Source organism: Jaculus jaculus, chromosome Y (genome assembly GCF_020740685.1).
Source record: "Jaculus jaculus isolate mJacJac1 chromosome Y, mJacJac1.mat.Y.cur, whole genome shotgun sequence".
NCBI classification, from domain to species: Eukaryota; Metazoa; Chordata; class Mammalia; order Rodentia; family Dipodidae; genus Jaculus; species Jaculus jaculus.
This window is the reverse complement of record NC_059126.1, coordinates 1,514,981-1,587,069: the sequence shown is the minus strand read 5'-3', so window position 1 is coordinate 1,587,069 and position 72,089 is coordinate 1,514,981. Positions and strand designations below refer to the sequence as shown.

General features: G+C 41.7%; 1 protein-coding gene across 1 annotated transcript; it reads right to left on the bottom strand.

Annotated features, from left to right (window-relative positions):
- Nucleotides 1–49,356: 49,356 nt before the first annotated feature.
- LOC101598353 (2-aminoethanethiol dioxygenase) lies at nucleotides 49,357–50,281 on the bottom strand. Its single transcript, XM_012951949.2, is given in 2 exon segments — nucleotides 49,357–50,091; nucleotides 50,093–50,281. Coding segments are annotated over 2 exon segments (792 nt in total). The 3' UTR covers nucleotides 49,357–49,488.
- Between the last annotated feature and the right edge of the window lie 21,808 nt (nucleotides 50,282–72,089).

Sequence of the window (72,089 nt, the reverse complement as noted above, 5' to 3'; positions counted from 1 at the left end):
GCTGTTTTTTTTTTGTTGTTGTTGTTGTTGTTGTTTGTTTGTTTTGAGAAATTGGAAGTCTCCTAGAACCAATTGTATGAGAAAATAAGCAGAGTGCTGGAGAGATGTCTTAGTGGTTAAGGCACTTGCCTGTGAAGCCTATGGCCCCAGGTTCAACTCTCCATATCCCACATAAGCTAGACTCACAAAAGTGAGGCAAGTGAGCAAGGTGGCACATGCCCACTAGGTGGCACAAGCATCTGGACTTTGATTTCAGTGCCTGACACACCACTTCTCTCTCTCTCACTGTCTGTCTCGCTTGCTCTAAAAAAAATTAAAAACTAAAAATATAATAATAAGGTGAGTCAAAGCATGTCACATATGAGTTCATGTAGACCGCTAAGGGTGTCCATGATTAAGGACAGGCTTCTCAGAGAAAGAAGTGTAGGGGGAATGCTTTAAACACATGAGCAGGATTAAACACCTATAGGTGAGGCAATGAAGCTGAGAATCTGTTTTAAGATAGTAATTCTGGGCTGGAGGGATGGCTTAGTGGTTAAGGCATTTTCCTGGAAGGCCAAAGGACCCAGGTTTGATTCCCTAGGGTCCCCAATATCCAGATGCACAAGGGGGAACACATATCTGCAGACTATTTGCAGTGCCTGAAGGCCCTTGTGAGCTCCTTCTCTCACTCTCTCTCCCCCTTTCCTGTTTTCAGCATGTGTAACATCTCTGAAATGGAAAGGCACGTTAAGGACTGGTCAGGAAATCCCAAACTTGGAATAATCTTTTGTACTGAGAAGTGGTAGAGGTGCATAACTCAGTAAGAAGAAGTTGTTTTGATACAAACTTGAGTGAAGATCATGGAATTTTTTACATGGGCAAACTGTTTGCAAGAATATATTAAAATGGACTACGAGAAATAAACAGTGCTCCCATCCTGCACTGGAATCCTTGCTTTCATTCTTTTTCCTGTCTCTTTAATCCTCACTCCCCATCAGGCTTGAACCTTTCAGCTGGCAGGTTCTGGCAGTCATACAAAAATTTGTTACTGTTGCTTTCATAAGAAAACCAAGGTTACTGAGTGCAGAGTGAAAAATGTAAAACAAGAGCTCAGCCAGAAAGTATATTTTGTGCTGTGAATTGCCCACTGTTTTTGTGTAGATGATTTTCATGAATAAAAAAAAGAACAAATGTATATACACTTTTGACAAAATAATAATATACATATATCATCATAAGAATATAGTAACCAAGTGTGGTGGTGCATGCCTTTAATCTCAGCACTCGGGAGGCAGAGGTAGGATCGTGGCCATGAGTTCAAGGTGAGCCTAAGACTACATAGTGAATTCCAGGTCAATCTGGACTAGAGTGATACCCTGCCTTGAAAAGCTACTCAAAAAAAATTTTTTTTAAAGAAAAGAAATTATAAGAAAAACTTGCTCCCTAATTCAATTGAGGTCTTGGAGTGATCTTAGTAGGTGAGACAGAGATAGATAATAGATTGATGCATCAACAGATGATATATAGTTAGATATAAATATGTGATAGTGGGTAGATCAATATGTGATAGATAGAAAGATCAGTAGAAGATAGATGAATGTGTATGTATATACACACACATACATATACATATATATATGTGCGTGTGTGTGTGTGTGATAGGTAGACAGTAGGTGGACAGATATGAAAATACCAGATGATAGATGATAACTAGATGATAGGCACATACACACACACACACACACACACACACACACACACACACACACACATTACACCTTTCAGATAGGTGAAGGACACATAAGAGATAGATGATAAATAGCTAGACTATATGAACATATATATACATAGATGATAGGTAGAAAATATACATAGATGAATATACATAGATGATAGGTAGAAAAATGATAGATATGTGAGTACTAAAATATATTGAGGCAATTGGTCAAGGGCTGTATTAGAATATTTTTAAATTTTAATTCTTAATTTTCTCAAAATTATCATTTATAGATAAGAGAGGGAAAAGATAGGAAAGGCACTTGACATTTTTGTCTTAGAATGCAACATAGGGCCAAATGTATATATCCTTTGGGACTGGAATCAGGATCAAGGCTTTCATTATGCATTAGAGTATTAACAAATACAGCAATAGCTTCCTAGAATAAATTATGACCAAAAATATATAGAGCAGAATGGGGCTAAGGACTGAAGAGATTGCTTAGTTTTTAAGGCACATGTCTTCAATGCCTAAGATCCAAGGTTTGATTCCCCAGGACCCACATAAAGCCAGATGTAGAAGGTGGATCATGCAACTGGAGTTTGTTTGCATTAGCTGGAGGCCCTGGCATGACCACTTTCTCTCTGTCTCTGCCCCTGTTCGATCTCGGTTTACACGATAAATTTGAAAAATTAACCAAAGGAAAATTATGTTTTATAAGGAAAAGAGGAATTAAGAAAAAATGCTTCTCTATATATTTCTGTTCTTTTCACTTTCCCACAACCTAAAATTTTATATTCCTGGGAAATGCAAAGACAGTGACAGGCAAGGATCATAAAGTATAGCAATCCACCTGCTTCTAGCAGAGACCTGTCTGCTGACCTGTGATTTCTGTCTTCTAGCTTTCTCTTGAGAAACCCCACCTGTCCTGAGTCCACAACCTGCTTGGATGACCACCACCCTGCTTTAGACTCTCCCCATTCCATTGGTCTGGCTTCCAGGCTATGCCCTAAGTTCACCTCCCTCACATCAATGAGAGGGATTGCACTGATTGCACTAGGTCAAACAATAATGCCATATGTTGAGAACATCATTTTCTAGCCTCCAATCTGAAATACCTTTCTTTCTAAATTCCACTATTTTTTTTCTAAAAATTTATTTATTTATGAGGAGAGAAAGAATAGGCACACCAGGGCCTCCAGCTGCTGCAAATGAACTCCAGACACAAGTGCCACCTTGTGCATCTAGCTTTACATGGGTCCTGGGGAATCCAACTTGGGCCTGTAGGCTTTGTACATAAGCACGACCACTGAGCAATCCTCCTTTTTGTTTTTAATCAACACATAAAAGTTTTGCATATATATTGTTAAGCAGTATGAGATTTTGCGCTCTCTCTCTTTCAAATAAATAAGGAAATAAGTAGCTGGGTGTGGTGGCACATGCCTTTAACCTCGGCTTTTGTGAGGCAGAGGTAGGAAGATCTCTATAAGTTTGAGGTCACTTTGAGACTACATAGTGAATTCCAGGTCAGCTGGGGAAAGAGTGACAGAAAGAAAGAAGGAAATATAAAAGAGATATTTAATTTTTCCAGCTATCTTTAATGATACAGTGACAGTGAAGAATTCTTAAATAAAGTCTTCTTACTGAAATCAATGTGTTTCTTTTGTCTAGCTGTATTTCATAAGCCAACAACCATCTTTTCCCACATCTGTTCTTCACCCTAGCTTTGGGATATAGAGAGAAGGAGAGGAGGACAATGAAGAAGAAAGGAAGATTGTATGGAGAGATTTCTCAGTGGTTGAAGCACTTTGCCTGTGAAGCATCAGGACCTAGTTTCTATTCTGGTTTGAGGCCCATTTGTACACATTCTCTCTCTCAAATAATGAGGGGGAAAGAAAGGAATAAGAGGAATGAAGGCAGGCAGGGAGAGAAGTTGCAAGAAAGGGAAGGAGGGGAGGGGAAAGAAGAAAGGATGTAAGGAAGAAGCAGTCAGCGATAAGACAGGAAAGAGGAAGAAAGTAGAAAAGATGGAGAAATAAAATAAGGGAGAGAAGAAGAAAAGAAAGTAGATTGAGAAGAAAGAAAGGATGGATGAAATAAGAAAAAATAAAGATGCTTGCTGGGTATAGTGGCATATGCTTTTAATAGCAGAACTTGGGAGGCAAAGGTAGGAGGATCATGACCATGAGTTCAAGGGCAGCCTGAGACTACATAGTGAATTCCAGGTCAGCCTGGGCTACAGCGAGATCCTACCTCAAAAAAAATAACCAAAAGTAAAAAGAAAGATGAGAAACAAGACTACATAAGTTTTATACACTTACTTCTAGTCAACCTTGTGCCAATATCTCTCCATTTTATTATCTCATCCCTAGGAAAATACTTCACTTTGCAAGATTTTTTTTTTTTTGCCAATAATGTTTGTATTAGGTATGCCATAAAGCAGAGTCCTAATGAAGATGATCTTAATACAGACATTCTCAGTTTTTGCTCAGTCTCTGGTCTCTTTCTTTTCTTTTTTTTTTATTTAAGAAGACATCAGGAAAATGGACAGATGGCTCAGTAGTTAAGGCGCTTGTCTACAAAGTCTAAGGACCCAGGCTTGATTCCTCAAAACCACATTAGCCAGATGCACAAGGTGGTGTATATCTGGAGTTCATTTACAGTGGCTGTAGCCCCTGATGCACCCATTCTTTCTCTCTCAAATAAATTAAAAAAAAAAAAAAAACTTTAAAAACTTTAAAAGAAGACATCAGAAGTTTTTTGTCCCCCTTCATTTGGTAAAGCCTATTAAATAATAAAAAAAATAGTCTTCCCCATCCTCTATCTGCTTTTCAATACTATAGACATAGATGAATAAAATCCCTGTCTTGTCAATCAGTTTTGTGTCCAGAGGAAGAGAACTGGTAGAATGAAGCTGGAAGATTCCTGGAGAGATGTTGGTTCTTATTTTAACTTTGAGGGCTAAAGAAGGTTAAGTCCAGTGTCTGCCAAGAATGACAGCAACAAGTTAGATGTGCTCACCAGAAGGGAGCCAGGGCAGCCAGGAGAAAAAAAGCATTACAATTTCCTGGAAACTTTATCTATATATCTCTCCATACCTATCTTTCTACATCTCTCTATATAGATAGATATTAATATAGATATCTACATACATACATAGATAAATATTAACTATTACAAGAACATGAAAACTTTAGGATATATATGTAGTATTAAAAATCACACAGGGCTTAAGAGATGGTTATTAGTTAAGGCACTTGCCTATGAAGCCTATAACCTGGTTTAAACTCCCCAGTACGTATGTAAGCTAGATGCACAAGGTGGCACTTACATATGGACCTTGTTTGCAGTGGCTGGCAGACTTGATGTCCTCTCTCTCTCTCTGTCTCTCTCTCTCTCTTCCTCCCTCCCTCTCTCTCTCCCCCTCTCTCTCTTCTAACTCTTTCTGCTTGAAAATAAACATATTTTTAAAGGCTTTAAGAAACAGAAAATAAATTGTATATGCCAACACAATAGATGTTGAATAAAATGTATCCAGTTTGTATTTTGAACTGTGACTCTAAGGAATGTGGTTAGCCACTTGACTACTTGCAGGTTTCTTTATAGAAATATATTTAGACTATAATGATATCTATGAAGTTTTTCTTTTTTTGATGTTGTTGTTTTGTGTATTTTAGTGACAAGTGTTTTGCATGGAGGCTATAACATTTCTATTTCCTGTTGTACCCTGCTCAGATTGTGAGTGGTTATTAGACAACTCCATGTTTGAACCAAGAGAATGTTCACAGTAGGTAGCTTTTCTGGTCAAGATTTATATGCATGCAATTTGATACCACCTTTTAGATTTGGTGTTTTTCTTTGGAGTTTTATCACCTTTTGTCCTCAGAAAAATGACACCAAAAAGAACAGTTATTTCTCAAATTTTGAAAATTCTACCTTTTGAAAAATAAGACCAAAAGTTGATCACACATGGATGCTTTAATTTTTTCATTTATTTATTTGAGAGAGAAAGAGACAGAGAGAGAGAGAGAGAGAGAGAGAGAAATACAGACAGACAGACCGACAGAGACAGAGAGAGAGAGACAATGGACACACCAAGTATCTAGAAGCTAGAACTCCAGATGTATGTGCCACTTCACATGGGTCCTGGGGAACTGAACCTGGGTCTTTGACTTTGCAGACAAATGCCTTAACCACTAAACCATCTCTCCAGCCGCACACATTTTTTTTTGTTGTTGTTTTTGTCTGTTTTGTGTTTGCTAAACCATGTGGTAAAATAGGTGGTTTCCAGCAAACAATTCAATGCACAACAATTAAAAGGCCATGAGGAAATGACTTCTGGGTAAGATGGCTGCATAGGAGTCATATCAATCCAGTCTAGGGAGGAATTTAAGCAAAACCACAGCAAAATATACTCTTCACCCAAAAAGTGAAGGTATATAGGTTTTTATCAGCCACAACGGAAAAGCAAGAGACTAAGATATATCAAAAGGAGGAAATTGGCCAGAATATCATGGAGGTGCTTTCAGATCCACATGCAACCATGCACCTGCCTGGCACCCAGCTGCAGGAGCACAGACCAAACAAGAGGATTTTGAATCTACAGCCTCCATGCAAAGTCAAGAAATTTGAAGGGGAGAGAGCAGAGGTGCTGCTAAGGGACACAAGCAGGACCAGCTGAGCAGTCCCAGTACAACTCCAGGCTTGCTGCACTCTCCCATCCCCCAATCATTAACACTACCATGCTCCAAAGAATGCATTCAGCTCCTGACAGCAGGGCATCCAACACAACTGATCAGAACAGCAGATTCACAGCACAACATGGAGTGATTAAGGTGGGCACCCAGAACCTGTGAGATCTGAAGCCAATCCAAAAGGTAACAAGGCTGACTAACAAAAAGCAGGTATATAGGCCTGGAAGTGTTAATCTCTTTTCCCATGTCAGAGCAGGTTATGTGTTACATTTTCTTGGTTGGCTTTACCATTCTCAATTAAGCTGTATTTGGGGATTGCGTATTGTTGCCTTTGATGCTTTCAGATTCATAGGGCCTTTGTATTTTTCTTCTGTCATTACTGGGAGCAGAGTCTTTTTCAGACCGAGGATGATTTGGAACACATTTCAGAACAGAAATCTCAATCTCCCAGCTGACAGGATTAAGTGTGTAGAGCAACACACACCCTTAAGATATTTTGATTTTATAAGGTTATCAGTGGGAGTGAGGGGCAGCCAAACCAGCTATACTAAGAGATGACATTCCAGCAAGAGGATCAATCTGAAAAGGAGAGATGAAATCTAAGCTGCTAACACTAGGAGAGTAACCTGTAGGCATAATTGCAGGATGTGGCTGTCTGGCCTTATTTATGACATTGCTACAATTGGCAATTGACGAACACTTCTTTCACAAGCCTATAGATATGCCAACATTGTTGCCAGAGGTTCAGTATGAAGTTGAGCACTTTGGACTGTTATTTTTCTGGGGCAATTCCATACAAAATAGAAGGTTCACTTCTCTTTTAAAAAGTCATGCATGCTTGGATAAAAGGCACTCCATGCTCTTTTATGTTGTCGGAGCCATTTGTCAAGTATGAGTTATTCATAATGTGAAGCCTGTACAGCTAAGTCTATGACAAAAATGCAGAAAGATGTAGTTTTCTCAGGAAATCCTGTGTAAATATTAGCATTTTTTTTCTGCTTGCATTCTTGTGCTCTGAAAACAAGTATAAAATAGCTGAGTTAAATAAAACCAGGGCTTCAGTATTCACTGACAGCCCTATGGAGTTCATCTTTTGTCTCTTATCTGTTCCTTAATCCTCACTCCCCCCTCAGGTACTGTTCAACTCTGCCAGTGGGCTCTGCAAGTGGGGCCTGAACAAAGGACCTGAGAGTGGGGAAAGAAGTGAAGGACACCACTGGATATTTGAGCTCAATGGAAGTTAGAGGAGAGCAGTGAATAACTTCTCAGGAGAAAAATAGGACAAAATTATAGTCATCTGCTCTTTGTACATATGCTTAAGAATATGCTTAGCCCTGGAGGTGCAAAGAAAGGACATCAAGAGATATGTAATTTTTCAGATTTTGTGGAAAAAGTATGTCCTTGGTTCCCAGAAGATGGGACAGTAGATTTTAAAATGTGGCAAAGAGTAGAAACCAAACTTCAAGATAATTATCATGCCCATGGACTGAGAAAGATTCCAGTGGATACTTTTAGCTTATGGAGTCTAGTTAGAGAGTTAGGGATAGCTTAGATTCTAGACATGAAAAGGATAGAGTTCAATCAGAAAAATCAGTCCATAAAGCTAAATCTATGCTTTCTGTCACTGAGGAAGAAAGTGAAACTAAACCTTCTTTTCCACTTGCAGAGCCAGAACATGCACTCAGACAATTGTTTAAAGATGATTAATTTGACCCCTTGGATCCAAGAGATGCACAGGATCTCAAGGAGGAACCTACAAAATATCATGAAGAAGAGGTCTTTCCACCTTTTATTGCTTTTACTAAGCCTGAAGGTGAACAAAAAAAAAAAAAAAAAAGAAATGTTCAGAGGAGGTACAACACCTCCAAGGAATGGTAGAATCTATGTCTTTTCAAGTATAGCAACTTCAGGGAAGACATACTCAGGGAAGTCCAGCACCCTCTATTTTAGCAGGGTTAGTTTTGTACTTAGTGAATAGAGTCAACTTGGTACCATTATCAGACTCCTCCATGTCCTACCAACTCCTCTGGCCCCTCCTGGTATACCAGTCATGCATTGTGGAGTTAGCCCACAGTTATGGATAGGAGGAAATGTACCTGTTTATCATGACCCAACATGTGGCTCTGATCTTCTTTCTGTCCCAACTTCCACAAAATTTCCCTAAGCTATGTTGGGTTCATTTTGGGTCAGTTTCAGTGATGGGGTGTTGGGAGCCTCTGTGTCTCTGAATATATGATTTGGTAGTCTGTGTCTATCTCTTTCACCCTTATGCTGGTACCAGGTTCACCAAGAAAGTGGCACTGATGCTTGTTTTGCCAATTATTCATAGTATCAGTTGGGGCCCTAATGAGGTATGATGGGGTGGTTATCTCCTTAGGATCTGTGTCTATCTGAAAATAAAAGAAGCAGATTCTCCAACAGAGACAAAAGTTAGCACTAGATAAATGGGATAACTTATTTTTTCTTATAGAGAATTTAATATCTGTAGGCCCTGTTGTAGCCCAAGATTGGTGGTAGCTTGATAATGGAGAGCAGGCTCATGTTTAGATACAGTTCTGACTTGTTTCCCAGCTCCAGCTATGGGTCCTGTTACAATGAGGGGATCAGTTAGCCAAATCAAGAGCATTTGGTTTCCCACCATGGCTGTGTGCCACTGTTGTACTTGTGTGAGCATCACAACAGGTTATTTGCTGGTAAGTAGATTAGACCATGAGTTGCCTGGACAGATATAGGTCACTTTCCCCCAGCTGCCTATGTAGAACCTCCTCTGGCACTAGATGTGCTGACTATCTGAGGACTGACTCTCTTCCAGCTTCCATCCATGTCACTCCATGGTACATGTCAATGGAATATGGTGTCTTCAGCAGTAGGGTCTTATCACTAACCTTTGGTGGGTCAGCAGATACTCTAACAGAAATCTGTCATTCTTTTGTGAAACCTTGTGAAGTCTCTCTGATCAAAAGCTCATTGTGAATGATAGCCACCTGCTGGTACTGGGAATTACAGGTCAGTGCCCACTAAGAAGAAAAAGATAACTAATGTAGAAGAGTTGGGGGGAAGAGGTAGAGGGAAAGAGAGAAGCTGTAGAAAATTAAGGTAGGTCTTCATTTTATCCTCACCAGTTTCTTGTGACACAGATGTTCCCTCTAAAGGCCTGGTAAAGGTTCAAACATTTAGTCTGTCATTTAGTATGTAGAATTTTATGGTACCATTGCCTTTTAGTCTAGTTTTGTGTCCCCCACCCCTCTTTTACCTTTCCCTTCCTCCCCAGCCACCCTATTATCTAGTCCACGAGATGATTGCTGGGTATGTTGGTATCTTGAGTAGGTTCAGGTTAGGCGCTGTAGATGAGTGAGACTATGCTGCAATTATCTTTCTGTGATCGGGTAAGTTCACTGAGAATGATCTGTCCCAAGTTTAACCATTTTTCTTCAAATTTCATTGTGTCATTTTTTTCTTACTGCTGTATAGAATTCTATTGTGTATATACACCACATCTTACTTATTCATTCTTCTACTGATGGACATCTTAGCTATTATGAATTGAGCTGCTACAAGCATGGTTGAGCAAATCTCTCTGGGCTATGGTTTGAAGGTTTTAGGGTTGATGCCCAGTAAGGGAATAACTGGGTCTGTTGGTATCTCTATAGTCAGCTTTTTCAGGAGTCTCCATAATGCTTTCCAAAATGGTTGTACCATCTTACATTCCCACCAACAGTATATAAGGGTTCCTATTTCTCCACATCCTCACCAGCATTTATTTTCATATGATTTTTTTGATGTTTGCTCTCCTTACTTGGGTAAGGTGGAATCTCATAGTTCTTTTACTTTACATTTCCCTGATGATTAGGGATGATGAACATTTTCTTTAGTATGTGTATACCATTTTTATTTCTTCCTCTGTGAACTGCCTGCCCATCTCTTTGCCTCATTTCATGAGTGGGTTGTTTGAATTTTTATTATTTTGGTTTTGGAGTACGTTTTAGATTCTAGAGATTAGGCCTCTGTTAGTTGGATATTCAGCAAATATTTTTTCCCATTGTGTGGGTAATCTATTGGCTTTGCATATTGTATGCTTGTCTGTAAAGAAATTCTTTGGCTTCTTATGTTCCCATTGGTTGAGTGACTGTTTAAGATCCTATGCTACTGGTGTTTTGTTCAGGAAGTCCTTTCCATTCCTATATAACTGAAAGTTCCCCCTATATTTTCTTGCAGTATTAGCTGAGTTTCTTATCTCATTTTGAGGTCTTTAATCCATTTGGACTTGAGTGTTGTACATGGCGAGGTGTGTGGATCAAGTTTCAATTTCTTGCATATGGTTATCCACTTTGTCCAGCACCATTTGTTAAAGATGCTATCTTTTTTCCACCCTATATTGTTAGGGCTTTTACCAAATATCAAATAGCTATAGTTGCTTGATCCAATATCTGCATCCTCCATTCTATTGCATTGGTCTATACTCTTGTTTATATGCCAGAGCCATGTTGTTTTTACTGCTATGTCTTTGTAATATAGCTTTAGATCGGGTGATGCCTCCAGACATATTTCTTTTACTGAGGATATTCTTGGACATCTGAAGTCTTCTGCCATTCCATATGAACTTTGAGATCAGTTTTTTCCCAATCTCTGTGAAGAACAATATTGGAATTTTAACTGGAATTGCATTAAATCTGTACATGGCCTTTGGTAGGATTGCCATGTTCACAATGTTAATTCTGCCTACTGAGGAGCATGGGAGGACTTTCCATTTTCTCAAGTCCTCCTCTATTTCTCTTTTGAGTGTTTTTATGTTTTCATTGTATAGATCTTTCACTTCCTTTGTTGAAGTTATCCCAAGCTATTTTTGTTGTTGTTGTTGTTGTTGCTACTGAAAATGGGACAATATCCCTTATTTCTTTGTAATTTGAATATAGGAAAGCTACTGAATTTTTTGCATTGATTTTGTATCCTACTACTTTGCTATAGGAGTTAATCACATTCAAGAGTTTTGGCATGGAGTCTCTCGGGTCTCTTATGTATAGAATCATACCATCAGTGAGTAGAACTAAGTTAACTTCTTCCTTTCCAAATTGTACCCCTTTTATTTCTTTCTCCTGTCTTATTGCTGGAGCTAGTACATCCGGTACTATATTGAAGAGCAGAGATGAGAGTGGACACCCCTGTCTTGTTCCTGATCTCAATGAGAATTACTCCAGTCTCTCTCTATTGAGTATTATTTGGGCTTTAGCAGCTTTGTATATTGCCTTTAATATATTATGAGCCAACCATGCTAATTCTGTAAAAGGTTTGCTTTAGTTTGCCATCTGTAAATTTTAAAGAACCTATGAAAAGATATCATTGGAAAGTTGCATCAGGGTATGGCTAACACCCCACACTGTGTCAGAAATTTGTAGCTCAAGTTGTAGTGAAGACTAGACAGGCCTATACTTTTTTTTTTTAAATTTATTACTTTTCTCTTCAGCAAATACAGGTAGTTTGGTACCATTGTTTAGGCTCAATGATGATCTACCACCTCACACTGGACCCTACTTGTTGATGTAAATGGGTCGTGCATTGTGGAGTTAGCCCCCAGTTATTGGTATGATAAATGTCTCTTCAAATCATGACCCAACATGTGACTCTGACATTCGTTCCACCCCCTCTTCCACAAAATTTCCCTGAGCCACGTTGTGTTCATTTTTGGTCTGCTTCAGTGCTGAGGTGTTAGGGGCCTCTGAGGCTGTGGCTATCTGATTTGGTAGGAGTTGACTTTTCTCTGTGTTGGTCTCCTTCCCCTTTGTGCTGGTATTCGGTTCACAGGAAAACATCACCCTTGCTTGTTTCACCAATTGTCCTTAGTTTCAGTTGGGCCCCTTTTGAGGTATGTTGGGGCAGCTCTCTCCTTAGGATCTGCATCTATCTGAAAAACAGAAGCAGATTCTCCAATGGAGAATAAGTTAGTACCCAGAAAATTGAGATAATGCTTACTTTTTTGATAGAGAGATTGACAGGTATAGGCCCTCTTGTACCCCATGATAGATGGTAGCCTGATATTGGGGAGTGGGCTTATGTTTGGGAATGGTTCTAACTTGTCTCCCAGCTCCAGCTATGGGTCTCGTACCACTGAGGGGATCAGCTAGCCAAATCATGAGCAGTTGGTTCCCCACCATGGCTGTGTACCACTATTGCACTTATGTGGGCATCACACCAGGTTATTTCTTGCTAATTAGGTTAAACAATGAGTTGCTTGGACAGAGCTTGGTCATTTTCCCCAGTCGCCTATGTAGCACCTTCTGGCACTAGACACACAGCTGTCTGGGGACTGACTCTCTCCTGGCTTCCAGCCATGGCATTCCATTTTACGTGTCAGCTGCGTATGGAGTCTTCAGAAATAGGATCTTACCACTGGCCTTTGGTGGGTCATCAAGTACTCTGACAAAAGTGCATCATTGTTTTGGGAAGCCTTGTAGGTTTCTCTGATCAAAAGCTCATTATGGATGGTAGCCCCAAGCTGGAAGTGGGGGTTACAGGTCAGTGCCCACTAAGAAATTGAGGGAAAACATAGGTAATATACAAGAGTTAGAGGGGAGAGCGATAGAGGGGAGACGGGAAGAGGGAGGGAGGGAAGATGTAAGAGATTTAGGTTAGTCTTGATCCTACACTCTCCAGTGTCTTGTGGTTCAGGTCTTTCCTGTAAGGGTCTAGTGAAGGTTCCACCATTTGGTTTGTCTTTTAGGAAGTAGAATTTTATGGTACCATTGCTGTTTGGGTCCGCATTACTGTTTTCCACCCTTCGATGCCCTCCCCGCCCTCCCCATCCATCCTATTGTCTAGTAAATGAGGTGCTTGCTGGATATGTAAGGTATCTTTGGTAGATTCAGGTTAGGTGTTGTAGATGAGTGAGACTATCTGTCCATTTTTTTTTTTTTTTCTGTGATTGGGTAAGTTCACTGAGAATGATCTGTTCCAGGTTCAACCATTTTTCCTTAAATTTCTTTGTGTTGTTTTTTCTTACTGCTGTATAGAATTTCATTGTGTAGATATATCACATCTTTGTTATCCATTCTTCTAATGATGGAAATCTGGGTTGTTTCCAGCTTTTCGCTATTATGAATTGAGCCACTACGAACATGGTTGAGCAAATATCTCTGGCCTGTGGTTTGAAGGTTTTAGGGTAGATGCCCAGTAAGGGTATAACTGGGTCTGTTGGTATTTCTATATTCAGCTTTGTCAGGAGTCTCCATATTGCTTTCCAAAGTGGTTATACCATCCTGCATTCCCACCAACAGTGAATGAGTGTCCCTGCATCTCCACATCCTCACCAGCACTTATTTTCATTTGATTTTTTGATGTTGGCTATCCTTATTGGGGTAAGGTTGAATCTTGTAGTTGTTTTAATTTACATTTCTCTGATGATTAGGGATGATGAACATTTTCTTAAGTGTGTGTTTGCCATTTGTATATCTACCTCTGTGACTTGCCTGTTCAACTCTGAGCCCCATTTTGTGAGTGAGGTATTTGTTTTCTTATTGTTTAGAATTTTGAGTTCTTTGTAGATTCTAGAGATTAGGCCTCTATCAGTTGGATAACCTGCAAATATTTTCTCTCATTCTGTGGGTATTCTATTGGCTTTGCTTATTATATATGCTTGTCTGTAAAGAAACTCTTATGCTTCATATGATCCCATTGGTTGAGTGACTGTTTAAGAATTTGAGCCACTGGGGTTATGTTCAGGAAGTCTTTTTCCATTCCTATATCATGGAAAGTACTTCCTAAATTTTCTTCCAGTAGTTTTCGAGTTTCTGGTCTTATGTTGAGGTGTTTGATACATTTGGATTTGAGTGTAGTGCATGGTGAAATGTGTGGATCAAGTTTTAGTTTCCTGAATGTGGTTATCCAGTTTGTCCAGCACCATTTGTTGAAGATGCTATCTTTTTTCCAGCCTATATTGTTCAGGCCTTGGTCAAATATCAAGTAGCTATAGTTGCTTGACCCAAAATCCGGGTTCTCAAGTCTATTCCATTGGTCTATACTCCTGTTTTTATGCTAGTACCATGCTGTTTTTATTACTATGGCTTTGTAATATAGCTTTAGATCAGGTATGGTGATGCCACCAGAGGTATTTCTTTTGCTGAGGATATGTTTGGATATGCAAGGCCTTCTGCCTTTCCATATGAAATTTGAGATCATTTTTTCTATCTAGGTGAAGAACGCTGTAGGGATTTAAATGGAATTGTGTGAAATCTATATATTGCCTTTGGTAGGATTGTCATCTTCACAATGTTAATTCTGCCTATCCAGGATCATGGGAGGTCTTTACAAGTTGGAAAGGAAGAAGTTAAATTAGCTCTATTCACTGATGACGTGATTGTATATTTAAGAGACCCAAGAAACTCTATACCAAAATTCCTGAAGGTGATTAACTCCTATAGCAAAGTAGCAGGATACAAAATCAATGCACAAAAATCGGTAGCATTTCTGTATGCAAATGACAAAGATACAGAAAAAGAAATAAAGGACATAGTCCCATTTTCAATATCAGCAACAACAACAACAACAAAAATACCATGGAATAACGTTAACCAAGGAAGTTAAAGATCTATACAACGAAAATATAAAAACTCTCAAAAAAGGCCTATTCTTAAGTATACATAATTCATTATGTGGATGCATTCTCTTGGCACATAAACAGGAGGAATTATTGTTAGCAGGCTATGCTCATTTACAATTTCAAAAAGAACAGGAGTTAGTCATGACCCAAGAAAAGGTGCAAACTAATTGGCTTAGACCCCATTTGAAAATTGCTATGGGGGAGTTAAAACCTCTGTTTGATATTTTTAAAGGCAATTCAGACCCAAAACCAGTGAGAAAATTTACTGCTGTAGCCAGAGAATTATTATCTTTTGTGTAGCATGCAATTGAAAATCAGTGAATTCAATATATAGATCACTCAGGGATGGGCGGCATATATTCTGGCAGCAATACATACTCCAAGTGCAGTATTGTGGCAGGAGGGGCCTTTATTATAGCTGCACTTTCCTGTGTCTCCTGCTAGAGTATTAAACCTTTATTATGAAGCTTTAGCTTGTTTAATTCAAATGGCTCAAATAGAATCTAGAAAATATTTTGAAAAAGAACCAACTGTGATGGAAGTTCCATTTAGAAAGCATCAAGTTGATTGGCTATTTCAAAATGTGGACTCCTGAGCTATAGCATTTTCAAATCACCCTGGTATTATAGATAATCATTATCATATAGATAAATTATTACAATTTGCAAATGCTCATGCCTTTGTTTATCCATGGGCTGTAAAATGAGAACCTATAGAAGGTTCTCTGGCAGTACTTACTGATGGATCCTCTAAAGATAACATAGTTTAAGCATTTCAGGAGCAATCTTTTAACTTTGGACTCCTCCTGTATCAGCCTGAATAGTAAAACTTAGCACTATAGCTTCTTTATTTCAAGTTTTGGCTCCTATTGCTTTTAATTTGTATTGTACTGATAGTCATTATATTGATAGAGCGCTAGAAGTGCTTGAAACTATGCCTTATATTGAACCTACCAATACTCAAGAGCAATAATTATTTAGTCAAATACAAAGATGCATACATGCTCATTCCTTATCCTTGATTTGTTGGTCATATACGAGCTCATAAAGGGATTCCAGGTCCTCTGGCCCTGGGTACTGATATGGCAGACAAGGCTACACAAATCGTAGGCATATCTCAATTAGAATTAGCCCAAAATTCTCATAATTTGCATCATTAAAGTAGCCAAAGGTGAAGGAAATAATTTCACACTACCAGAGAGGCTGCTAGACAAATTGTATGACACTGTAATACCTGTCTTGAATATCATTCAGTCCCACAGTATGGGGTAAACTCCACAGGATTGAAACCAAATCATCTGTGGCAGGTGGATGTAACTCATATTTCTTAATTTGGAAAAATAAATATGATCATGTATCCATTGATACCTACTCAGGATTTTTGATGGCTATGGTACACACTGGAGAAGCTACTAAGCTTGTTTTGGCACATTGCATTAAATGTTTTGCTGTAGCAGGTATACCATCCATTATAAAAACAGATAATGGTACAGGTTACACTAGTCAATCTTTTCAGTGCTTTTGTGCCCAATTATTAGTTGCTCAGGCATACCTTAAAACCCTCAGGGACAAGGAATTGTTGAACATTCCCATAGAGCTTTAAAGAATCAGTTACAAAAATGAAAAAAGGAGAAAGTCATATCCTCCATTATCACAGAATGCTTTAAATTGTGTACTCTTTATTTAAAAAATTTTAAATGTAGATGCACTTGATCACTGTGCAGCAAATAGATTTTGGCATCACAGAAATTTAGATACTTATGCTCAGTTTAGATGGAAGTACCCCCATTAATGAGCAATGGCATGGCCCTGACCTGATGTTAATATGGTTATGGGGGCATGTTTGTGTTTTTCCTCAGGATGCTGATAATACCAGGTGGCTGACAGAGAGGTTGGTCTGGTTCGTGGGGATTGAAGGTCAGAAGAATGATGCCTCTGCTATGATGATGTGGATTCAATTCCCAATGATCCACAGTGAGCTATGTTGGGCTTATGTTCCTGACCCACTCATCTTATACCCAGAAACTTGGTAAGATAGAGAAATTGTAGTCTTGGTGAACAATACTCATTTTTTAGGTACACCATCCAGTAAAAAAATGAAAGTACATCAGAAGTCAGAATTTAATTATTCTGATCATGGCATTAGCAATCCAATATGTTTTGCACAGGAAGAAGCAGTGGGTTGCATAACCATTGTACCCATAAATATGTCAGTTCAGCATCAGACGGTCTCTGCAAAACCAAAGACAGTCATAATACTAGTGACAATTTTGGTTTCCCACTGGTCTACAAAAAACAGGACTTGTACCACTTGATGCTCTTTTCCACTGTAGGGGAGAAGCCCTTGGTTTAATAAATCTTTAGTTTGGCACAAATGTTTTGGACATTCTTATCTGCAATATAATATCTCTGGTACAAGAAGACATTCTAGATTGGTCAGGAAATCCTGGGGCAGCAAGGAATACTGAATAGGCAAATGATTGGACATCTGGACTTTCTGCAGAACTTTGGTTGAGGGATGAAGGTTATCAACAAACATGTATATGGAATCTTGCTGCAGCTATACAAGAAATAATGGCTCTCTGTGCTAAGACAAATAGTAACTTAATCCTCTGAAAGAGACATGTATTGGCTTATGTGACTCTACTTTATGTGTTATGAGCAGGACAGTTAAATTTTCTGCCAAGCATTAGATTAGATATCAGCTGAGGTTCTGAGAATTGAGAAAGAAGTAACATTTTGAGCTGGAGGCTAAGCTTTGACTGTTCTTTGATCGATTTAAGAGGATGTGGCTCTCTCAAGAGATCCTGTGTAAATATTAGCATTTTTCTGCTTGCATACTTGTGTTCTGAGAAGAAGTATAAAATAGCTAAAGTAAATAAAGTCAGGTTTTCAGTATTCACTGACAGCCCTCTGGAGTTCGTTTTTTTTTTTTGTTTTTTTTTCTTCTCTCTTTTCTTTTTCTTAATCCTCACTCCCCTCTCAGGTACTGTTTGATTTTGTCTGCAGGCTCTGCCAGGCCACACTGTGTTTCTGTGGAGGGCTGTGGTGATGATCATGTTGCTGCCCTATTTTAATCCTGATGGTTTAATATGGTGATGGTGCTTCTGTGTCTGTATTTATGGTCATTGGTAATTGTCATGCTGCTTAACTCTATGTTTCTAGTTATGGTTGCTGTAGTGGCAGTGTTGCTGCCCTGATTTTCTGGTGGAAGTTGCTGTGGAAGACATGTTGCTGTGTCTCTACTGATGTTCATATTGTGAGATATGCTGCCCCCCCCCCTTGTTTTGCCATTGATAATCTATGTGTTAGAAATGCTACTGATCCCTTACCCTGCTGAAGGTCATGATGGTGGTCATTCTTCTTCTTACTCTAAGTTCTTTCTGATATTAGTGGTGTTGATGAGGTTGCTGCCCTGTGTATCTGCACTGTTGAGCACGGTAGCATTCATGATGTTGTTGTGTGTTTGTTGATGGTCACAGTGGTGGTGATGCTTCTGCTGTCTGTACACAACTCTAACTCTCTCTTGGTGATGGCCATGATGTTGCCTTGTGTGTCTATCCTGTTGGTGTTGGTGGTTGTCTTGCTGCTCTGTGTGTGTCTGGTGATTGTCCTTGTGATGGTCTTTTGTCTTACTTCTGTGTTCCTCCTAATAGTCATACTGGTGATCAGGCTTCTGCTCTCTGTGTCTCTGCTGATGGTTGTGGTGTTGGTCATGTTATTTCCACCCCTGAGATTATGGCTGGTGAAGTTGTAACTTTCTGTAACTTTCTGTTTTTGTCCTTCTGCAAAATATGGGTCAGCATTTCTCCTGCAGCATCAATTCTGTGGAGGATTAGTGAGAATGGATATTCAGTTTGAAATTTTTTGTTCAGGATGAGATTTGGAAGCTTTCAAGCCCTTCACATATCACTTAGAAAGAGAAATCATGTATGCACATTCATGACATTTGTGTTAAATCATTTTTCTTTTCCATCCTCTTGAGATAGTTTATTTGAGATAGTTTATTTTCTTTTACTTTGTGTGTGTTGGGGGACAATGTTTGTGTCTATTTCAGGTGTGTGTACAGATGGAGATGGCCCATACATACACATGTGGAAGTCATACTAGAATATCAGGTGTCCTCATTTGTTGTGCTTCCAATTTCACTTCTTTGGTTAACATTAGTCCAAGGTATTTTATTTTATTTTATTATTTTATTGTTGCTACTGAAAATGGGACCATTTTATCTCAGTATCTTTGTCATTTGCATATAGAAAGGCTACTGAATTTTGTGCATTGATTTTGTATCCTGCTACTTTGCTATAGGAGTTAATCACCTTCAAGAGTTTCGGAATGGAGTCTCTCAGGTCTCTTACCTCAATCATGTTGTCAGTGAATAGAGATAGCATAACTTCTTCCTTTCCAAATTGTATCCCTTTTATTTCTTTCTCCTGTCTTATGCTTGAGATAGGACAGTCTCTGTCAGTGAACCTTTTGCTGCCATTTTCACTCAGGCTGGTTGAGCAGCAAATTCCAGAAATTTTCCTGTGTTTAGCACACTTTATCCTTTGGTTACAGGTATCCTAGACAATGCCAGCATTTTTTGCTGGTGCTGAGGATCCAGCTGAGATGCCCATTCTCAGCCAATGATCTTACCCATTGAGTCACCACCAAAAGACATATATTTCATTTGCACATTTCCAGGATTTTCATATAGTGGATATTACTCTCAGGAAAAATAAAAAAAAATTCTATTGCCTTATTTGATACTTTGTAAGACTTTATTTTGATATAATTGAATCTTTTCTCCTTACAGTGTTCTATGTAAATTTGTAAATGTGCAAATACATATACACATATTTAAAGCACAGTCACCATAGGGAATACAATACCCACATATTTCTGTCCAATGAAGATTTTCCCTTTGACCAAGATATGCATGTTTCTTACTAGCCTGCATATGGATTCATTACTTTGTTTTTATTTTGGAATTATTTGATCAAGCAATGGAGTTACAAGATTCCCAATATGGGCATTTTTCAGGTATTTCAGAGAATACCTATTTTCCTTGTTGTTGTTTTTATTGTTGTTATTGTTGTTGTTGTTTTGGCTGTTTTATGCTAATTTGCTGAGAGTGAATGTCATAGTTTTGTTTGTCCCTGCTCACTATTGTTGTGATGATGATTTTAAATGATAGTCCATTTTCTAGCTATGTCACTCATATCTGCATCATTGTAGCTTTCATGGATATACTAAGTCACATATCTTTCAAACTTGGCAACACATGTAGACAGAAAATGTAGATCACAGGCAAGAAGCCAATCTTTCTTTGTGTTTGTGTTTTGTATTTCTGCTACATTGTGATGGAATATAGTGTTTTGTGGTTGAAATGATAAAAAAAAAAAAAACAACTTATAGGTGATTCTGGATTTCTTTTTCTCTCCATTAGTGCAATTTTCTTTGTGTTCCAAGAGAAGTTATATGCCTGAATGGGTGAAGTGGATTGTCAAGATACAGACAGTTCATGTCATCAAAATCAGAGATTGGCTGCTTCTAGCTCAGGCTGACCTGGAATTCTCTTTACCTTGACATTTGTGTTCTATTCCTGGTTCTTACTGAATTTGAGAGTGTAACTTCTTGGATACATTTTTTACATCATTGACCTGGTTCCTGAGTCCCTTTATCCTGGAGGGTCCCGAGCTCTCATTTTCATACCCCTGAAAGCTAAAGCTGCAGGAAACTTGATGCTCTTTCTCATCTACACAAAAACACAAACAAGCCAAGGGGAGTGGGGAGGAAGAAGAAAGAAAAGAATGATCTTTCAATTTTTTGCCTCCAAAAACCTCACCTTTCTACAAAGGATGGACCCTATCTTAAAGTGAAGGGTTGGAAAACGGTGTTTCAAGGGAGTAAGTCCAGAAAACAAGCAGGGGTCCCTGTCATAGTATCTGACAGGGTAGACTTCAGACCAACATTAGTTAGGAAAGACAAAGAATATCATTTTATATTGATAAAAGGCACACTCCAACAGGAGGACATTACAATCCTAAACATATATGCACCTAATATGGGGGCTCCCAACTTCATCAAACAAACACTATTAGAAATAAGGTCACAGATAATACCAAACTCAGTTGTAGTGGATGACTTCAATACCCTTCTCTCATCAATTCACAGGTCATCCTAGCAAAGAAATGAAAAGAGACACATGTGGATTAAGTGAGGTCATAGACCAAATGGACCTCACAGATACATACATATAGTATCTTTCATACAAATGCTGCAGAATACAAATTCTTCTCATAAACACAAGAGCATTCTATAAATTAGACCATATATTAGGACACAAAGCAAATCTTAGCAAATACAGGAAAATTAAAATAATTCCTTGTACTCTATCTGATCAAATGCAATCAAACTATAAATCAATAACAAGAAAAGCTATAAAGCATGGACAGAATCATGAATAATATACAATACACTAGTAAATGATGTGTAGATAAATGAAAAAAATCAAGAAGTAAATAAAAAAATCACAGTCGTATGATGAGAACACAACATACCAAAACTTTTGGGACACAATCAAGGCAGTCTTTAGAGGGCAATTTATTGCTTTAAATGACTATGTTAGGAAATCAGAAATGTTCTTTGAAAGGATAAACAAGGTTTATCCCTTAGCAAATATAACCAAAAGAAAGAGAGAAGAGACAAAAAATAATAATATTAGACATGAAAAAGGCACTATCACAATAGTTACCTACCTAAATTAAATCAAGATGAGATTAACCACTTAAATAGGCCTATAACAAGTATGGAGATCCAAGCAGTTATCAAAAATCTCCTAACTAAAAAACTCCAGGCCCAGATGGATTCACTGGTGAATTTTACTAGACCTTCCTGTGGTTACCTTTTATATCTCTAATTTTATTATTATTATTTTTTTTGTCTTTTCTCTCTTTCTTTCGGTCAGATTAGCTAAGGGTTTATCAATCTTGTTTATCTTTTCAAAGAACCAACTCTTTGTTTCATTGATTCTTTGGATTATTTTATGGTTTCTATTTCATTAATTTCTGCCCTAATCTTTATTATTTCTTCCCATCTACTGATTTTTGGCTTGCCTTGTTCTTCTTTTTCCAAGGCTTTTAGATGAGGCATTAAGTTGTTTACTTGAGACCTTTCTAATTTCTAAATATAGGCACTTAAAGCTATAAATTTACCTCTTAGTACTGCCTTCGTTGTGTCCCAGAGATTTTGGTGTGTTGTGTTCTCATTATCTTTTGACTCTATATATATATTTTTTTTACTTCCTTTTTGATTTCTTCATTGACCCATTCATCATTTAGTAATGTGTTGTTTAATTTCCATGATTTTGTGTATGTTCTATTGCCCTTCTTCTAATTGATTTGTAGTTTAATTCCATTGTGGTCACACAGAATGCAAGGAAGTATGTCAATTTTTCTGTATTTGTTAGGTTTGTCAATCTTGTTTATTTTTTCAAAGAACCAGCTCTTTGTTTTGTCAATTGCCTTAATTGTTTCCTTAGTTTCCAATTCATTAATCTCTGCTCTGATTTTAATTATTTCCTTCCTTCTGGAGCTCTTTGGGTTGGATTTTTCTTGTTTTTCCAATGCCTTTAGGTGGATGGTTAAGCTATGGATTTGGGATTTTTCTGTCTTTTTTATGAAGGCATTGAGTGCTATGAATTTTCCCCTGAGGACTGCCTTCATTGTGTCCCAAAAGTTTTGGTATGATGTGTTCTCATTGTCATTCAATTCCAGGAATTTTGCAATTTCATTTTTTATTTCATCCACTATCCATTTATTGTTTAAGAGTGTGCTATTCAGTTTCCAGTTGCCATTGGGGCTCTTGTTGGTTTTTTTGTTGTTGATTTCTAGGAATATAGCATTATGATCTGATATCATGCAGGGAATTATGTCGATTTTCCTAAATATGTGGAGGCTATCTTTGTGACCCAGTATATGGTCTATTTTAGAGAATGTTCCATGGGCTGCTGAGAAGAATGTGTAGTCTGTGGATTTGGGGTGGAAAGTTCTGTAGATGTCTGTTAGGTCTAAGTGCTCTATGGTTTTGTTGAGCTCTCTTACTTCCCTGTTGAGCTTCTGTTTGGATGATCTGTCTATTACTGATAATGGTGTGTTAAAGTCCCCAGTTATGATGGTGTTGGTGGTTATTTCTGTTTTATTGTCAAGTAGGTTTTGTTTTATGAACTGCGGTGCCCCTGTGTTTGGTGCATACAGATTTATGATTGTAATATCCTCTTGATGGATTGTTCCCTTTACAAGTAGGAAGTAGCCTTCTTTGTCTTTTTTGATTGTTTTTGGTTTGAAGTCAACTTTATCTGATATTAATATAGCTACACCTGCTTGTTTCTTATTCCCATTTGCTTGGAATATTGTTTTCCACCCTTTCACCCTGAGGAGGTTTCTGTCTTTAGTGGTAAGGTGGGTTTCTTGAAGGCAGCAGATTGAGGGATCTAATTTTTTGATCCACCCTGTTAGCCTGTGTCTCTTGATGGGTGAATTAAGACCATTAATGTTTAGGGTGATGACTGTGAGATTTGATTTGATCCCTGTCATTTTGTGGTGGTAGAGGTGTGTTGGCATTTCCATGGAATTTTTTTTTTTTTTTTTTTTTTTTTTTTTTTTTTTTTTTTGTATCTACTCTGGGTTTGATTGCTGTGATCTTCTTCTTGTAGGCATCTGTGTTTGGTTATTTGTTTCTTCTCTGTGGAGAATTTCCTGGAGTACTTTCTGTAGGTTTGGTTTTGTGTTCATATAATTGTAAAGCTGAGTTTTATCATGGAAAGTTTTCCTTTCACCATCTATTATAAGGGAGACTTTTGCTGGGTAGAGTAGTTTGGGTTGAAAGCCATGGTTTCTTAGAGTTGGAAGAGTATCATTCCAGGCCCTTCTAGATTTCAGGGTTTCCATTGAGAAGTCTGAAGTAATTCTGATGGGGTTTCCTTTGAAAGTGGTGTGCTGTTTTTCCCTAGCTGCTTTTAGGATTTTTTCCTTGGTGTCAATGTTTAGAGTCTTAATGATAATATGCCTTGGGGAGTTTCTCCTTTGGTCTAGTCGGTTAGGAGTTCTGTTTGCTTCTTGAATCTTGATGGGCCATTCTTTTAAGAGACGGGGGAAGATTTCTTCAATTATTGTGTTGAATAAGTTCTCCATGCCTTTGGTCTGAAATTCTTCTCCTTCTGGTATTCCAATGATTCTGATATTAGGACGTTTAAGTGTATCCCACAATTCTCTCATGTTCTGTTCACAGGAACTTTTGAACTTCATGAAATTTTTGGACTCTCGAACTGTTTCTTCCATCCTGTCTTCCAGATCAGAATTTCTATCTTCCACTTCGCTGACTCTATTCTTGAGAGCCTCTAGTGAGTTCTGGACTTGTTCAATTAAGTTTGTATTTTCTACTACTTTCCTATGTATCACTTCCATCGCTTTGTCCAGCTCCCTTTTTGTCTCATTTTCTGATTTTCTTGATGATTCTTGGAATACATCCTTGCATTTCTTTATGTTTTCATTTAGTGTGACCAGCTGATTTTTAAGGTCCTCTTTTTTTTCATTCTGCCTCAACTCTCTTAGCTCTCTTTGAATTCCTTCCAGTGTCTTATCATATTGCTCTCGCTTAGTGATGGTAGCATCCATACGATTATCTATCCTTTGTAGCTTTCCTGTCAGATCTAGCAGTAGTTTGGTCAGGGTTGCATTGTTCATTGCTTCCACTTGATGTTCTGATCCTAAACACTCTTCTATGTTTTGGTTTGTTGTGATCCTTGTTGGACTGGGTGACCTCTCTGGATTTTCTTCCATTTTATTTTTCGTGTTATTTCTTTTGCGCTGTGGTCTACCCATGTCAGTGTATGGGCAGGTAGGTGGGTGGAGCAGCCTGGGGTCTAGCTTAATGCAAATCCATTGCAGCCTGGGGCAGTTGTAAGCAGCCTGGGTTTTTGCTCACTCTTGCCAAAGCCCCCTACCTATAGCCTGACAGGGGCACCAAAGTTGCCTGAATTCTCACCCAGTAATGCACCTAAGCTGCCTGCCTTTGAGCTTGAAAAGGGACTGAGGTAGCAAGCCTTGAAGGTGCCTAGATTCTGGCTGGGTACACTGGGGTCTGTAAATAGTCTGTGCTCTTCCGCCTCAGGGGAGTGGGGGATGGGTGGCGATGTACAGGTAGGGGATGGCACCTGCGCTGGCGCTAGTGACTCAGTGTGGACTTATGTGGCTCTTGGTGTGGGACTGGGCCCACTGCATGTGCAATTGTAGTGCAGAGGTAGATGATGTGGGTACGGAATCAGGACACAGCGCAAACTGACCGGCGGCAAGTGATGTGAGAACAGCAGGGCGTGAGGGGAGGGGGGGCAGCTAGGAGCGCGGGGTGCTGTGGGATACCGTGGGGTGCTCTGGACTCGCAGGGGGGGAGGGGGCGGATTGCGCGGGGAGGGTTAGGGGGTCCAGGGGGTCGCGGGTCGCGCGGGGGGCGTGTAGCATGCTGAGGTAAGATGGAGTGCTGGATGCTGCGGGGCAGTCTGGACGCGCGGCGGGGGTGGGGTGCACGGGGGGGCTCGAGGAGCACGGGGGTGGGGCGCGGGGAGTCTCGGGGCACGCCGGGGGCGCGGGGGGCGTGGGGCACACCTGGGCGCCCGGGTGCTGGACGCTGCAGGGCGCTTTGAGTGCCCCTGTTGCGTGTGGGTAGGGAGCATTGGGTGCGCTGGGGGGGGAGGCGGGGGCGGGGAGCGCGGGGGGGCTCGAGGCGCATGGGGGTGGGGCATGGGGGTCTCAGGGCGCGTGGGGGGCGCGGGGGTGCGGGGCACGCCTGGGCGCCCAGGGTGCGGGGCGCTTGGGGCGTGCCTGCTGTGTGTGGATAGAGAGCACGGAACGCGCGGGGGGTGGGGCATGTGGGAGGGTGGGGCGGGTGTGGGGTGGTCTCGAGGCACGCGGGGGTGGGGCGCAGGGGTCTTGGGCGCGCGGGGGCGCGGGGCAGGCCTGGGCGCCCAGGGCACAGGAAGCCTTGGTTCGCTCGGGCCGCATTTGCTGTGTGTGGATAGGGAGCGTGGGGCTCGCTGGGGGGGAGGGGCACGCTGGGGGGGTGCGGGGGTTGCGGCGGGCATGGTGCACAGGGGTTGTGGGGTGCGCTGGGCCGCCGGGGCGCATGGGGCTTGGTGTGCACGGGGCGCCGGGCCGCTGGGCGCGGGGCCGCGCCCGATGCAGTTATTCGCCACGGGCGGGGTGGCGGGGCGTGGGTCGCGGTGGTGTGTGCTTTCCTCTTTTATCCCAATCTGTGCCCTCCGTCTTCAAAAAGTTCCTAATTTCCCTTGAATACTTGCCTTTTTTCCCTCGTTGTTTGTAGTGCAGCTATGCAGTCGCCATCTTGACTGGAAGCCTACTTTCAAGTTCTTAAAAATTACAGAAATAACAGGCTATTTTTCCCCTCTCCTCTCTAGGACTGCTGGATACTGATGTCAGATACAACATTTAGCCTATCCAAAATGCTGTCTATCTGTCTATCTGTATGGCTATCTACCTACCTATTTACCTGATTTCCTGTCTGCCTGCCTCTTTCCCTTTCTGCTGCCAAATAAATAAAATGTTAAAAAATATTTTAAAACATTATCTTAAAAAACAACAATGACATAAATAAACTTTTGGATAGGCTTGGTGGCACATGCCTTTAATCCCATTACTTGGGAGGCACAGTTAGGAGGATAGTCATGAGTTAAAATCACCCCTTAGACTCTACAGTAACTTCAGGTAAGCTTTGGTAGTGTAAGACCCTAACTTGGAAAAAAAAAACTTCTTCCAAGCAGAGAGAGAATGATATGGGTGCTAGTGCTTCTTGCCAATGCAAGTGAACTCCAGATGCATGGTACTCTTCATATATGTGGTTTTGTAGTCATACTGAGAATTGAAAACAGGCAATGAGGCTTTGCAAGCAAGCATCATTAACTTCTGAGTCATTCTTCTAACCCCATTTCTGTGACATTCTTTAAATACAATCAAGAAATGCCACATTAAAGGCTGGAGTGATGGCACAGCAGTTAAGGCACTTGACTATAAAACATTATGACCTGGGTTTGATTCCCCAGTACTCATATAAAGCCAGATGCACAAGGTGGCACATGCATTTGGAATTCACTTGCAATGGCTATAGGCTGTGGAACACCCATTCTCTTTCTCAAAAGAAATATTTGCTGGGTATTGTGGCACACATATTTAATCTCAGCTCTCAGGAGAAAGAAATAGGAGGATTGCCCTGAGTTCAAGGCCATCCTGAGAGTATATAGTGATTTCCAGGTCCGCCTGGACTGGAGTGTAACCCCATCTTGAAAAACAAAACAAAACAAAAGGCCACACTAATATTCCCCTTTTCTAGATATTCTTCACATTACTTTTTCCTTATTTACAATGAATTTAAGCCTCTCTAGTAACTCATTCCCTCTCTACACTGAACAAAAACTTGTAAATGTGAGGAGTTTAGAACTGTTTATAGCAGTACAGTCTTACCATTAACTTTGGTGGGTCATCAAGTATCCTGACAGAAATCTGTCACTCTTTTAGGAAACCTTGTAGTCCTCTAGGATCAAAAGCTCACTGTGGATGATAGCCACCTGCTGGTACTGAGAGTTACCCATAAGTGTCCCCAAAGAGAATGAAGAAAAAGATAAGTAATATAAAAGACTGAGAGAGAAGAGAGTGTGAGTGAGAGAGAGAGAATCAGTAGAAGATTAAGGTCAGTCTTCATCAAACCCTCTAAAGGGCCTTGTGATTCAGATGTTCCCTCTATGGCTTGATGAAGGTTCAACCATTTGGTCTACCTTTAGGATGTATGATTTTATGTAGGTACCATTGCCATTTGGGTCCATTTTTGTGTCCCTCACCCTCTCCCTGACCCTCCCCTCCCTCCACACCCACACTATTGTCTTGTCCTTGAGAAGCTTGCTAGGCAGGTCAGAATCTTGGTTAGATTCAAGTTATGAGTTGTAGATGAGTGAGACTATGTGACAATTATCTTTCAGTGATTGAGTGAGTTCATTGAGAATGGTCTGTTCCAAGTTTGACCATTTTTACTCAAGTTTCACTGCATCGTTTTTCCTTACTGCTGTATAGAATTCCATCATGTAGATATACCACATCTTAGTTATCCATTTATCTGATGATGGAAATCTGGGTGGATTCCAGCTTTAACTATTACTAATTGAGCAGCTGTAATCATGGTTGAGCAAATCTCTCTTAACTGAGGCATTGGGAATTTAGGGTACATGTCCAGTAATGGAATAACTGGGTCTGTTGGTAATTTTAGATTCAGCTTTTCTAGGAGTCTCCATATTGCTTTCCAAAGTGTGGTTGGACCATCTTACATTCCCACCAACAGTGGATGAGGGATCCTATTTCTCCCCACCCTCACCAGGACTTGCATTTGATGTTTTTGATGTTTTCTATCCTTACTGAGGTAAGGTGGAATCTCATAGTTGTTTTAATTTGCATTTCCCTAATTAGGATGATGATCATTTTCTTAAGTGTGTGTTTGCCATTTGTATTTTTCTGAGAACTGCCTGTCCAGTTCTTTGCTCCATTTTGTGTGTAGGTTGTTTGACTGTTTATTGTCCATGTTTTTGAGTTCTTTGTAGATTCTAGATATTAGGTCTCTGCCAGTTGGATATACAGCAAATATTTTCTCCCATCCTGTGGGTAATCTCAAAGACCAGTCAATAGGGTGAGTGGGGAGGGAGAGGAGGCTAAGGGAGGGGGTGAGGGACACAAAACTGTACCCAAATGGCAATGGTATCATAAAGTTCTACATCCTAAAAGAAAACCAAATGGTTGAAGCTTCATCAAACCATAGAGGGAACATCTGAATCACAAGGCCTTGTAGAGAGTATGACGAAAACTGACCTTAATTGGCTCTGCTTATTGTATGTTTGTGAAGACACTTTTCAACTTCATAAGATCCCATTGGTTGAGATAATGTTAAGATAATGTGATACTGGGGTTTTGTTCATGAAGTCTTTCCCCATTCCTGTATCATGGGAAATTCCTCCTATTTGTTTTTTTAATCCATTAGTAACAGAATTTTCAGTCTTATATTGAGGTCTTTGATCCATTTAGACTTGATGGTTGTGCATGGTAAGATGTGTGGTTCAAGATTCAAATGTCTTGCATATGGTTATCCAGTTTATCTGGAACCATTTGTTGAATATACTGTCTTTTTTTCAGCCTATATTGTTAGAGCCTTTGTCAAATATCAAGTAGCTGTAGTTACTTGACCCAAAATCTGGGTCCTCAATTCTATTCCATTGGTCTATGCCACTGTTTTTATGCCAGTATAATTCTGTTTTTATTGCTATGGCTTTGTAATATAGCTAAGTACAAAACTAATTTTAACAGGGGGGAAAGGCCTGAGAGCTAGACCACACACATTGAAAGTGCTGATTTCAGAACGCTAACGAGATCATGAAATGTTTTGAAGCTTCACACTCCCTATTGGGAGGCCATAACAGGCCATTAGGTGAAGCTGTGATGATGAAGCCTAAGCAAAAGATACTTCATAAGATTGAAGATGTAAGGACTATGGGGGATCTATCAAGGAAGCCTGTAGGCTCAGTATAGAGTCAACCCAAGAGAGAGAGGTTGTGTGTGCCTCAGGCAACAGAGATGTGAGAGAGGAGTATTCAAGATTTTTGAACCCAAGAAGATTTCATTAAGAGATGCAAATTACAAGCATATTCTGTGTGTGTGTGTGTGTGTGTGTGTGTGTGTGTGTGTGTGTGTAATATAATATAAAATGTGCTGGGCTCCTCCCCATCAGGTAGGTAGTGCTGAAGGAAGGACGAAGCTTGCTGGTTCCTCCCAAGGGGTCGAGGAGAAAGAATGAGCAACAGACAACTCAAAACCTTTGCTATTCACTGGAGAAAAACCACAGAGTCAGGAGTCTTGTAGAAGCAGGGAATCATAGGAACTCACTTTATTGTTAAAAACAGTTGCCTATGTGTTGGGGACGAAGGTGGGGATTTTAGGAGGGGGATAGAGGTAAAGGCCAATAGTAAACTGTGGCTATTGAAATGATAATTACAACTCCTGCACAGAAGTAGCAGGCAAGAAGCCACTAGGTATCTTGCTGAGTCCTAGCTGGCCAGAGACAGGTCACCAAACTTTAGGTAGGCTCAGAAAGTTCCACTAGCTCTCATACCTGGGCCTCTCAAGGCCCAATTATCTCCCTCTTTTGTTTTTGCATTCATCACCATGGCCCCTGTCTTAGGTTTTCCCCCTCTGGGGATCTTGCCCATCACTGGGTACAATGTGTTTAGCTCCCTGAGAACCTACTCCATGGTCTGTCTTAGGTGGTTTCAGTCAGTCTGAGATCTTAGCTGTCATTGATCACATGGAGGGCAGAGGAGGTGGCAGTTGGTCATCTGAGGAACTTAATTCCTGAGTTGCCAGCCTGTGGTAATATATCTCAAACTGATGAAGTTTTATTGCCTTTAGCCACTGGTGAATGAATTGTGTAATTTTGTTAATTATACAAGGCCCAACAGTGAGGATAAGGAGGAGGGGAAGGAAGGCAGAAAGTTATTGGCCATCCCACCTCCACAAACATAAACCATTCCAGAAGGTGGGCAGTGTTGAGCACTGGGATCAGTTGTGTTAAAAGTACATAAGGAGGGATGAATGTACCCCACATCTATGCTGCAAGTACTAGAGGAAGAAAGGGCCCAAATGCAAGTTCGAGAGGAAACATTGTGTAAAGCTGGATGGGGATGGGGAAGATGGCTGAGCAATTTTTTAAGATTGTATGGGTAACTGTACTGAAAGCAGCCAAGGAGGCCCAGATCAGAGGCAAAGCCAGAGCAGGGTGAAGACCATTTTAGGAACAGTACAAAGTGGTGGGACACTCCCTGGAGAAGTGATTGTCAGTGTCCCTTGTTGGGACAAATATTTTAGGTCTCTCGCTGGTACCTAAATGGCTCTTTTTTCATCTTGAGACATATCCAAACCCTCTCCTTGCTGTGAGGAGCAGGTCTGGTCCTCTCCAGGCCCTGGTCAATAGATCAATAGGGTAACAGATGAGTACAAATGTTTTTGAAAATGGCATAATCGATTATTTTCTTTAGAAAAAAATTAAAATATTTATAATGCCTTTTTTAGTTGGTTGTGTGGGGGCAAGGATTGCCCTTTTTTTTTGGAATTGAGACTTGAGAATCTGATTATATATTTCAATGATAGCCTGGCTCTGGGGGTCTATGGGATGTCTGTGGAATGTGAGATTTTCCAGGTCTGGAGAAATTCTACAAAGGACTTGCTTATGAAGCAGGGGCCATTATCTGTTTTAATTTGGTCAGGTAGTCCAAGGGTGGCAAAGCATTGAAGCGTATGACTAATTGCATGTTTAGATTTTTCCCCAGCATGTGCAGATGCCCAGCAGGCATGGGAAAAGGTATCAACTGACAGAAAAATAAATTATTATAAGTTTTGCCAATGGAGAATAGTGTGTGACATCAATTTGCCAAAGATGATTAGGGCAGACTATTCGAGGATTGCTTCCTGTAGTTTGAAGGGGAGGTGGGGTACTTGGAGGAAAGGCTGATAGGACTTACAAGTCCAGACAATTTTCTTAAGGTCCTTGAAAGGTACCTGTGTAAACCTGTGTTTGAGACCTCTCCAGTTGATATGGCTCAATAAGTGGAAGCATGTAGCTTCTGTAATAGTATTACAGTGAGACATAGAAACCATTTGTCAGCCAAATTGTTTCCTTGAGAGAGAAATCCTGGTAAGTTTTGGTGGCTCTGAGATGTTGAAGAAAAATGGGCTTAATTCTTTATTTAAGTAAGGAATGAGCTTGAATCATCAAAGGAGATATAGGGTTGGAGTCCAGTCTAATATGGGCCTCAAGCAGGTTGGGTAATAAATTAACAACATAAAGGCTGTCAGAAAACAAGCTATCCAGTTCTTGAATAGTGCCCAAGGCTAGAACAACAGCAAATAGTTCTTTGAATTGTGCTGACCCCTCAACCTCATGGGAGACTGACTTTATGAGCATAGGTTCTTTTTCCTGTTTGAAAGGAGGGTAAATGAATAGGAAAGTCCCCAGGCACCCTTCAGCGGTAAACACAGTAAGAAAGTCAGGGTTAGGTTGAGACAGAAAAAGTCTGGGGTGGAGGGACTTCCATTCTAACCTGGAGAAAGAACTCAGCCATTTGTGGGGGCCATAATGGCAATCAACTTTACCTAGAAACCGCTCAAGAGCTGTAGAAATTCTGTTATTATTTCTCTGAAGCCAGGTGAAATCTGTTATCTTAAAGGGTGTGAAAATAAGGCGAGGTTCTGTGCCAAACAACTGGACAGAGGTGTCACTGCCCTTAATAATGCAATCAGCAACCTGGTTGGTTATAGAATTAACTCTGGGGACCAATCAGATGGGCTCACTTTCATGGGCCAACAGTGCAGTGCATAATGTTTTGCCAGAGAAAATGTAGAGGGAGATGGGCAAATCAGGACTGAACCTCTTTAGGTACACAGCATTTATATCCTGTTGTACCTTATGAAAAATTTGTTCATAAAAAGGGGACAAAATTACCTGAGAGGAGAAGTTAACATCCTTTGGGAGGTCAAACATAGGGAACAGCTCTTCAATAGTTATTGGTATCCAAGGCCTCATCCAAGTAATTTCTCCCAAGAGCTTCTGGAGTTGAGGCAAGGTGCAAGAATCCTGAATATAAAGTTGTGGTTTAATGGGTGGAACTGTATCTAGTGTAAGTATCAAGCCCAAGATCTTAAAGGTAGGCACAGTTTGAACTTTCTCAGGTGCTACATTAAAGCTGTGAGTATGAAGGATAGTTAGGCATTGGTGGGTAAGGTCCAAGAGTGTGGAGAAATCTAGGCACCCAAGAATAATATCATCCATGTAAATATAAAACAGGGTATTGGGGAGATTGATAAGAGAAGGGAAAATGGATGACAGGTAATATTGACAAATGGGTGGGCTATTAGCCATACCCTGAGATAGGACAGTCCACTCAAATCTCCTATCTGGGCCACAAAAATTAACACCGGGTGCAGAAAATGCAAATTTTTCCATGTCTCCTGGATGGAAAGGGATAGAGAAGAAGCAATCTTTAATGTCAATGATAGTAATATGGTATATATTGGGAATAGCTGGGATGCATGGAAGTCCCCTCTGGGGGTTTCCAGAGGGGATCATGCATTCATTGATCTTTTTTAAATCATGTAAAAATCTCCAGGACCCATTAGGCTTTTTTATGACAAAGACAGGAGAGTTCCAGGGACTAGTGGAGGGATGGATATGTCCGGCCTCCAACTGTTGATCAATAAGGATGTTGAATTGGTGTAACTTAGAAGAAGGGAGATACCACTGCTCAACCCATATAGGATCCCCCAGTCTCCACTGGATTTTAAATGGGGGGGCTGGGCAGTGTCCCTTAGAATTGGGGATGTTCATTGGAGTAATTGGGATGACATTCCCTCCCTTCTTCAAACTGTTGTGGATATTCTTTTTTATCTAACAAATCATTATAAAAGGCCTTATGGTCAGTAGTGATGAAAGCCTCGGTATCTCCAAGGATGTCTTGCCCCAGTAAGTTAGCAGTGAGCCCAGTCACCATGAGAGGGTGGACTTTTCCCCTGTCCCCATCTGGGTCAGTCCAAGGGAGCCATATGGCAGTCTCCCTGGAGGTGGACTGCCCACCAACTCCCAGTAGGGGAGGGCCAGGCACAAGCTGCCAGAAGGGGAACACTTCCTAATTTCTCAGGATCATTCAGTCTCCTCCAGTGTCGATGAGAAGTTTGAATTTTTTATTGCCAACATTTAAAATAATTTTGGGTCTAAGGCTGGGGACCAGAGGGATGGTACAATGGGCTTTGATGGTCTCTTTCTTTCCCCTTATTTAACAGGACTGGAGGAAGCCCTGGGAGCAGTTTAAAGGCTTTCCCTGTATGTCAAACTTCAACTGACACTCCCTAGCCCAATGAAACCTCTTATTGCATTTAGGGCAGCGGGTGTGAGGGGCATTGGTCATCTCCCCAGAAGGTAGGGGAGGCTTTGTATTGTTGGGGCACTCCTTTGTAAAGTGGCCCTCTTCCCCGCACCTGAAACACATTGACTTTTTAGGATTTAACTGTAATGTGCATATCATAGTGGCCAAATCTCTCTGTTTATTTTCCGAAGGGTAGCAGCCATGCCCCTAGCCTGATGGGAGATAGTGCCAACGTCCTTTGTGGCTACAATGCAGCTACTCATGGAGTTGTCCTTGAAACTTGCACAGGCGAGGCAGCGATCGGTCATCATCCTATCCCAGACCAACATCCTAGTAAACTGATCCCGTAATGCCCCTGGGGGAAATTTTCTTTGGAGGCTTTTTCCCAGTCCTCAGATGGATTTTGTGTAATACCCATATGGAGGGGCTTCAGAGGGTCCCTCATCAAGCCTTTTCCATGCCACCAAGCCTAGTGCCCTGACCTGGTCCCTATTCAAGTCAGGGATAGTCTCCTGTTGAGTGTCTGTAGCATATTGATCAGAGGTACAAGACAGCATCCCAAAAGTTATCAACACAAGGGTCTGTTGACTTTGGCTTCATTCTGCTTGTGTATGACACTCATCTTTTAAAAAGGCACACCATTTAATGTACAGGGGATGAAACAAGACAGCCCTGGCTAGATTTTTCCAATTTTGGGTTCTACAAGGTTGATAGGCACGTATCTGAAATAGGGTCTCAGCCCAAGGATAGTTGTGTACTTCCTCTGAGACCGCCTTTGTAAGCTCCTTAAGGTCCTGAGCTTTCCATGTATACCAGGCAGCAGGGCGATTGCCCCCAGGATTTAGATTGACAGGAAATTTAAAAAAAAAAAAAAAGTACCTTTATTTTCTGGCAGCTTGGCAACTGAATATGAAGGAGGGGCAGGGGGGTCCAGAAAGGGTTAGTCTATAGAGGAGGTCTCCTGAAAGGCCAGGGAGCACTCTCAAACAGATCAAGTGAGCAGTATAAAGATGTACCCTTTTCTGGGGTTTTTTAAGCTGTATCTCCAGTAGGAGTAGATGGATCAGGCTGTATACTATATTTTTCTCTGTCTGTTGTTTATGTTTGGTTGACCTTCGAAGGAAGCAGTCCTTGAGGGTCGAGATCATAGGGAGGACACCTGAAGGGGGTATTTGACCCTTCTCCACATGTGCCCGGCAAACAAGGGCCTCTACCCTATCCCACAGGTCCCAATCAAAGAGATTTCCTTCCGACAGCCATGGCACCAGCTTAAGAAGGAAATCTCAGGTCTGTCAAGCCTGATTATCAGTCAAATTAGGCCCTCTACTCTTTAGGAGTGCCCTGGGAGATTCTAAGGCAGGATTGGATTTACAGATAGAATGTCCCGTATTATAAAGTTGAGAGAGAAATGTCCACAAAATTAGGGCAATAGCAACCCACAGACACACAAGTACAGCACAATCACAAGGATCCAAAAGATAGGTAAACATGTTGTACAAAAGCTGCAGATGCAGCTTGCCTGTGAACCGAAAGTGAAAGGAAAGAGAAAGGAAACAAAGAGATGTTGACAAGCAAGTAGAAGCAAAGTTTAGTGCCTTAAATATGAAGACTGCCTCCTAACTCATGAGGGTACAGTCACACGCACACTGATTGACCTCCTCAACAAATGCCTCTAACAGGGCACTAGTCTGCCGGGTTCCTAGAGCCCCACTCTAGGCAGCAGATGCCAGGCTCCTTCCCAGAAGGTAGGTAGTGCTGAAGGAAGGACAAGACCCACTGTTTCTTCCCAAGGGGTTGAGGAGAAGGAATGAGTGTTGGACAACTCAAAACCTCTCCTATTCTCTGGAGAAAAACCACACTGAGTCGGGAGTCTTGTGGAAGCAGGGACTCAAAGGAACTTGCTTTATTGTTAAAAGCAGTTGAGTATATAATGTTCTGGATGGAGGTGGAAATTTTAGGATGGGGGAAGAGGTAAGGGCCAATAGTAAACTGTGACTATTTAAATGATAATTCCAACTCCTGCACAGAAGTAGCAGGCAAGAAGCCATTAGGTGTCTTGCTGAGTCCTAGCTGGGCAGAAACAGGTCACTAAAGTTTAGCTAGGCTCAGGAAGCTCCACTGGGCTTCATGCCAAGGCCCCTTCACTAATATCCTATTAGCATGCGCCACCACACCCAACAAAACATATTATAAAATTACAAAAAATAACTTGTAGTATGGTAGCTCATGTCTTTTTTTTTAGTTTTATTTCTTTATTTTTCTTTTTTAAAATTTGTTTTGTACTCAGTGAATACAGTCAACTTGGTGCCATTGTTAGCCTCCTCCTTGTTCTCCCTCAACTACATGGCCCTTCCTTGTTGAGGTATATGGGTCATGCATTGTGGGGCTAGCCATCACTTATGGGTAGGAAGAAGTGTCTCTCTGTATCATGACACAACATGTGGCTGTGACATTCTTTCTGACTCCTCTCTTGCAAATTTCCCTGAGCCATATTGCATTTATTTTTAGATCTGCTTCATTGATGAGGTCTTGGGAGCCTCTTTGTCTCTGGATATCTTATTTGGTAGGAGTTGATTATTCCCTATGTCTATCTCCTTCAACATTGTGCTGGTACCAGGTGCACCAAGAAAACACCACTCTTGCTTATTTCACCAATTTTTCTTAGTTTTGGCTGGGGCCCTTTTGAGGTATGATGGCGTAGAGTCTGACACTAGCACAGGCTGTCCTGGAACTCATGCTGTAGTCCCAGGATGGCCTCTCAAACTCACAGAAGTTCTCCTTCCTATGCCTTCTAAGTGCTGGGATCAAAGACATCTTCCACCACACTGAGCTGCAGTGAACTAAACAGCCTGAGTCTGAAATCAGTGTTTCAATTTTTTTGTTGTTGTTGCTTTAATTTTTTTTATTGACAACTTCTATACTTACAGACAATAAACACTTCCCTCCCCAACTTTCCCCATCACAACTCCACTGTCCATCATAACACCACCCTCTCTTTGTTAGTCTCACTTTTGTTTTGATATCATCCTCTTTTTATCCTATTTGAGGTTCTTGAGAAGGTATTGCTAGGTACCGCAAGGTCATTGATATCAAGACCAACTTCTGTCTGGACACTTGCATTGTAAGGAGGGATACCCTTCCTTTGTCTGTTACATTTTCTCTTCCACCTTTTCACAATGGAACCTGAGCCTTGGAGGATGTGATAGAGATATTTCAGTGCTGGACATTCCTCCTTCCCTTCTTCTCAGCCTGATGTTGCCTTTTGGGTCATCCCAGTGGTCACTACCATCTGAAAAGAACAGTTTCTCTAACTGGAAGTGAGAGTACCATCAATATATGAATAAGAACATCAAGTGCAGTTCTTTCAGGCCAGTTTGCAAGAATAATATATGCATTTTCTCAGACAAGAGCAGGTATGCCCTAAGGCTCATGGCCTCCCCTGCTATAGGCTTTAGATTAGGTTTTCAATACCAGCCATGTATTCCCTCCCATAAAGTGGGACTCCAAATTAGAAAGCAGGTAGTTTACCCAGAGCAGACATGCTACTATTGCACTCATATGGTCATTTTGCCTGTGTGACCATACTTGAGTCTTCCAGTGTCCACTGTTTTAACCATTGGTGACTTCTCTTGTCCATATGGCTGCATGCAATGCAACTTTTTTTCCAGCTTTTAGTTGGATGGGCTACAGAGAGATTTTCAGCTCAGCATCAGATGATTTTTCAGTGACCTTGTCACCCAGGAAAGTGAAGCCTTCAGAATTTCTCTAAAGGTTTTTGTCTTTTCTAGATTTATTGCTATTATTTTTGAGACAGTCTGTCCTGGATTCCAGGCTAAGGATAACCTTGAGATTCTGATCCTATTCTTTTAGCTCCTGAGTGCTGGGTAAACTGGCATGCACCCTCACATTTGGTTTATGTAATACTGAGGATCCAACACAGGGTTTGTACATGGTAAGCAAGCACTCTACTAACTGAGCTACAGTCTTGTAGGGAGCCAATGCAGACGCCATTACAAGATGATGCTGGCTTCCCGCCAGTCTTGAGGTAAATACTTCCTCATTTAGGCAGCAACCTCCCTTGAGGTTGTGCATGCGCTTGATGCACCTTGTCCTGAGCCTATCCCGTGGCTCCTGTGGGTGGGTGAGCCTATGAAAGCCAATCAGCAGGCATCCCATAGTATTCTGCCCTATAAAAGCGGCTACACTCCTGCGCCCCTCACCCCTTGCCATCAACTTTCCTGTTAACCAAGAGGCTCTCCAATAAAGTGTGATCGAGAAGGATCTTCGTCTGGTGGTTGTTCTTTCCCTGCAGGACAGGGGCTCGCCCCAAAGTGGTACCGAAACCTGGGAATGCCGGGTCACTGGGCGAGGGGCCGAAGAGGATCCAGAACTTGACACACGGAGAGGAAGACGTCGGAGAGGAAGACGTTGGTAAGTCATCCCCAGTCATAATGTTTTTTTACTTAGATCCCTACCTGGTTCTTCTTATTTTCATTCCTGTGTGGTTTGTTGTCTTTGTCGTTTGCTGTGAGTGCAACATGGGCAATTCTCAGGGTGCGAGTTTTGTGACTGTTGACTTTGTCCAGCCGATAAAGGAATTGCTTAAGCAGAGGGACATTAGGGTCTCCTCTGCAACAATTAAAAAGATTGTTAAAGACCTAGATACAATTGCGCCCTGGTTTGCGGTCTCGGGGGACCTTTCTCTCCCTACTTGGGAGAAATTAGGTAGAGAATTGGAGGCAGCAAAACAAGAGGACAGAATTGGTAAGGGTACACTGCCGTTTTGGCGGCTGATTCACTCTTGCTTAAGTAAAGAAAACCACATGGAACTTATTAGAAGGGGACGGGAAGTTCTCGCAAGGCATCAGGATAGCCTTTCTGAGTCAGATTCAAATGGGGAGTCAAAAACTAGGCCTAGAAAAAGAAAAAAAAATAAAAAAGAAGGGATTAAACAAAGAAAAAAGTTTACAAGATGAGCTCAGAGAAACAGGTAAAATCTATAATTGCCACCACCCCCCCCCCCCAGGGGGAAAGAGGAGCCTTTAACAGGCTCTATCCTCCCATTGAGGAGCTTACACATGCAAATGTACTTGACACAGATAAGGAGGCTAGCTCCGATTCTGCAGAGGAGGAAGAAGAAGAATTATTTAAAGGGGAAGAGGAAAGACTAAAGGAGGCCACCGCCTGTTATAAAAGGGAGCAGACAAAGGGGCCTAAAGGCCAAGGGTGTAGTCCTTTACAGTCCCTAGAGCCTTCCGCACCCCCACCCTATAACTCCCCTGGGGACACATGCTGCTTCATTAAAACCTCCCCTGGGGACACATGCCGCTTCATTAAAACAAAAACCTGGTCGCGGCTGGCCTCCGCTAGGAGGGGCTTCTATTATGGCTTCAAGAGAAAGAAGAGAAAAAGAAAAAAAACTCCTTGGGAGCCCGCACTCTCCAATATTTTCCGCAGCTGGTAGCCCAACAGGCTTGTTTGGGGCTTAAATATTGCTTAATACACTTTACAAAGCTGCCTGACAAACTCATCATCCCCTATACTAAGGAACAGGTAGAAGTTTTGTCTGGCATTGTGGATGATTGGAGCATTCTCATGTGTGCTTTCCCAAATGTCATAGATAATCATTATCCAAAGAGCCATATTTTGTCCTTTATTGAAAATAATCTGGTTTACTTTCCTAAAATCACTGTTCAGGAGCCTATTACATCAGCCCCTGCCATCTTTACTGATGGTTCAAAGTCTGGTCATGGGGCCTACTTGGTACAGGGCTCGGAGCCTATAGTAAGAATGTTTAGACCTGATTCCCCTCAAATTGTTGAATGCCTAATTGTTTTGGAGGTCTTTCAGACATTCTCTACTTCTTTTAACTTGTTCACGGATTCCCTATATGCAGCTAATGCGGTTGCTGGCCTAGAGATTGCCACTTCGGTTCGCTCTACTAGTCTAGTGTCTAATATTCTTTTACAACTTCAGTCTTTAATTTTACAGCGAACTTGCCCTTTCTATGTAACTCATATTCGGGCACATTCATTACTGCCTGGCCCCTTATCACAGGCTAATGACCTCATGGACCAGGCCACTAGGCTCGCCATGATTTCTCTGGAAGATACAAAAGCTTCAGCTACTGAATTCCATAGATTATATCATGTTCCTGCAAACACCTTGAGAAAAAAATTTTTCTATTTCCAGAAATGAAGCACGAGACATTGTAAAATCTTGTCAGTCTTGTGTCACCTTTTTACCCTCCCCACATGTGGGCATTAACCCTCGAGGCCTACATCCTGGAGACCTTTGGCAAATGGATGTGACACATCTTCCAGAGTTTGGAAGATTAAAATACCTACATGTCTCAGTGGACACGTGCTCAGGTATTATTTTTGCCTCACCATTGGCAGGTGAGAAGGTCTGTCATGTAAAAACTCACTGCCTAGAGGCCTGGGCTGCTTGGGGAAAGCCACACCGCCTAAAAACTGATAATGGCCCAGCGTACTCATATGGTGGCTTTCGAGCCTTCTGTGCCCAAATGCAGGTTGCACATACCACTGGCCTTCCTTACAACCCACAAGGTCAAGGTATAGTAGAAAGAGCCAATAAAAGTCTAAAAGCTCTTTTATTTAAACAAAAAGGGGGTATAGCGGAAAATGCAACTCCCAAGGAAAGAGTGTCTTTAGCCCTTTTTACCCTTAATTTTTTAATCTTGGATAATAATAATAAATCTGCAGCTGACAGGCACAGTCAACATGTGATTCAATCATCTAGTGAGATGGTGTTGTGGAAGGATGTCTTAGATAATAAATGGAAAGGACCGGATCTTGTTGTGATAAGATCCAGGGGAGCTGTTTGTGTTTTTCCACAGGAACAGGATTCCCCTCATTGGGTTCCAGCCCGGCTGGTGAGGACAGTCAAGCGATCTCCGGAGGAGGGTCCAGGAGACAGTGATGTTCATCAGGGTGGAGATGATGAAGGTCTTGTGGATAATCTTCCTCCTGTGCCTGGAATCCATGAATCAAGTGGAAGAGGAAGGGACACAAGATGAAGGGGCGTCTTGGAAGCGCCTCAATACATCTGGGGGTGTTAATGACATTGGACATGGCTGTGGGAGGAATACTTCCTTTGCCCCTGCGCTGGTGTGTGTTCATCCACCGTTTCTGTTCGTTCTTAGTAACTTCTCTTTTAGTAATTGCACCAATGCTTCCTGCTATCTGTCATTTTAAGGAAGGGGTAGGAGTGGGAATGTTCCTAGTGTGCTGCCTGGGAGGATGCATACTTTGCCTCTAGTTGATTTGCCGCCTACGAACCCAAACCAAGAGGGACAAGGTGGTCATTTCTCAAGCGCTTGCTGCCTTGGAAAGTGGTTCCTCCCCCCAAATTTGGCTGTCAGCTTTAAAAGGCATATAGCTCCCCTGGCCCTTGCACCCTCAGTGTCTCAGAGTACCCATTGCACGAGGATGGGCAGGGATCTGGTAGCTTTCATTTGACCGCCGCCTTTGCACTCTCAGGGGATCTGTCCCATTGCACTGAGGAAGGGGAGGTTGAACTTCTTCCCTTGATCGGTCAACACATCATGAGGTGCGGACCTGATCGGGAAGGTGGCTATTTTTCTGAGCTATACCATAAGTTAATAAAAAGGGGGGAACTGTAGGGAGCCAATGCAGACGCCATTACAAGATGATGCTGGCTTCCTGCCAGTCTTGAGGTAAATACTTCCTCATTTAGGCAGCAACCTCCCTTGAGGTTGTGCATGTGCTTGATGCACTTTGTCCTGAGCCTATCCGTGGCTCCTGTGGGTGGGTGAGCCTATGGCAGCCAATCAGCAGGCGTCCCATAGTATTCTGCCCTATAAAAGCGGCTACACTCCTGCTCCCCTCGCCCCTCGCCATCAACTTTCCTGTTAACCAAGAGGCTCTCCAATAAAGTGTGATCGAGAAGGATCTTCGTCTGGTGGTCATTCTTTCCCTGCAGGACAGGGGCTCGCCCCACATTCTCAGCCTGTTGTTTTTGTTTTGTGATATAGAGACTCACTCTGTAACCCAGGCTATTCTTGAACACACAGCTGTCCAGCTGTCCTCCTGCCTTAGCCTTTCAAGTTCTGGTATTGTAATTATGAGCCCCCCCACTGCCTGTAGATTAGTGTTTATAGGATTTTTTTTTTCTTATACTTCCTGTCTTGCATGGACATGCTGTGATTACACATGGGCTCTACTAAATCTAGCTTTATGTCTATTTCAGAATCTTATCTCAGTTGTCAGCCTTTCACAACAATTGCATTTTCAATCTCCCCAGTCCTAATAGCAAGTTCATTTTTCCAGCTGGGATATGGGGAGATGATACAAAAATATTATACTGTAATACTATACTGTATTAAAATATTCAGGCAGCAAGGTATCTGAATAACAACGGACCATTTTGCTATGTAAGTGCTATCACTATCTCAGAGACTTTGTATGAATCAATGCATTGATCAGAAAAGTTTCATGTTTTTTTTTCTTTTCAGTGATGCAGGGTCTCACTAAAGCCCAGGGTGACTTGGACACCCTCTGTAGTCCCAGAATGCCTGGAACTCATAGAGATCCTCCTCATTCCTCAGTGTCCTTAGTGCTTGGGTTAAAGACATGCACAACCACACTCCACTAGAAAAAGCTCATTTCCATAAATGCTTAAAACAATTTTGTCCTTGTGTCCCAGAGTACAGAAATTAACATATTTGTTTCAATCTTTCTTTCCAGTCTACTCTAGCCAGATCCTTTTTGATAATAGTACATCACTATGTTTCAGTAACTCTAATGGTGTGAATTTTGACTTTTTCACAGCAGGCACTTAAACTTTCCTGGTGGCTATATACTTAAAAAATACATGCACACCCAAACCTATGATTTGGCATAATAATCTTAAATAAAATTGGGTCCAAAATGCTTTAGGTCCAGTTAGGTATTGTTGCCATCTGAAGACAGTAAAATGGGATCAAAACACTTGTGAAACATGATCAATTACTTTGAATATCCACCTATGAATACAATATTTCAATATAAACATGTCATTTCAATTGATATTCACTATATTCTCAATGATTACTAAACACAAATTACCTCTTTCTTTCTTTGTTTCTTTCTTTCTTTCTTTTGGTACACAGAGTAACGACATTAATACAAAACATAATAGGGCTGTAGAGATGGCTTAGTGGTTAAGCGCTTGCCTGGGAAGCCTAAGTACCCCAGATTGAGGCTCAATTCCCCTGGACCTATGTTACCCAGATGAACATGGGGGCACATGTGTCTGGAGTTAGTTTGCAGTGGCTGGAAGCCCTGGCACACCCATTCTTTCTCTCTTTATATCTGCCTTTCTCTTTCTCTGTCTCTCACTCTAAAATCAATAAATAAAAATGAAAGAAAGCCAGAATAATTCAAAATTAGTGAGTAGATACCATTTGAAGTAAAGGGAAAATAGTCCTTTACCTATCAAGCTTTACTTCTTTTTCTTTTGAGACATACCAATGTGCCATTGTCTGGCCTTTAATTTCTGATCCTTCTGCCTGAGCTTCTTAAGTGCTCGTATTACAGGTATGTTCTACCGTACCTGGCTGTATAAGCCTTTTATTCCATGGGTCTGTATGTACATGTGTGTAGATGCAAGCCTTGTGTACATGCATGCAGAATATGGAGAAGAATCTTGGGTGTCCTCTATTCATCTGCAGGTTTTTGTTAAATGGATTCTTTCACAGACACCACTGAGCCCCAGCAATTCTTCAGTCTCCACTCATCAAAAGGAATGGGGTTAAAGCTGTGAATGGACATACCCAATTGTTTATGTGGATTCTTGAGTATGGAACTCAGACAAATCACGACCTCAGAGCTTATGTGGCAACCATTCTTAGTCACTGAGCCATCCCCCCAGGCCTCTGTGGAAAGCCTTTTGGCATCTAATTTAGTGACCCCAATATTTTGAAAAATGAAATTACTTTAAGAGGGTGATATTTAAAGGCAATTCTCTATTCACTAAAAATTATCAATTATTAATAAAGATTTAAGTGGAACTTAAATGTAGAAGTAACATTAGGAAGTTTATATTAGAGGTTGGAAAGCTGACTCATATGATACATGTGTTTCCTGTACAGGCATGATGGACTGAGGAGTCCTGAAAATGACCAAGTTCCAGAATCCGTGGAACAGCCTGGCTCCTAAAATACAGCAAGCTTTGAATGAAGCAGGAACCCCAATATTCTACTCTGGCCACTGCAGAAAAGCAGTACTCCCCTCAGACAAGTGCAGATGAATTCTGTGAAACTGACTTTACACAGGTTATAAGGAATAGAACCTGAGCCAACAGGGTTTGCAAGCAAGTACCTCTAACCTCCCAGCCACCTTCCAAGGTGCTGATCCAAATTTCTTACAGAAATAATGCCTGGGCAAGAGGATTGCTTCTTTTCCTAAGCCAAAATAAAAATAAGTAAATAATCAGTTTTTTTTCTTTGTACCCAGGTTAATTCTCAATATTTGCTGTTAATGGTCATGTTATGGCATCAACATCCTTTTTATTTCTGTGATCTTGCACTTGATTGTTTTCACTTGCTGTACATTTATGATGGCTTATATTGGTTGGCATCAAGGCAGGATTTAGTATCACCTGATAGGACTTATGCAGATTAGTGTAGAGTAAGGCTGCACCATTCCATGGGCTGTAGTTCCGGGCTGTATTACAAAGAAGAGAGCTGGCTGAGCACCAGCATTCATTACTTTCTGCTTCCTTTATGTGGATTGCATGTGACCAATTGCCTCAAGATCCTGTTGCCATGCCTTTCATACCAGGATGGGCAATAACATGGAATTGTAAATTGAGTGAAACCCTTCCTCCTTTAAAGTTTGGTTGACTTGTTTTTGTGGTTGGATATCATTCTAGTACTGACTTTCCTGGAACTTATTCTGTAGTCCCAAGCTGGCCTTGAACTCCTGGTGATCCTCCTACCTCTAAAGCCTGATTGTTGGATTAAATGAATGCTCCCAAAATGCCCAACTACATTTAAGCCTACATTTGTCAGGTATTTTGTCCCATTGTTGGCTAACTACAGAGCTCCAGGGATCCTTCAGATATTGCTACCCCGGGGCTGGTTTAGACTGCATGCCTCCACACCTCGCATTTATGTAGGTATTGGGAATCAAACTCAGGTTCTCATTCTTGCAAGATAAGCATTTTACCTACTATTTCTATAGCCTCTTGATTTTACAATTTATTGGTCACAATTTCTTGTCTTTCAATGGGCAGTAGGGTGGAGTATGTATGGTGTGTTATATACAAAATTTACAAAAGCACTTTCAGTGTTAAATAAGCATGTCTGAATAATCAGACCAAGATTATTTTTGCTTGTTTGTTTTTATTTATTTTCATTAGTTGTGTACATATTCAGTGTGTAAACAGTCATGTTGCTACCATCTTTAGCCTCCTCCCTGTCCTCCCTCTTCCAAAGGGACCCTCCTAGCTTGGGATTATGGGTTATTCATTGTAGGGGTAGCCAGCAGTTATGGAGAAGCAATATCTCTGTGCATAATGTCCCAACTTGTGTGCCTCTTTCCACCTCCTCTTCCATGAATTTCCCTGAGTCATGTTGGGTTCATTTTAGATCTACTGCATAGATGAAGTCTTGGGAACCTCTGTGTCTCTGGATGTCTGGTTTTGGAGGAGTTGGGTATTCTCTGTGTATATCTCCTTCACCCTTGTGCTGATACCAGGTTCACCAGGAAAGCAGAACTCTTCCTTACGTCCCCAATTCCTCTATGGTTTCAGCTGAAGCCCTACTGAGTTGCACTGGGCTGATTCTCTCCTCATGTTCTCTGTCCGGCTAAAAAAGAGAAATAGAATCTCCTCTGGAGAATGAGGTCAGCACCAGGTAATTGGTATAAACATTATTAGTTTAGAGAGAATTAATAGGTGTACGCCCTTTTGTAGCCTGAGATTGGTGGAAGCTGGATATTGTAAAACAAACTTGTTTTTTGTTTGTTTGTTTGTTTGTTTGTTTGTTTGTTTGTTTTGATATGGTTCTGACTTGTTTCCCAGTCCCACCTATGTCTTCTGTTCCACTGAGAAAATCTATTAGCCAATTCAAGAGCAGTTGATTACCCACCATGGCTGTGTGCCACTATTGCACTTGAGTGAGTATCACATCAGATTGTTTGCTGCTGAGTAGCTTACAGAACAAGTTGCTTGGACAGATGTTGGGCATTTTCCCCTAGTCACTAATGTAGCACCTTCTGGCATGAAACAAGCTAACTCTCTGGGAGCTGATTCTCTTCCAGACTAGCGAGGACTCTCAATTTCCCTACTAACAGCCTATGGTGCTTTGGCAGTAGGGTCTTACCATTAACCTTTGATGGGTAACCAAGTGCTCTCATGGATGTCTTCTTTTGGGAAACCTTGTAGGTCTCTTTGATCAACATTCATTGTGGCTATTAAACTCATCCTGGTACTGTTATTTTTAGGCCAGCACAAAGAGAAAAGAAGGAAGACAAAGATAGGTAATATACAAGAGAAAGAAAGGAAAGAGAGAGGCAAAGATTAAGATTAGTCTTCATCCTGCCCTCTAAAGCACCCTTTGATTCAGGTGTTCCCTCTAAGGACCTGATGAGGGTTGAACCTTTTACTCTGTCTTTGAGGATATAGGATTTTGTGGTACCAGTTCCATTTGGGTCCAGTCGAGTGCCCCTCTTATTCTCCCTTCCAGCCCGCCCTTACCTTTGTCCAGTTTTTGAGATGCCAATTAGCTGTGTCAGCATATCAGGTAGATTCAGGTTAGGAGCCACAGATGAATGAGACCATGCAACGATTGTCTTTCTGTGATTGGATGAGTTCACTGAGAATGATCTGTTCTAACTACAACCATTTTTCCTTCAAGTTTCATTGTGTCATTTTTCCTTTCTGCTGTGTAGAATTCCATCAAGTTGATATACCACATTTTGGTTATCCATTCATCTAATGATGGACATTTGGGTTGGTTCCAGTTTTTAGCTTTATGACTTGAGCAGCTATATACAGGATTGATTGAACTGAGCCATAGAGTTATTAGGGTAAATGCCCAGTAAGGGAACAACTTGGTCTTTTGGTGCCTCTATAATCAACCTTTTCATGAGTCTCTGTATTGGTTTTCATAGCAATTGTTCCATCTTACATTTTCACTGACAATGAATGTTGGTTCCTTTTTCTCTACATCCTCAACAACATTTGTTTTCCTTTTTTTTTTTTTTTTTAAGTTTGCTACCCTTACTGAGGTAAAGTGGAATGTCATATTTGTTTGAATGTGCTTTTCCCTCATGGTTAAGATTGTTCAATATTTTCTAAAGTGTTTACTTCTCTGCCCTATTTTGTGAGTGAGTTGCTTGACTATATTGTTTAGGTTTTTGGTTTCTTTATAGATTTTAGAAATTAGGCCTCTGTCACTTATATAGCCAGCGTCACTACAGAGTGGGGAGCCAGTGCTGTGCATTCTAAGAAAGGCTAGTCAGTTTTAAGACCTCACAGAATTTACTTCTCTTCATAAAACACATGTTACTTTAAAAGCAGGCTACCATTTTCATTAGTAAACAGCATTTGATATATAAAGTCCTTAAATCAGGCTTAGTAAAACTTGATCCTCCAATAGGAGGAGGACACACAAAATTTTGCATTGCTGTAGCCAGTCAGATGTAGTATGTGAGGCCCTCCCAGGACTTAACAATTCCCCACCGTGAGGGGTATTTATTGCGTTTGTTACTGAACAGAAAAGTCCGACAGCTAGGATCACTGTGCTCATCAGTCTTTTCTGGTGATTTTTATCCCATGGTTACCAACACAGTGTCTGCAGGATGAGCTGACTGGCAGCAGCATATAAAGGCAGTTAGACTAAGTCTCCCCTTATTACAGATATTGGAATTCTACTGTTACATGGGCAAGTCAATCAAGAGGGCTGAGACAACAGCTGGGCATATTTTAATGTGTTTATTTCTAGTTTGTCTTTGTGAAAAGGTTGTGAGAAGAGAGTCCTATCAATAGTAAAAAGAGCTCCATGGCCTGAAGAAAAAGGTGTCAATACATCTGTAAACAAGGTAAGTTACTCAGCCTATCCGAGGACAAAAGTAAAGTCACAGATTAGACACTTGTGCACTGCTAGAGTCGGTAGTGGGAAGCGCTTCATCTCAAGTGTTGGTGGCTACAGTAGCTAGAAGAAGCATCAGCTCTCACTTCCATGCCTTCTACCTCGCCCAACCCCCCCCAAAACAAAAAAAAAAAAAAAAAAAAAAAAAAACATCAGAGGAATCCAGCATCATGGGAAGGTACTGGAAGTAGACTATAAAGTTCCAAAGTTGACCAAGCGCTTTACATTCAGGTATATGGAAGCATAGTGGATTCAGCTCCTCTGAATCCTAAAGGACACTGAGACGGGATAACCACATGAGGAAATAGTCTTTGTTTTAAAGGTGAATCAGCAACAAAAACAACCTGTCCGTGGGCTAGAGAGATGGCTTAGCGGTTAAGCGCTTGCCTGTGAAGCCTAAGGATCCCGGTTCGAGGCTCGATTCCCCAGGACCCACGTTAGCCAGATGCACAAGGGGGGTGCACGCGTCTGGAGTTCGTTTGCAGTGGCTGGAAGCCCTGGCACGCCCATTTTCTCTCTCTCTCTCCCTCTATCTGTCTTTCTCTCTGTGTCTGTCGCTCTCAAATAAATAAATAAACAATGAATAAAAAAATTAAAAAAAAACTTGTCCAAATGACAGCCCTCACCAGGAAGATAAACTCAAAGGGCCGGCTGGCCTCACTGAGACAGCAGGTGAGACTTTCTTCCTGTAGGCTGCCCTGGGTAAACCAGAGGGGCTAGCAGGCAGCAGAAAAGAAATCTTGTCCAAGACATGCATAGTTGTTTTAAAGGTGACCCTGAACCCTGAAAACAACTCATTTTCACAGGGAATTATGTACGTTGGCTCACTTGAAGCCTAGTTTTTACCACTGATTTGAACTAAACCCAATTAAAGGTCATGCAGGCAATAATAAATTAAAACAGTAAGGAACAGATGGTTATATGGGTTATAGTAGAAAATGAATCCTTATCACTATTTAGTGTGTTTTGTATAGAAAGGGGAATAGAGGAAGAATATTTTCATTATGGCTTTGGGATGGAAGCACTTGAGGAACTACTGCCCCCTCCCTAAAAAACAAAGTCCTGGGGGCAGAGACAGTACCAGGAAGCAATCTAGCCTCCCGCCTACCCCGCCCCCACAGCCATGCCCGGAGGCTGCGGTCCAGTGGCCCGTGCTTCCCAAGGCTGCCAAGGAAACAGCTGCACCGGGTCCCTCCAGTAGATCTGAGTGCCCAGGCTGGGAGGAGAGAGAGAGAGAAAGAAAACAAGAGAGCGGGGGGGGGGGGGGGGGGTGTTGGGAGGGAGAGAGGAGAGAAAGAGAGCCCTTGGGTGGATGGCGAGCATCCAGGTCTTCCTTGATCAGGGCAGTCAGTGCCAATCTCAGGCTCACCACCGGGGCACCGCCACTCTAAGGGAAGACCTTGGGCCCTGGGTAGGGTTCTCCCTCACACCAGAAGTCATCAGCTTGCGGGGTCTCCAAGAGCCACACCTCTCTGGGCAGGTCACAGGCCGAGCTTGAGGCTCAGGTCTCCTTGGGTCTGACGGGCTCCAGCATTCGGTAGTAGTGACAGTCCCTGCCTTCGTCCGGGTCGTAGGGCGGGGCCAGGATGTCCAGGAAGGCGGCGGGCCCGTCCACGGCGTCGATCTGGTGCAGGTTGTCCCGGTGAGGCGTGAGGATGCACGGACCGCTGGCTTCGGTGTACTCGGCCCGGGAGCGCAGCACTCCGGGGCGCGCGGCCTCGCGCTCGCGGGGTTGCAGCGGGGGCTCGAACTGCTGCTCGGGAGGCGGCGCCCGGGGCCGCTGCTCGCCGGCCGCAGCCTCCAGCTTGTCCATGCAGCTGATGCGCACCGTGCCGTAGAGCACCTTGAGCATGCCGTGCATGCCCGGGTGGTCGTGCAGCGGGATGGACGTGCCGCTCTTGAGCAGGAACACGCCGAGGCTGAAGCCGTCCGTCTAGTAGATGTGCATGTAGGTCACGGGCGGCAGGTGCGGCGGCAGCGGCTGCTGGGGGGGCCTGGCGCAGGGCGATGTTGAGGTCCTCGGCGCGGACCTGGGTCAGCAGGTGCTTCAGCTTGCTCAGGTTCTCCGGGAACCCGGCGCCCGAGGCCGGCTCGGGGCCCGATGCCGCTCCGCCCCGGAAGGTGAGGCAAGCCTGCCGGGCGATGCGCTGGATAAGGGAGGCCATGTTGTCCCGGGGCATGCTCTGCGGCTCCTCCGAGGGCCCAGGCCGGCTTCCCGCTCCTCCTCCGCCACCTTTCCGCCTCCCCTTGCGATCTCCCGTGTCCACCAAGGTTGCCAGCAAAGCCCCCGGCGAGGCCCCGCAACTCCAGGACCAGTCAGAGTGTTCCTCCGCGGAGCCCACAACCCGCACCGGGGCCCCTCGCCTCTTATCCCTCCTGCCCTTCCCCCGACCGCTGTGAGTCCAGCAGTCCAAACTCACACTCGCCTAGAAGGTGCGAGGAGCCGCCCTGGCCTCTTGGCTCCCAGCGCTTCATTCCTGGGGCCCTACCTACGACGACGGTGGTGACCTTTATCCTGATCTTAATGGAAATTCCTTAAGTTTCTCTGCATTAAGTATTATCTGGGGTTTGGAGCTTTATATATAGCCTTTATTGCGTTGATATATGACTATTCTATCCAATGTCTTGATAATGAAGTGATGGTGTATTTTGTCCAAGGCCTTTTCTTAATCTATTGAAATAATCATTTGGCTTTTGTGTCTAGGCTTATTTATGTGGTATATTACATTAACATATTTATATATGTTGAACTACTACTGTGTTCCTGGAGATAAGGCCTACTTGACCAAGGTGGATAATGCTTTTGATGTGTTGTTGAATTTGGTTTGCAAGGATTTTATTCAGGATTTTTGTGATTTTCATCAGTGAAATAGGCCTATAGTTTTCTTGTGGCAATTCTGCCTGCTTTTGGTATTAGTGTGATACCAGCTACATAAAACGAATTGGGGAGCTTTCTCTGTTCTATGACTGTGTGGCACAGCTTGAGAAAAATTGGTTTTACTTTTTCCATGAAGGTTTGACAGAATTCAGCTAAGAAGCCAGTTGGTCCTGCATGCCTTTTGGGGAGTCTTTTGATTACACTTTCAATCTTGGTGTCTGTGGTAGGTTTTCTTAGGATATTAATCACCTCTGAGTTTAACTTGGGTAAGTGGTATGTGTCCAGGAAATCATTCATTTCCTCCATATTATCCAGGTTTGCTGGTAGTACATGAGGAACAGTTGGGTGGGACTGCTGCTGGGATGGCATCTGGGACTTGTGGGCTACCTGGTACTGTGGGAATCTGCAGATTCCCTACATTGCTTCCCTATGTCCTCCCATTAGAGGTTCACTAGGATTTGCAAACCCCTTTAAAACCCCCAAAGAACCCCAAAGAGCATGCCTTTCTTCCCTAAAAAATGAGGCATGGTTAGGCTGATGTCATCTTGACTGGAAGCACCCAAGTGATTTCTTTCTTTAATTATTTTTTTAAACACTGAAGAGAGTAGAAGCGTTCTAGCTTGCTTACTGTTTTTCCATGGCACAGACTTGGGAACTTGCTTGCCTGAAGCCCAATTACTTTTTTTTTTGTACCTTTATTATGGTGCTCACAGGACTACAGAAGAAAACAAACAAAGAAGAATTCTATTATGTCAGTTTGTCCACATTTTTCTGGTAGGCTCACACTAATCCTCAGAATATGTCTTTAATCTCAGATATATATATCTCACTCACATTAATCTGAATTGCAAATACATTTCCAACAAACATCCAAGTAAGTAGAATTCTATTTCCAGTTCTCTGGAAAGTTCCCTAATCAATATAATTACATCTGCTGCACTGTCAAATGACAAGATCATCAACTCAACAACTAAACTACAAGGAAAACTAAAATACCATTAACTTGAAAGTGACACACCTCAGGGTTTCAGAGATGCCTTAGTGGTTAAGTTTCTTGCTTGAGAAGCCAAAGGACCCAGATTTGATTCCCTGATACACTCAGACACCAGAAGCACAAGATAGTACATGGATCTGAAGTTCCTTTGCAGTGGCTGGAGGCCATGGCACACCCATTCACTTTCTCTCTCTCTCTCTTTCTTGTTCTGCTTCAGCCCTCTTTCTACATGACCCCTTCTCTCCAGCGAATAAACCTCATAGTACTGAGAAAAAAATCAATGTTGTAAGTGGTAGAATTCATCTTTTAGTTTTAGTATATTGCTACAGGCAAAATAGCATTCCATTAAAAATTATCAACTGATTTCAGTAACTGAGTAGGAAAAATTAAGAATTTCATTTTTGGGAAAATAAAATATAAAGACATATGCAGTAGTGCACACCATTAATCCCAGCATTTAGGAGGTTGGGAGGGAAGATTGTCATGTGCTTATGGGCAGACTAGGCTACAGCTGAGTTCCAGGTCAGCCTGGGCTAGCATAAGACCTTGCCTCACAAAATAAACAAAAATAAATACAAGAAGATAAAATCTAACCTCTATCTTCAGGCATGGTAATACATGTGTTTAATCCCTGCACTCAGAATGTAGAAGTAGGAGGATCTCTGTCAGTTAATGGCCCATCTAGAACCTTATAGCTTTCCAGGTCAACATGGGCTAGAGTGGGACCCTACCTAGAAAAAAAATGACCATTTTATTGCTTTGTTTTCAAATCTAGATTAAGTGTTAACTTGATTTGAAACTTATCTTCTAAGATTTGAATGTTGGAATGAGGAATCTTATGTTTGAACAGGTTATGTAAGATTATTGGTGGTGAAAAGGCCTAAGTGTGTTCAGAGGAACAGATCAAATAAAGGAAAGGTGGAGGGAGGGCTTATCAAAATCTAGAGGACATAAATAAATCATATGGAAATCTACCTTTTTGGATAGTGGAACACTCAGGAACCACAGACTGTTATTAAAATTTTTCATTGCAGGATGGGATATCGTCCAGTGACTTGTTGGCCAGGGAGGCCCCTGATGCCACCAAAACATTACAGGCCATTGCCAAGGCCCTTGGTTTCCCTCCAGGAATAGGTGGTAAGACTCTATTGCTGAAGACTCCACATACTTGGGCTGCAAAGCCACTGAGAAATCCTGCTGGAACTGAGCTGATAAACTCCCCCATGTAGACCAGCTGACAGAAAGCCACAAGAAGCCATTATACATGCAGTTCAATGGAAGAGAGAAATCACCAGTGAAAATACTCAACAGTAGACACTGAAAACCTTACATTTGGCCACAAAGGCCAAATAAGCCAACACATGCAAGAGTGGCATGTATGTCATGGTGGAAGCCAACTGCCCTCCAATTAGACTCCATGGGAGGGACTATATCCCTGGTACTGAAAAACTACAGCAGGAGTAGCCATGAGCCCTAGGGGTGTACTGTCTGCTACTGTTTAGATAAATGTATATATTAGGCTTATCAAACTGTCAAGCAAGCATTTCTCTTAGTGATCATGCTTATATATTAATGCTATTCTCACTTTTGATAGGAAATCTCTTTTCAGATTTCAGTGATGTTGGGATGACTCAGAAGGCTTCATGGTGCTGGGAAGAAGTGACAGAAGTGCTCAGCACTGCAACATCTTTATCTCACCTCCCAAGGCTCAGTGTCTATTGTGGAAGGGGTGGCAGAAAAAAATGTAAGAGCCAAAGGAAGTGTAGGACTCCTTACAATGTGCTTCCCCCAAACACAAAATGGCCTGGATATCCATAACCTCACAGTGAATGCACAACCTACACAAGACCATCATAATTGGAGGAAGAGATCATGACATCAAAATAAAAGAGAGATTGATAGAGAGGGGTAGGATATGAAGGACAATGGAATTTCAACAGGAAAGTGGGAGTTGGGAAGGCATTACTATGGCATATCTTTTACAATCATTGAAGTTGCCAATAAAAAGTAATAAATAAAAATCCTGAGTAGGAAAAGTTCTTTCTCACCCAATACATTGGATTTCCCAATATCAAAGTACTTTCAAGACTTCCCTCCCAGCAGACTCTGTCTGGAGTAAAAATGTTCTAAATGGTAAAGCTGAAGAGTTACATGTGTAGGTATGATGTTCTCACATATATTGGTGGAGTTGTGAAGAGGTTGACAATGCATGCCTTTCTTCAGAGTTCTTCTTTTTACTTACTGAGCCAGGGTCTCTTACTTGAACTGAGAGCTTTCTACTTCTGCAGTTTGGCCCAGACACTCTGTCTTTGCTCTCCAGTGCTTAGACTGAAGACCAGCCACCATATCCACTGGTATTTACATGGGCACTGGGAATCATAACTCTGCATCTCATGCTTGTGCTGCAAGCGCTTCATGCACTGAAATGTCTCCTCAGATATTGTGTATGAAGTGTTCAACCATGCAATTGTGGCAAAAAAGAAAAAAGCAAGCAACACACGAGAATGCCTCCTATAGGTGTGGGGACTTGGTTCCATGACTACAAGTACTAGCTTTCATAGTCTGCTGTGCCAGGTTCAACTGCCCAGTTACCATTCAACATAAAGACAGATGTAAAAAGCACTACATGCATCTGGAGATTGTTTGCAGTAGCAAGAAATCCTGATGCACCCAGTCTCAATCTTTCTTTTGTCCAATAAATAATTTAAAGAACTTACAAAAGGAGATAACCAATGCCTGACCCTACTGTGTCCTCTGTAAGACTGTAAAGTAATATTTTTGTACTTTCAATGATCAATACAAAGACCATGATCTTGTATAAAGAAATAATTAGGAAAAAATTACCACTAAATTAAAATTATCTGCAGTAGGCTATCAACCAACCAGCATCATCAATGAAACATAGCGGCCATTTTTTTCTTTCCTTCTTTCTTCTTTTCATTATATTTTATTTATTTGAGAGAAAGAGGCAGAGGGAGAGAGAGAGAGAGATTGGCCACACCACGGCCTTCCTCCACTGCAGACAAACTCTAGAGGCATGTGTCACCTTGAGCATCTGGCTTATATGGGTCCTGGAGAATTCAATGGGTATCTTTTAGCTTTGCAGGAAAACACTTTAACCACTAAGGAATCCCTCCAGCCCTTTCTTTTTTCCTTTCTTTCTTTTCTTTTTTTTTTCTTTTTGTAATAAGGCACATAGTTGTGAGTATAAGATCAATTCATTCACTTGTGTTTGCCACAGCAACTGGTTGTTCCCCAGACAAATGGGGTGCTATTGTATTCACAAAATTCTGCCAAAGGAAGCAAAATATAGTTTCTGATAACACTAGTTTGCAATGCAGGTAAAATGCTGATCAAGTACCCTCTCCAGATGACATAAAAGCAGGAATGTAATTACAGGATATATACTCAAGATCCATATGTAATATTAACCTTGTCTCATAACAAACACCCATTGCACAATACAATTTACAAGACAATGGTGATGTAAAGAAGTACTCTTTCCAGGCAAGAGGGATGGGCTGTTCAACATATCTGCATGGTGATACAAATGTGCTCAATTGTGGACATATAAGAAATAGTAAGTCTTTTTGAAGAATATGGCATAGTGATAAAAAAGAAAAAAAAATTCCATCTGTCTTAAGCAAATGACTTGAAATTTAGAAATAGTGAAGAAAAAGATATACAGGCATTTTACCTTTATCCTAGTCTTTGTCACAAGGAGGGCACTACCATGTGCTCTTAGTCAGAGATTTTTTGTCCAGGGTTCCTGGATGGGATGACTGCTAGACAAAAGATTTGCATGTAAAGGAGTGATTGCCAGGACACTGTGCAAATGGCATGATGGCCTTAAAAGGCTACTTTTTTTGTAAAAGCATGTTTAGAAAAAAAGTTGACAAGTAAATAGAATCAAAGGAAAATATCATATTTAAGGCCATAACAGAAATATATAGACATAGATAAAGATATAAATAGATACATATGTAGATATATAGATATAAATTAGGCATAGAAATCAAGAAAGTAGCTTTTAATTCTGGTAAGTGTCAGTTGCACTATGTATGCAATGATGACCTGGAATTTCTTGATCCTTCTGCCTCCATCCTGAGTGCTAGGATTACAGGAGAATGTCTTCACATCTGATTCACTTAATAATTGGGATCAAATCAATGATCTGATTACTCAGGCCTGTAATTCCAGCTAAATTTCTTGAGGGCTGAAGTGGGAGAATGGAAAGTTCAAGGTCTTCTTGAGCTTCAATGTGAGATCAAGGTTAACTCATGCAACTAAGTGAGAGCTATCTCAGAATGAAAGGACCAGAGATAAAGGTCAATAGTTGAATACATGCTTAGCATGTGGAAGACCCCTAACTCATTCCTCAGCACTATCAAAAACAGACAAAAAACACAAATCAAAAACTTCTCAAAGGAAGAATTGTCACTATTTTCATAAAATATACTAGACATTCAATTCAAAGGTTTATTTTTAATGAATTGTTAATTTGTTTTGTTTTTCTGAGGTAGGATATTGCTGTGCCCTAGGCTGCCCTGGAATCCATTATGCAGTCTTATGCTGGACTCAAATCAAAAGCCATACTCCTAACTCTGCCACATTAGTTCAGGGATTAAAGGTGTGAACCACCACACCTTCCTATTTATTAATATAAAACTATTTTCTACATGAAGGTATCCAAATAAAAGAGAGACTAGGTAAAAGAAAGAGAGGGTAGGATGGAAAGTGGATTTGTATAGAGGACATTGCTGCTGGAACCTTGAGTTTGCCACTGAGCCATCTCCTCAGTTCTGAGATAAAGTTACTTTAGGGAAGAATGTTGTATTGGACTAAGTGCTAGCTCTTCAATGTCTCTGAAGTTTCAAAACACCAACAAACATAAAATGGAAGAGAATCATTGCAATCAAACTTTATTGGGATAATGAACACATCAAATTTTTAAATTAAGAGGTATTTCTTATTTATAAGGAAATATTTGTACTCTTTCTTTTGCGAAGACTATTTTAGAGGGTCTGGAATGATGGCTCAGTGATTAAAAGTACTTTCTTGCAGAGCTTATGAGTCTAAGTTTGCTACCTCATTGCCCACATAAATCCACAGATTGACAAACATATTAGGGGTTCATTTGCAGTTGTAAGAGGGCCTGGTATGCCTATTCTTTCCCTCTCTCAAACAAACAGAAACATTTACACAAGATTACTCCAGAGATACTGTTTTTTGTTTGTTTGTTTGTTGTTTGTTTGTTTTTTGTTTTTTTCGAGTTAGGGTCTCACTCTGGCTCAGGCTGACCTGGAATTCACTATGTAGTCTCAGGGTGGCCTCGAACTCTCGGCGATCCTCCTACCTCTGCCTCCCGAGTGCTGGGATTAAAGGCATGCGCCACCACGCCTGGCTCAGAGATACTGTTTTTAAAGCATGCATTGTTACCAATTCAGGAAAGAAAACCAAAGAGAAAACTTGATGTATTCCCAAGGAGTAAACAAACTCCTTTCTGACCATGTTGGTATTTAACACAGAAGTAGACTCCAAAACAATTTTGACATTCATTTAAAACTGGTTTTGGTTGGGACTCCAGAGATGGATGAGCAGTTAAATGTACTTGCTTGCAAAACCTGACATGGAGTTCTTTTGAAGTGGCCAGAGGCCTTGCAGTGCTTATGTACTAAAAGAAATAATTAATTAATAGAAAGGAAGGGAGAGAAGGAGCACTAGTGGAGGAATGAGGCCAGGAGGGAAGAAGATAGGAAGCATTTTTGATAAAATGACACAATGAAATTTGAGGAAAAATGGTTTAACCTGGAACAGATCATTCTCAGTTTTTCATGTTTGCATTTTCATTTTTTGTAAGTTTTTTTTTAGTTTTGTTTATTGCTTTTCAAGGTCTTACTGTAGCCCAGGCTGACCTGGAACTCTTTAGGCTGGCTTGAGCCTAAATGATCCCCCTACCTCTGCTTCTAGAGTGTTGGAATTAAAGGCATGCAGCCCCACTCTACAAATTTTCATTTATAATTGATTCATCAATCTTTATTTCAATCTTAAGTTTGATTTAAATTTATTCTTTTGCCACAGATTATGTTGAAATATTCAATGTGCCTGTAAGGCTGTAGTCTTATAGGTCCTATTATACTACTTAGTTCTCTATCTTCCAGTGGATTCTCTGGACCCTGAAAGACTATTACAGTCCCCTCTATGATAAAAATCACCAGACAGGCCCTGTGGATTCCCTTACCACCTAATCCAGTGCAAAAGTTTAGGCTATCATTTGAACAGCTATATTTTAGCCTGGTGTAGTGGTTTATGCCTTTAATCCCAGCACTCAGGAGGCAGAGGTAGGAAGATCACTGGGAGTTCAAGATCATCTTGGACTAGAGAGACCCTGTCCTGCATACAAAAGGTAGATTTTGTAATTTTATCAAAATTATCAAAAATTCTTCCTATCTTCTGAAGGAGATTTGTAAATTATGTCAGTGTATGTAAATGTGATTTCAGGCCATGTCACTCTGTGCATGTATCACAACATGTGGTAGTTTCGATGGATGTCCTCCAGTAGCTTCAACAGTTTTATTCCAAGTTTGTAATTTTGATCTGTAGCCACTTGGCTAGAGGAGGTGTCACTGGGCCAATCCTAGCATCCAGCCCTAAGAAGTTGGGGCACATTTGGAATTTCAGTCTAAGGAAATGCAAAGTGTATGTGATTTGCTTGGAGTTCCTGAAGTGTGTTTGCTTATGGTGTCAGTGATGGGTTTTCATTTTCACCATTATGGAACTTCCCTAACATCTGAATGCTTCAATACATCTCATCTTCCTCCCATAAACTGGGCCTGTTCTAGAGGTTCATTCCAACAACCTGAGGCTGACTTCTACAACATATAAGTGGTCTTACAGGATTGACTATGAAGTATCTCTAGATAGACCAGATATCGTTCAAGGCAAGTGAGTAGTACCATAGGTAAGGAAGTGTGTTTCTGAACAAAACTATGTTCTCTTAGATTATGTGCAGAGTGCAGGCAATGGCATGAATTGTCTCAGAGATGTTTTGGCTGTCTTATAGAATATGAATAGTGCTATATGATAGACAATGACTGTTAAACATTTTACCAGGTTGATTGGCTGTTTGGAACTTTTAAAATAAACTAAAATGTTACCATTTGAGAGTAAAATTTATCTTGGTCTCTCTTTGGCCTTCTAAGTAGCCATTTATGTTTCTTGTTTAATTTACTTATGTTTTTATGTGTGGGGGAGGAAGACATAGAGAGGGAGAGAGAGAGAAAGAGTGAATTGTCACTCCAGAGCCACTAGTCACCACAATGAACTTAGAGGCATGTGTCACCTTGTGCACATGTGTACCCTTGCATACGTGTCCACATGTGTGTCTGGCTTGTGGAACATGGGCTCTCAGGCTTTTCAGGCTGGTACCATAGTCAATAAGCCATCTGTCCAGTTTCTTTTAAGTTTTTATAATTATCTATTGTTGATAAATTTTGTAAGGTCAAAAAATATTTGTATATAATCTTCACATACTGTGTACAGTGCCACCAGCTACATGATTAGTCAGGTAGGAGTGATCTAGAATGGGAACCAAAAATTGTTCTGTGTCATGGATCCTGTCTGTGCTTTGATATGTAAAGGTTGTATGGACTAGTCTGAGTCCTGTAATTTCTCTGGGCTACAATTTTTCACCTGTTCAACCAGAGGCATGGTCTGAAGGTTTATGAGTACCCATTTCAAATCTACTGATCTGTGTCATTATGACTGTCACAGGTTAGCACTCTGGTTTTGCCCATGGCAAAACCAGATCAAAATCTCATGGTAACACCTCCTATACTTCCCCTCACCCTCTATGAGGCACTGACCTTCTTGGTGTTGAGAATAGGAGAGAACCAGGTTCTACTACAGGGCTAGAAATTCCTTTTTTAAGTTGCAGAGCACCATGGCTAGAGCCCTCTGTATTTCCAAGTAGGAAGAGTAACTATTCTGATGTGCTAGCACACACCTTTTATCCCAGTACTCAGGAAGCCAAGGTAGGATCACTGCCATGTGTTTGAGGCCATCCTGAGATGACATATCATATTCCAGGTTAGCCTGGGCTAGAACAAGATACTACCTCAAAAAAACAACCAACAAAAACAAAACGTGTTTCAGTGCTGGACACTTCTCCATTCCTTCTTTTCACCATTATGCTACCTTTTGGGTCATCCTGGTGTTCATCACCATATGAAAAGAAAAGCTTCTCTAACCAAAAGTATGATTAGCTTTAATATATGAATATGAACATTAAGTGTAGTGCTTTTAGGAAAACTGGGTGAGAGGAATATATGCATTTATCCAGACAACAGCAGGCTTTTTGCCCCTAAAGCTCATGACCTCCTCTGCCATAGGCTTTTGATTAGGTTTTCAGTACCAGGCATGTATTCCCTCCCATAGAGTGGGCTTTAATCCAATTAGAGAGCAGTTGGTTTCACCAAGAACAGACACTTAACTATTGCACTCATTCAGTCTCACACCCTCCAAGGCTCAGGGTCCATTGTGGAAGAGGTGGTGAAAGAATGTTAGAAACAAAGGAAAAGTAGCACTCCTTATGTACAACAATCCAGACATAAATTGGTCTCAATGTCCAAGACCTCAGAGTGCAAAACAACAAGACCCTCATAATAGGAGAAAAATTTGATGATATCAAATTAAAAGAGTGACTAGTGGAGAGAGGGAGGAGATATGATGGAAAGCAGAGATATGAAGGGGAAAGCGGATGAGGGGAAGCAAATACCATGGTCTGTTGTCTGTAAGAATAGAAGATGTCAATAAAAACGTGTGTCTGTGTGTGTGTGTGTGTGTGTGTGTGTGTGTATGTGTGTAAAGTAAAGTAGGAAGTGTGAGTCCAATCCAATCTTCCTCCATGTGGGTCATTTTCTTGACCCTTTTGTCATTACTGCAGGCCCAGAACTGTTCTCTAAGCAACTGCTGTTTCTTTACCAAAGAAAAGCCAGGAGTTAGTGCAAAGGTGTCATGGAGATGTGTTGGGATATAATTGGGGAAAGCCATTTGATGTCACTGTTCCAATGTGGGTGGTCACTGTGTGTCACAAAGTGGCACACAAAGCCCCCATGAAAGTAGATGGACAGACACTACCATGGTCACACAAAATTGTAGCTACCTTTAATCCCATCTGAGATGGCCAATATGTTGAGGAAGCCACAGAGCACCATGAACCTGGCCACTATCTGCCCATGGGCATAGCTTGAGAGAGTTATAGGTAATCCCAACTGGGTAAGAATCAAAAGAAGAAGATGCTTCATTCCTCCCACCACTCTGAGAAGCTCTAATCTGGGTACTTGGTGGCGTGCATGGAGTCTGCAAGCATTTAACTCCTTGTTAGCCCCAGACCATCTGAGACCTCCAAGAAGCAATATCTAAAAGAAACCATTGCTCACTCAACAGTACTATGCCAATTCAGTGAGGAGCAGTCTTTGAAATGAGGTGTGGGGGCTGGACATATGACTTAGTGGTTGAAGGTTCTTGCTTGTACAGCCATAATAGTCTGGGTTTGATTCCCCAGTACACATTTAAAGCTATATCCACAAAGAGGTACATGCCTCTGGAATACCCACATAATCCAGATACACAAGGTGGCACAGGTGTCTGAAGTTCTTTGCAGTGGGTGAAGGCCATGGCTTGTCCATTCTTCCTCTTTATCTGCCTCTCTCTCTCTCTCTCTCTCTCTCTCTCTCTCTCTCTCTCCCTGTCTCTCTCTCAAATAAACAAATAAAAGAAAGGAAGGAAGGAAGGAAGGAAGGAAGGAAGGAAGGAAGGAAGGAAGGATGGAAGGATGGAAGGATGGAAGGAAGGAAGGAAGGAAGGAAGGAAGGAAGGAAGGAAGGAAGGAAGAAAGGAAGGAAGAAAGGAAGGAAAGAAGGGAACAAAGAAAGCAAGAAATTCACTGATGACCTACTAACACATCTTCTTGTACAAAACTGAAAACACTGGTCTGGAGAGATGGCTTAGTGTTTAAGACACTTGCTCTCGGAACCTAAGGATTCAAGTTTGATTTGTAAGTACTCACATAAGCTAGATGTGCAAGGTGGGGCATGTGTCTGTAGTTCATTTGTAGTGACTAGAGACCCTGGCACACTCATATTCTCTTTTTCTCACCCTCCATCCTTTCCTCTGTCTCTCTTTCTCTCCTGGCATATAAATGCATAAGAAAATAAATAAATAAAATTTTAAAATTAAAAAAAATCCATGAAAGCACAAATTCCAGACCAAAGCTTTCCCCATTCTGTGGGAAGCCTCATATTTACACTCTATTCTGTTGAATGCAGCTTAAGTTTCTTTTAAAATACTATACGTTTTATTTATTTATTTGAGAGAAAGAAAGAGGCAGTGAAAGAGAGAGAGAGAGAATGGGTGGACCAGGGCCTTCAGTCACTGAAAATGATCTCCATATGTATGTGCCCCCTTGTGCATCAGGCTTAATCATGTCCTGGAGAATTAAACCAAGATCCTTTGGCTTTGCCAGCAAACACCTTTTCTGCTAAACCTCTCTCCAGCCCTCAGCTTCAGTTTCTTAAGGATGCAGAGATCTACCCTATTGACCCAGGCCTAGCACTCAGCCTAGCTTTTTAGATTCCCTGTGACTATTGATGTGTGCTTAGGATGTTGTTTTCTCTGTGTGGACATGCACAAGTGTGTGCAGGTGTGTTAGAGAGTGTATGCAAGGTGGTGCATGTATCTGGAATTCATTTGCCCTGGTGCATACATTTCCTCTATCTGCCTGCCCCCCCCCCCCCTCTCTCTCCATGTAATACTAGGAAGAGTGAGGCCAATCCAGTTCTCCTCCATGTGGACCTTTTTCCTGACCTTATCATTTCTGCAGTCCAAGGGCTGTTCTCTAAACAACTGCACTCTTTGGCACAGAGGAGCCAGGAGTCAATACAAAGGTCTCCTGGAGATTCACTGGGTTCAATAGGGGAAAGCCACGTGATGACTGTGTTCCAAGGTGAGTGGGCTCTGTCTTACAGAAAGGGGCATAGAAAGTCCCTGTGGAAGTAGATGGTCAGAAATAGTTGTAGGCACCTCTCAGTCTATTATCCCATCAGAGATGGCCAGTGTAGTAAGGAAGCTGTAGAGCATCTTGAATCTGGCCACTATCTGACAATGATCACAGTTGGGGAGAGCCACAGATGCTCCCAAGTGGCTAACAATAATATATATATATATATATATAATGATATATATTTATTATATTTTAATATATATATATATATATATATATATATATATATATATATATATATATATATATGATGTTTAAGTGCTCCCATGAGTCTGAGAAGCTCTGAACTAGGGTCTTGCTGACATGCATAGAGTGTGCAAGCCCTTAACTCCTTGTGAGCTCCAGAGCAGCTCAGAGCTCTGAGAAGAGCAATCTACAAGAACCCCATTGCTCATGCAGCACCACCCTGCCAATTCAGTAGGAACAGTCTTTGAAAGAAGTGCTGGGGACTGGACAGTGGCCTCTGGGTTAAAGATACTTGCTTGCAATTTCTGAAGAGTGTGTACCAGAGTGGAGGGGTAGGTATGTGCAGGTGTGAGGGTATATGCATGGGTACAAGTGGTTGTTAAAGGTTGTTGGGGGGATTTTGGGGGGTGATAGTGGATTGTGAGTTGAGTGGCTGTGTAGTTTTCCCATGGCAATGTCTACAATAAGTAGTGTGTGTGCAGATGTGCATGGATATTCATGGTTGGGTGAGATGTTCATTGATGTTCATATGTATTGTGTGTGTGTGGTTGTGTGGGGGTGTGCAGGGCTGTCGTTCTGTGTGTGCAGGTGTGCTGAGCTGTGTGCTTGGCTGTGGTAGCAGGGTGGTGGCATAACTGCTTTGTTCATAGGTGCTCATAGGTATAGGGCTGTGCATGGTTTTGGTAGCTGGCAATGTCATGAGTGTGTTCTTGTGTGTTCATAGACATTGAAGACATGCAGATGTTGGCTGGTATGTGTCTATGTATGGGTTGTGAGTGGGGTAGACATGTTGGTTGTATGTATCCTGTGATTGTACAGAGTAGGGTGGAAGTGTGCAAAGTTGTGTGTGGGTGTGTGTGCATATACACACAGATGTATGGGCTGTATAGTGCCATGTGGGTGTGTACAGGGTGGTGCAGTTGGGCAGGTGCCAGGGTGCTGCCTCACTTCAGATAGAAGGATGTGGATTCCTGGGCCTTTGGGCCAGCCACAGTTCCTCAAGTCCCCCAAGGCATCTCAGGTAACCAAGGTGGTGAGTGCACAAAGGTAAAGACTTTCAGGAGATAGCTAATGTGAACACCTCTCTTTAATAAATAGGGAAATGGGTTTATAAGCAGATGAGTGTCCTATGGGGATTGTATGTACAAGGTTGCTTGCTGGTGCCTAATTAGCATATGGGGACATTCATTCTAGCATGACAGCAATGGCAGGGAGAGGGGCTCTGAAAAGATGCTCGCTGATGCCATATAAGGAGTTTCTTGGCAAGTGGCAAAAAGCTACAAGGCTGTGGACAAAGCCTAGATCTTATCTGAATGTCCAGGTGTTTGGAGAGGGAGTGGCTTTACTTCCTGCCGATCTCTGGGTCTGAGAGATTTTGTCCCAAGGTCCAGGCTCACAGTGAACCTCAAGAATAGGGGAAGAGAAAAAAACAATGGGAAAGGATCCTAGCTCCCTGCAACCCCTGAGAATAGGGGGAAGAGAACGCTTGCCAGTCCTGTCCCCAAGACATGACTTGTGGTTCAGGCTGCTGTGTCTCCTCCATAACCTGGGGCCTTCATTTCAGAAAGCTGAGGTTTGCTTTAATCCAGGGCCCTGAGTATGTCAAACAGAAAGAGATCCAGCAGAGGTCATAGGCTCTCAGCCTTCACCTATGAGAGCACTGGCCACAGCCTGCAGCTCCCACACCAGCTCTGACACCAGCTCCCTCCCTCTGTACAGTTTGGGGTCCTCTGAGAAACATGTGCCTGTTAGGAAAGGGTAAAAGAAAAGCAGAAGATAATACCAGTTTCAATATCTACAGGAAGCATGAACACTGAAAGAAACACCAAGAGGCAGCAACCTTTCCACAGTATGAAGGCTGAAGCACTGGGACAGGCTTAGGGGCAAGCTTATAAAAGATCCTAAGAAAAAGAGACTGTGCCAGCTGTTGGTGCAATGGAACTAGATAAGAAAGTGTAGTTATTTGTGTATTTGATCAGAATAAGCTTTTGCAAGGTTTTCTGACTTAAGGGAAGTTTATCAATCCGGAGAATTGTGGGGCCTGACAGGGTGAATGCCTCCACTGCTTCTTTATGACTTTCTAGTTTAGGGGTAGTTATTAACTCTTTAGTTTCCTCTGGTTTTCAGGAAATGTTACTAACCCTTCAGTGCCAAGATGCCAGGAAAGATTGGAGGGAACTGTGGGCTGGAGGAAACCCAACAGGGGCTAGGTTAGATTTAGTCACTTGGTTATGAAGCAGAGTGGGCTGACCATAGTATGTGTGTCTATGGACTCAGAAGGACTCAGGGAGTCCCATGCCCCATGGCTCAATGTCAGTGCCCAGCAATGAACAATGGACTGTCCCTGTTTTCCACTTGGGGGTTTAAAGGCTGGCCTGGCTACTCACTTTCCTTCATTGAACAGAAAGTGGCTATCTATCTTTCACCAGCAGAGACATTGTTCAGTTAAAATACCTTTGTCTTCAGGCCCCTCATTGTTGCAGGGATACCAATGTCCAGTATAGAAATTCAGCAGATGCTGTAGAGTTGTCAGCATAAGGAGTTTTCTCCAGTGGAGGCCTTGACAGAATTTAACAACATGGAAGGGGAACAGAGAAGGTGACCTTGACCTCAATGTTGATCTAAAATCTGAATAATGAATAGAAGTGAACTAGATAGAGATAGAGCAGCATGTTCCAAGGCCACATGCTTTCTGGGAGGAGTTAGAAATAAGGAACCAAAGGTGGGTGGGGTGGAGAGAACCACAGCTCCTTAAAAGAGAGTAGCCCAGGGGACCTTAAATTTTCCCTGCATGTACTGAGGGTTTCAATGAGGAAAAGGAGTGTCAGATTTACATTTGGAGACACTGCTCTGCCTGTAGGAAGGAGGATGGGTTGAGGGCTCCAGAGGAAGAAGGGTTTCCCAGCTGAGTCAGAGTGACAAGGGCTTACACACAAGTAGTAATGATAGAAAAGGGGGAGAAAAGGGTCCAGTAGGAATCTAACAAGGCTTCATGGATAGGCCTAGACATGGAACATGAGGTGTGTATGAGGGCTACAACTGTACTGGGGAAGTGAAGGGAAGAGGAGTGGATACAGAAAGGAGAAGGGTGATGCTGAACACCTTTTCTTGAGGTTGGATCTGAATGGGGAGTCTTGGCTGTGGGCATAAGGGAATGGAGAGGGTTTCTAGGGTAAGCAGTGGCTCTGTTTTCCCTGTGTGCAGCCATCTCTTTGGCATTCTGAAGAAGACACTGAGGTGCTCTCTTACAGAGCTGAGTGTTTTACCATGGCATATAGTTGGAGTATAATAAAAATGCAACAAAGACCACTGGGCATGGTGGTGCACAGAGTTGATCCCAGCACTTGGGAGGCAGAATTAGAAGAATAGCCATGAGTTTGAGACCACCCTGAGACTATATTGTGAGTTTCAGGTCAGCCTGGGCCACAGTGATACCGTAACTCAAAAAAAAAAAAAAAAAAAAGAAAGAAAGAAAGAAAAAAAAGAAAAGAAAAGAAAAGAACAAGAATGCATTAACGATGAAATGTGGTGGCACATGTCTTTAATTCCAGCACTTGGGAGGTAGAGTTACAAGAATTGTTGTGAGTTGGAGACCACTCTGAGAATACCTCTGCCTCCTTAGTGCTGACATTAAAGGCGTACACCACCACACATAGTTTATTACTATTATTTTTATCACATCTCTGTGATACTATACATCCATTAATTTTTTCTTTTAAATGTAAATTTTTGAGGTAGGGTTTCACTCTAGTCCAGGCTGACCTCGAATTTGTCTCAGAATAGCCTCAAACTCATGGTGTTCCTCCTACCTGTCCCTCCCGAGTGCTGCAATTAAAGGTGTGTGCCACCATGCATAGCTGAAATGTACACTTTTTCAGGCGAATTCAGTGGAATGGCCTCCTGTTCAAGAGAGAGAGACAGAGAATATATACAGTTGGCACAAGCAGGGCCTCCAGCCTCTGTAACTAAACTCCAGGCTTACATGTGTTCTGGGGTCTTGAACATGGGTCCTTAGTCTTTGTAGTCAAGTTCCTTAACTGCTAACCCATCTTTCCAGCCCTAGATTTTTTTTATTTTATTTATTTGCTTGTTTGAGAGGTAGAGTGAGAAAGAAACAAACAGATAAAGAGAGAGAGTGATTCATACCATGATCTATTGTTCAAAGCATATATCTCTCCTTTTTCATACTTAAAAACATGTTTTGCTGTAAGAAAATGGGACCTCAGTTATAATTAACTGCAGTCCGTGGCATCAAACAAGTCCCATTGTTACAAAACTGAAAGTCTGGTACTCACCAAGCTCTAACTCCTGATTCCTTTATCCTCTCAGTCCTTAGAAACCTTTTTTGAATTTCATGTCACTAAGAATTAGGCTACTTCAGGTTCCACCTGGAAATGGAAACACACTACCATATTATTTTGTGTTGGGGTCACATCATTTAGCATTATGTCTTCAAGGTTTAGGCATGTTGTAGTCTGTGTCAGAATTTCTTCCCTTTGTGCAAGGCTGTTGGTTTAACCCCTGACATTGCATAAACCAGTCTAGGTGGCACATACCTGTAGTCCATGGAGCTGGAGCAAAAAGGATCTGCAGCAGGCTGGAGAAATGGCTTAGTGGTTAAGTGCTTGTCTGTGAAGCTTAAGAACTCTAGTTTGAGAATCAATTCTGCAGGACCCATGTTAGCCATATGCACAAGCGAGAGCACATGTGTGGAGTTTGTTTGCAGTGGCTGGAGGCCCTGCCATGCCCATTCTCTTTCTCTCTCTCTCATATATATATATATGCACACACACATACATACATACATACATATATATATATACACACACACACATATATATATACATATATATATATATACATACATATATATATATATATATATATATATATATATATATATATATATATAAAATCTGCTTCTTTCTGTCTGTCGTTCTCAAATCAATAAATAAATAAAACAAAAATATTTAATAAAAGAAGGATTTGCAGGTCACAAGACACTCCTCAGGTGCATAGAAGTTGGAGGCCAGTCTGGACCTTAGGAAATCCTATCTTGGAAAAAGAAAATAAAGGTTGGAGAGATGCTTTAGAGGTTAAGGTGTCTGTCTTCAAAGCACAGGGACCCAGGTTCAGTTCTCCAGTTCCCGTATAAACCATCTGCACAAGGGTATGAGTTTGTCTGGTGTTGAATTGCACTGGCTATAGGACTTGGTATGCCCATTCTCTCTATCTGCCTTCTCTCTTTCTCTGTCTCATTCTTCCTCAAAATAGAAAAATAAATAAAATTTTAAAAGAAAACTATTAGACTATATACATCACACTTTGTGTCTGTGTTGACCCTTTAGCAGACAGCTGAGTGGCTTCCCCTTTCTGCCAATTGTGAACCATGCTGCTGGGAACAAGGGTGCATAGATTTCACCACCAATAAGTGCTTACAACTCTTGTTTGGGTCTGAAATATTGGCTCAGTGGAAAAAGGTGTTTACTTAACTCATGTGTGTGTGTGTGCATGTGTGTTTGTATGTGTGAATGTGTGTGTGTGTGTTTGTACATGCATGTGCATGCATGCATGCATGCTTATGCATACTAAGTGGAATTTGTGTGTGGTGTGCATACGTCATTTAAATATTTGTATTAATTTATTTATATGAGAGAAAGAGAGAAACAATGGGCATACAGGGCATCTTAGCATTGCTTCCTGAGACAGCCCCTTGCCCTAACCAATCAGCTGTCCTTCTGACTCACCTGAGCCAGATTATAAAGCCTACCACCATAAGGTTATAAATATGTTTGCAGTGTAACAGCAGAATCTCTGTGCTTCCTGACCTCTCATGAACTTCCAGCTGCTGATGAGTTTCCTCTCATTTCTTCCAGGCAGGACAAGCCAAGGGGAGAGACACCTGGCCCTTTCTTTCCAAAAGAACTTTGCACACCCTTGTTTCTTTACATAAAGCATGAGCTCTTTGTACTTTATTCCCTATCCTCTCAGGTTTTTGTTAGGCCCTCCACATGGTCTCTCAAGCCATGTGGGTGTATTCACTCTCCTCCCCTTGGTTCTGTACTTCCCTCAGTAAATATAATAATTTAATGATTATACTTCTCCATCTTATTTTACTCAATTCTTTCCTTCCCACCTGCTTTTGGTTGTGTGTTTTGTCCCAGCAGCATGCATGCAACTGCAGCACCTTTATTTGGAGTTTATGTCCACCATTGTAACCTTTTGAACCTGTTCCATGACCTTGAGTCAAACATATCCCAAATGTATCTGCTGCCATTTCTTTTTAAATGTTGGCTTTAATCTAGACATTCTCAGGGATGTGTTCATCCCTAAAGGACTTCCCTGGCTGAGTAGATTTAGACAGATAATAAGTCAGTGAGGGGTGGAAAGATGGGTCAGGTGATAAGGCACTGGGTTGCAAATCTTGGTGTCCTGGGTTTGATTCCCCAGTGCCCACATAAAGCCATATGCACAAAGGGGCACATACAACTGCAGTTCATTTGCAGCAGATAGAGGCCTTGGTCCACCCATACTCACTATGTCTGCCTCTTTCTTTCTCTTTCTCTCTCATATAAATTAAAAAAATATATATTTAAAATGCATACATATATATATTTAAAATATTGTATTTACTTATGGGCAAGCAGTGGGAGGGAGGGCCTCTAGCTGCAGGTAACAAACTCCAGACATATGCATCCATTTGTGCTTCTGGCTTATGTGGGTATTGTGGAACCAAATCTGGACCAATACACTTTGCAGACAACACCCTTAATCACTGAGAAACCTTATAGTCCTAGGTTTATGTTGAAGTCAGTTTTGCACTGCTGGTAGAAATCACTAAACCAAGGAGAACTTGTGGGAATAAGAGGTTTATTTTGGCTTACTGACTCAAGGGGAAGCTCCATAACGGCAGAGGAAAATAATGGCATGAGCAAAGGGTGGACATTACACACTGCCCAACATAAGGTACCCAATAGCAATAGATAGTGTACCAAACACCCTGCCGGCAGGACCACTGGTGGAGGTGACTGTGGCAGATGGGACTTTCCTGTTGCACTGAGTGATGCTGAACTTCTACAGCTGAAGGCTCAGCCTTCTGGGGAATACCTGTGGAGCCCTTAAAAACATGGCAGTGACTGTGGATTTTGGGGTGCAGGGACCAGTTGCATGCTGGCACCATGTTACTGGTAACTAATTCTCACTACCACTCCTGGGACATCGGTTCCTTGAAGGTTCCCCATATGAACCAGTGGTCAACAGATTGTTGCATATATTCTGGGAGGTGCCCTTTATGTCACTTTATTGCTGCTCTCACCTTTGATCAGAGAAATAGTAGACTCCTGGGGAGATGCAAAATTCATGAAAGTGAGTACAGCATGGAGGTTCATGCCTTTAATCTCAGCACTTGGCAGGCAGAGGTAAGAGGATCTCCATGAATTGGATGCCACCCTGAGACTACATAGTGAATTCCAGGTCAGCCTGTACTAGAGTGAGACCCTAACTAGAAAAATAATGTGAGTGCACGCGCATGCACACGCACACCCCCCCCAACACATACACAATAACATCATTGAAAGTGCTGAGAATATGAAGCTGTTGAAATCTGAGTGATAAGTGAGCCATCTCTGTGATGCCCCGCCCCCAAGTCTCAGTGGACATAATGGAAGAATGATAAAGAATGGAAGAAAGAATGAGGATGTGGAGGAGTGGTTTGTATCACTATCTTCTGAGCCTGGACTAAAGGCTGACAACATTGTGCTTGTCAACCTGTCAACAAGGATGATGATGAAAGATCCCCCAAAGATGTTAAGACAGAAGGGAGACTAGTCAGAAAGAACAAGGAGTTCAGTGAGTACAAGGACAAAATGGTAATTGGAGGAGATTGTGTGGCGTGTGTGTGTGTGTGTGTGTGTGTGTGTGCGTGTGTGTGTGTGTGTGTGTGTGTGTGTGTTTCCTGTTGCAATGAGTGGTGCTGAGCATCTATGGCTAAAGGCATGGCCTTCTGGGAAGTGCCTGTGCAGCCCTTAAATACCTGGCAGTGGTTCTAGATTTTGGGTTGCAGGGACCAGTTGTGTACTGGTACCATGTTCCTGGTGATTAATTCTCACTGCCATTCCTGGCACATAGTCTCTTGAAGGTTCCCCATATGAACCAGTGCTCAGCAGATTGTCAGGTATATCCAGGGAGGTGCCTTTTGTGTCACATTATTGCTGCTCTCACCTTTGATAAGATAAGTTATAGACTCCAGGGGAGATGGAAAATTCATGAAAGTGACCAGTATGGAAGTGCCCATCTTTAATCCCAGCAGAGGTAAGAGGATCTCCATGAATTTGGTGCCACTCTGAGACTACATAGTGTGTTCGAGGTTAGCATGGACTAGAGCAAGACTCTACCTAGAAAAATAATGCACACACACACACACACACACACACACACACAGAGAGAGAGAGAGAGAGAGAGAGAGGGAGAGAGACAGAGAGAGAGAGACAGAGAGAGAGAGAGAGAACTAACATCATTGAATGTCCTGAGAATATGAGGTTGTTGAAAGCTCAGAGCTAAGTGAGCCATTTCTGACACCTCCCAAGTTTCAGGGAACATACGGAAGAAAGGTAAGAAAGAATGGAAAAAACTGAGGACTGGGAGGAGTGAATTGTATCACTATCTTCTGATCCTGCACAAAGAGCTTACAACATTGGGCTTGTCAACCCTTCAACAAGGATGATGATGAAGGATCTCCCAAAGAAGTTAAATCAACTCCTACCAAATCAGAGAGCCAGAGCCTCAGAGGCCCCCAACACCTCAGCACTGAAGCAGACCAAAAACGAGCCCAGCATGGCTGAGGGAAATTTTGCAGAAGAGGGGGCGGAA